The sequence below is a fragment of the Ipomoea nil genome, unplaced genomic scaffold, assembly GCF_001879475.1.
Source record: "Ipomoea nil cultivar Tokyo-kokei standard unplaced genomic scaffold, Asagao_1.1 scaffold0276, whole genome shotgun sequence".
Lineage (NCBI taxonomy): Eukaryota > Viridiplantae > Streptophyta > Magnoliopsida > Solanales > Convolvulaceae > Ipomoea > Ipomoea nil.
In genome coordinates this window covers 1,805,185-1,877,273 of record NW_017616704.1, presented here as the reverse complement: position 1 = coordinate 1,877,273, position 72,089 = coordinate 1,805,185, and the positions used below count along the sequence as shown (strand labels likewise).

At 39.8% G+C, this 72,089-nt stretch overlaps 1 long non-coding RNA gene across 1 annotated transcript; it reads left to right on the top strand.

The window, feature by feature from the left end:
* Positions 1-14,841: 14,841 nt before the first annotated feature.
* LOC109156324 lies at positions 14,842-37,122 on the top strand. The gene is made up of 3 exons (XR_002050000.1): positions 14,842-14,920; positions 23,105-23,109; positions 37,112-37,122. It is a non-coding gene; the product is annotated as an uncharacterized LOC109156324 (long non-coding RNA).
* The last annotated feature ends 34,967 nt before the right edge of the window (positions 37,123-72,089 follow it).

The following is a 72,089-nucleotide window of genomic DNA, read 5'->3' as shown; positions in this document are numbered from 1 at the left end:
ACTCCCATTGGCCCTGGTATGAAAAATTGCAAAACATAGAATATATTGTTAGTTCCAACCCGTTTGATGCATTTTACATGTTCATTCTTTATTTTGATGAATGGGTTTAATACGTACTTTGATAGTTTAATGTTGTCTTCTATTTCACTTAAGAACTGCTAAGAAATTCGAAATACTAAATAAAGTATCAGTAATTTGGATTACCACTACAAAGCGATATAGATTGAATACAGTTTTAAAATCCGGATAGATATAGCATTGTATTGCAATTATGTTGTTCAGATTTTTAAGTTAGTGCGATGTGATAATTTGTTTACTGATCCGTATTAAAAGGTAAGCTAACAAATAAGAATTTGATTTACATATTACAAATAATAAAAGGGAAGCTAATGATGAGTTGGCCTGAAGGTGTGTTAAGGTATCGGGAGGGTTGTGGATGTTAATGGTAATACTCCCTTCTTGCAATAAATAGGGACTAGGGAGTGCTTGGAGTTGATAGGAATTCGAGCATCAGAGAAAAACAACCAGGTATAGTACCTGCTTATATTACCTGTTTGTGTCTGCAAAAAGGTTCCATTTTTTGACTACTTTTTTGACATCTAAAAATTTTACTGTTAATTTAAATTTCAGAAAAGCCATAAACCACCAAAAGAGATTATGGCATTGATTGGAATGTCTATGCCTTTCCTGTTATAAGGATTTTGAATGATCAAATGCTGGCGTTGGAACATTATTGCCCAGAACTCCTAAATCCACATGATAAAAATCTTACTTCAGAAGTTCACCTAAATTGATGATGAGAATGAGCTAGATGAGGTCAAGCATTAAATCAGCAAAATATTGTGTTGGCAAATATAGTCTAGCAAAACACCAAGTCAGTAATACTCTCTTATTCCAAGGATTTTGGAGTGAAGAGGCTGAAAACCCTGCTGTACTCCTGGGTACACTTAAAGCTGTTGCTGGCACTAATTCAGAGTCTGTGAAGAGATGTTTGCTGAAGGAAAATAGTGTTGAAATTGAAGAGATGTAATAGTTCTGTGAAATGAAATGATTGTTCACAATACTTGAGTCATGCAAAAAAGTTTAGTCATGCTATTGTAATGAAATGTTCTAATCAATTGAAACTCTGCCTAATATTTAACATAAATATTCAGCACATATAGGACGGACTTTAACGGAAGATATGGTGAATGCTAGAAAAATGACAGCTAAGCAATAAGTTTGTTGAGAGTGGTTATCATCTAGATTTTTTCTATATAAATCTCTTCTCCATCTATGTTCTGTAATTTTTCCAAATTAGTGAATGAAAGTTCTTTTCCTATTCATATTCACTTCTTTCTCCCTCTCTTCCCCTCCTTGTTATCTGCCATGAGTATACACAGTTTGTAAGATGGTATCAGATTCTCGTAGACCACCAAGCTACGCCGCTGCTGTCACGGCGGTCGGAACTTCGAATACATCCGGAACTTCTGCCGGAACTTTGAATACCGCCGGAACCGCTGCCGGAACTTCGAACACATCAGGAGCAGTACCGATCGAGGATCCGAGCAGTCCTTTCTTCCTTCACAGTAATGAAAATCCTGGTCTCGTCCTTGTCAGTACACCACTCACTGAATCAAATTATCACACATGGTCCAGAGCCATGGAAATAGCCTTGAGTTCCAAAAATAAGTGGAAATTCGTTGAAGGAAAAGTCTCCATTCCTGATGAGCTTGATCCTCTTTATGAGGCTTGGCAGAGGTGTAACAATATGATCTGTTCATGGATAGTTCGATCGGTCTCACCAGCCATTGCTCAAAGCATTTTGTGGATCAAGTCCGCTCCTGAAATGTGGAGTGAATTAAAGGAGTGATTCTCAGAAGAAGATGCTTTTAGACTTTCAGATTTGCAGGATGAGATTAGTACCATAAAGCAAGGATCACAGTCTGTTACTCAATACTACACGCAGCTCAAAATCCTTTGGGATGAAATGCAGAACATCAGGCCTTTACCGTTGTGCATGTGCAGTCCTAAGTGTTCATGCGGTGCACTAGTCAAGATGCTACAATTTCATGAGAATGATAAAGTCATGAGGTTTCTAAAAGGTTGGAACGATGAATACTCAGGTATTAAGTCTCACATTCTCTTGATTGAACCCCTACCTTCATTAACTAAAGCTTACGGAATGGTTATCAAACAAGAGAGGAAGATAATGTCTAAACAAGTTGATTTTAACAGTTTGAATATTAATTCTGCCATTATGAATTCTACTGAGAACACAGAGGCAAGTACTGGAAATACAATTGTTTGCATGACTAGTACAAATAACAATAGAAAGAATTTCAGTACTAATCAAAATAACAGGAGACCTCAATGCACATATTGTGGAAAATCTGGTCATACTGTTGATAGATGCTATGAGAAACATGGTTATCCACCGGGTTTCAAAGCAAGGAGCAAACAATCTTAGCAGGCATCAGGACAAAATCAAGGCCAAAATTATAAAATCTCTCATCAAGTAGAAGTTGACAAGTTTGGTGTCACTACTGATCAGCTAAAGAACTTGATGGCTTATCTTCAGAGTCATACTGCTTCAAACGCAGTTCTATCCACCAATTCAGTATCTGGTGAAGGGAGTTCCACTGTAGCTGCTGTCACAGCCTATACTCCCATTAGCAATACAACACAATCTGGCTTGCTGTCAAAGTTCATGCCTCTTCAGGATACTACTGCAAAAGGCAAGTTTGTTTCTGTTGTATCTGCTAATGGAGTTATGAATAATTCCTTATCTTCTACTTGGATAATTGACACTGGAGCTACAGATCACATTGTCAGCAGTCTACATTATTATGACTCTTATAGGCCAGTCAATGGTGCCACTGTTAAGTTGCCAAATGGAAGCAATTTGGTTGTCGATCATATTGGTGACATAAAACTTTCTGCTACTATTTTTCTTAAGGATGTCTTACATGTTTCATCTTTTGGCCTCAATCTTATCTCAGCAAGTAAGCTAACCAGAGATTCAAGTTGTTGCTTGACTGTCTTAGCTGATTGTTGTTTTATTCAGGAGAAGAATGGATGCAAGATGATTGGTATAGCTAAAGAGTCAAATGGGCTTTACTACATTTCAAGTCCATCTTTGCAAGAAATTGGAGTTCCTGGTTTGAGAAACAATTTGTTTTCCTCTAGTTGCAATTATGCTTGTTCTCAGTTGTGGCATTACAGATTAGGACACCTTCCCATTAATAAGCTGCAACATATTGACTGCATTGACATTGATTTGTCTAGTAATAAAAATTTTGTTTCTGATACTTGCCATTATGCCAAGCAAAAGAGGAATTCCTTTCCTATAAGCACTACATCTTCTTCATGCTGTTTTGAACTTGTTCATACTGACATTTGGGGACCCTTCTCTGTTGCATCCTTAAGTGGGGATTACTATTTTCTTACAATAGTTGATGATTATAGTAGATATACATGGCTGCACTTAATGGCTCATAAATCGCAGGCAAGGGATCTTTTACAAAATTTTTGTGCTTATGTATTAACGCAGTTTAGTGCTCATATCAAAACCATTAGAAGTGATAATGGTCAAGAATTTCATATGCCTGCCTTTTATAGCTCAAAGGGAATATTGCATCAAAGGTCATGTGTTGATACTCCCCAGCAAAATGGTTTGGTTGAAAGAAAACATCAACACATTTTGAGTGTGGCTAGAGCAATCAAAATACATGCTCATTTACCTCTGAATTTTTGGGGAGATTGTGTCCTGCACAGTGTTTATCTTATCAATAGAATGCCTTCTCCGCTTATCAATAACAACACTCCCTTTCAATTATTATATGGTACTACACCTGAGTATAACAATTTGAAGATTTTTGGATGCATGTGTTTTGCATCAACATTGGCTCACAATCGAAATAAAATGGCTCATAGAGCTAGAAAGTGTGTTTTTATTGGAATGCCTACAGGAGTCAAGGGATACAGACTATATGACATTGATACTGGTCAAGTATTCACTTCTAGGGATGTGAAGTTCTATGAATCTGTTTTCCCTTTTTCAACAAGACACACTATCAATTCACAAGGGCCAGTTCTACCCCTTGTTGATACTGCAGATGATTTCTCCTTTCCTATTGGCCATTCTGATGTTGCTCTTGAACCAGAAACTGAACCTGCTGCCACATCCATTCATCCCGAAGCTCAAACTGATCATAGTCAGGGACTTAGAAGGTCTTCTAGACAAAGGCAATTACCTGTCAGGTTGCATGATTATCAGTGTGACACAACCGCAACTAACAGAACTTCCCCTCATTCCTTATGCAATGTCCTCTCTTATTGCTTCAAATACCAGGAAGTCAGTATCTGGTTTTTGTATTTTCTTAGGTGATTCCCTCATTTCCTGGAAATCCAAGAAGCAACCCACAGTTGCAAGGTCAAGTTCAGAGGCAGAATATAGGGCCCTTGCTGTTGTTGTTTGTGAACTGCAATGGTTGCAGTACTTACTATCTGACTTGCAGGTTGCTCCTTCCACATTGCTACATGATTAAGCAATGTCCTCAAATACTTCTTAGGCATTGAATTAGCTCGATCCTCAAAGGGGCTACATCTCTGTCAGAGAAAATACATTCTGGACATTCTAAATGAAACTGGCTTCTTAGATTGCAAGCCTGCCCCTAGCCCAATGGTTCCTGGTCTGAAGTTAGCCCATGGTGACAGTGCTCCACTAGCAGATGCGGGTTCCTATAGAAGATTAGTAGGAACATTGCTCTATCTCACTGCTACCAGACCCGATATTGCTTTTGCAGTTCAACAGTTGAGCCAATTCATTGATAGTCCTACTCAAAACCACCTTGTTGCAGCACATAGAGTTCTTCGGTTTCTTAAATCAGCACCTGGAGAAGGTCTATTCTTCCCTGCCACCTCTACTATTCATGTTCAAGCCTTTGCTGATGCAGACTGGGCAACTTGTCCAGATACCAGGAAGTCAGTATCTGGTTTTTGTATTTTCTTAGGTGATTCCCTCATTTCCTGGAAATCCAAGAAGCAACCCATAGTTGCAAGGTCAAGTTCAGAGGCAGAATATAGGGCCCTTGCTGTTGTTGTTTGTGAACTGCAATGGTTGCAGTACTTACTATCTGACTTGCAGGTTGCTCCTTCCAAATTGGCTACACTATTCTGTGATAGTAAATCAGCTATTGCCATCTCTGAGAATCATGTGTTCCATGAAAGGACAAAACACATTGAGATTGATTGTCATCTCGTTAGGGAAAAGGTTAAGAAGGGCTTGCTTAAACTTCTATATGTTCCCACTGCAAATCAACTTGCTGATGGCTTCACGAAACTGCTGCAAGTATCTGCATTTCGATTGTTTCATTCTAAGCTGCTGCTTGCTGATATTTACGCTCCATCTTACGCGGGGGGGGGGGGGGGGGGGGGGGGGGTAACGGAAGATATGGTGAATGCTAGAAAAATGATAGCTAAGCAATAAGTTTGTTGAGAGCGATTATCATCTAGATTTTTCCTATATAAATCTCTTCTCCATCTATGTTCTGTAATTTTTCCAAATTAGTGAATGAAAGTTCTTTTCCTATTCATATTCACTTCTTTCTCCCTCTCTTCCTCTCCTTGTTATCTGCCATGAGTATACACAGTTTGTAAGAGACTTGATCAATAAGTTGTATTGATAGTTAGTCACATACCTCTTGAATAGTGGGAGCTGAAACATTTTGAATAGTGAGAGCATGTTTATAATTCCTCAGCTTGCATGAACTGTATCGGTTCGTGGGTTTCAATTTCTTATATTTTTATTCTGCAAATTGGTACTAACTGTGGGTATTCTGATTATAAGTGTTGTTCTAACCCCACTTGGGATAAAGACTATAGCAGATCGGAACGATATTGCTATCACTATTCATACATCAAAATCCCACAGAATAGGAGCTGATGTCTACCCATATTATGCAAAACTGAATAGATATGCGAAGTATTATCTCAATATGTAGCCAGAACAACTAATATATACATAGAACTGATTCGCAGCACTACACCGTACATAAATTTTTTAAAAATGGCCTGAAAATACTTATCTAGATCCGAAGCTTAGGGTTTCTTCTGATAATTCTTAGTGAATCGTCCAAAATAGTTGGACAGAAGCTTCAATACAATGAGACAACATGCAGTTATGGCGTAAGAGTGGTAAACCTAGCTAAGAGTAGGGGTGTGCATGGACGGTTCGGATAGTTGGAGGACTCATCCGAACGGATAGCGGATTTGTAATTTTAACCCCAATATGTTTTTTTTTTTTTTTTTTTTTTTTTTTTTTTTTTTATGGAAATCCGTCGGATAACTAAGTTACTAAATCCTATACGATATCCGACTATCCGTCGGTTTAGTCGGATATCTGTGAATAATTAATAAACAGCAAAATTGAATATTTTTTTTCGAGTTAATTACCAAAATGGTCCTCTGACTATTACAAAATTACCAATTTAGTCCTCGACTATTTTTTTTTACCTAATAAAATCCTCAACTATGTAAAAGTTAACCAAAATGGTCCTCTGTTAAAAGAGGATTTCAAAAATGCAGTGAAGACATATGGAATACAGTATGGAGTGGCTTATCCCTGCATAGTTGAGGACCATTTTGGTTAACTTTTACATAGTTGAGGACTTTATTAGGTAAAAAAAATAGTCGAGGACCAAATTGATAATTTTGCGATAGTCAGAGGACCATTTTGGTAATTAACTCTTTTTTTTTTTTTTTTTTTTTATAAAAAAAGAGCTTTTTTTTTTAAAGGAGCCTGTTGGGCGTTTATTCAAAATATGCCGAAATAGCATTTGGTGGACCAGAGTCCGAATACATAACAACTGAATTCGTAAAAGCGGAAGATGCTAAAGTGTGCGCTAAATAATTTTCTACTCTAGGAACATAAAAAAGCGAACAATCATCAAAAGTTAACATACTGGTCCTGCAACTATCAATAGCATAACCCAGATATGATCGCGGCAAGCGTGTCGTAGATGATAGATATTGCTGCAAGGTCAAACAATCCGTGAAGAGCTCGATAGATCTTACCCCATGGCCCCTTAACCAAGATAGAACCTCCTTGCACGCGAAGGCTTCCGCCATGAGTGGTGAAAAACAGTCTAATATTGGTGCCGACATAGCTGAAATAAAACCTCCTTGTCCGTTGAGAATAATTGCCCCAACTGCTGCTCTGTTCGTTTGGGGGGAATACGCCGCGTCGAATAAACATCGTTGTCGCATGGATAATTGATGGCCACTGTTGGGAGTTGCTGGCGTCATTGGCAGCATGTGTTGTGACGAGGCAGTGGGTGGCGTTTGGTATTCTCCTACAATCACAACAGCATTGCCTTGTGACGCAGCAGTGGGGGGCATTTGGTATTCTCTTACAATCACAGCAGCATGGTGTTGAGCCCCTTCTTGCGGCACGGCAATATGATCTCCAACAGTCGTGGTGGTGGCCGTCGCACGAGTGTGTCCAGGATGAGCAAGGTTCCATGCATGTACCGTCGAGGTCGCCATCGCTATAACTCTCTGAGGTCTGGGTAAGTATGCATCCCATACAGCCCCATTTCTTGTTTGCCAAATATAATATAGAAGTGCCACTGCATAAATAATCTCATTATCATCTAAAATATTCAACAAATCATTAAACCAATCACTGAAAATATTTGTGACACTATTGGGGATTGGAAGGTGGGATTGTGCCCAAATGTTCGCCGTATAGTCACATGTGATTAGAGAATGCACTATATCTTCATGAATGAGTCCACACATGGCACAAATTGGATCAACATCCACTCTCTTCATAAGTAGATTATTTGTAGTGGGCAATATATCATTCAAAGTTCTCCATAAAAATGTTTTCCACTTTGGGGGGACTTCGAGTTTCCACAATTTTAACCATCTATCAAATCCACCCATGTGATCAGTGTAGTCACCCACTATTTTCCTGTATCCATCCTTAACGGAATATTCCCATCTCGGGTCCCCATATCAATACCACACGTCCTCATAATCTGGTGAGACAGGTACCTTCAATATTCGTATCACATCTTCAGGTATGAAAATATCTTTGAGAATATCCTGATCCCAAGTTCCTGTTTGTTGGTCCATGAGCCCCATGACCACTGCCTGTGCCAGTTGGGGTGGTTTTTCTGTTTGTATTGTCGGGTGATTATCATCATGTATCCATGGGTGGTCCCATATTAAAGTTGATTCACCATTTCCAATCCTGCGTCTAACACCCCCACAAATCAATTCCTGTGCCGCAAGAATACTACGCCAACAAAAGCTTAGATTATTTCCCAAACCTGCATCGAAAAAGGTACCTCTGGGATAGTACCTAGCCCTGTCTACCCTTGAAACCAAAGACTGTGGTTGTGTAAGGAAACACCATGCTTGTTTACCTAGCATAGCAAGATTAAAAGCCCGCAATTCTCTAAACCCCAATCCTCCATATTTCTTGGGAATACACAGTTTATCCCATGCCTTCCAATGAATACCCTGGTCATTCTTTGATCTCCACCAATATCGGTTCATTTTCCTTTCAATGGCTGTGCAGAGAGTCATAGGCAGTAAAAAGACACTCATTGAAAAGGTAGGCATAGCTTGAGCCACACTTTTCAATAAAACTTCCTTTCCTGCTTGCGATAACAATTTCTTATTCCACGAGCCAATTCTCTGTCTGATTTTATCCTCAATATACGAGAAAGCTGCCCTCCTATTTCTCCCCACAAATGAGGGGAGTCCCAGATATTTTTTTTCCAAAATTCGGAGCTTGTACCACCCCCAATATACCTGCAACCTCCTCTCGTATATCATTCCATGTATTCTTACTATAGCAAATACTTGATTTGTGATAATTAACTGCCTGTCCAGACATCTCCTCATATTCTTTTAGGCAACGTTTAACCACTGTCGCTTCCTGTACATTTGCTTTAAAGAAAAGCAAACTATCATCAGTAAAGAACAGGTGTGAAATTGCGGGAGCACCTCTTGCAACTCTACATCCATGTATTTCCCCTCTCGCTTGAGCCTGTTGTAATAATAATGATAGCCCTTCTGCACAAATAATGAAAAGATAAGGCGAGAGAGGGTCACCCTGCCTTAAACCACGAGTCGGGATAATCTGACTGGTTCGTGCTCCATTCACTAATACATTATATGACACTGTGGTCACACACATCATCAATAGCTCTACCCACCTCTCATCAAATCCCAACACCAGAAGCATTTTCCGTAAAAAGGACCATTCCATGCGATCATATGCCTTTGCCATATCCAGCTTCAACGCCCCCCATCCTGCTAAACCACACTGCTTTCTGTTCAAGTAATGACCAACTTCCGCAGCAATCAAAATGTTATCCGTGATTAGTCTGTCAGGTATAAATGCACTCTGGGAGTCAGATATAATATTCCCCATTAACGGTTTCATTCTGGCTGTGATGACCTTTGCCATTACCTTGTAAATCACATTACTCAACGCAATCGGTCTATAGTCAGAAATCATCTCCGGGGTCTTCTTTTTTGGGATTAAGATAATATTCGTATCATTCAGATTAGCAGGCAACAATCTAGTGTTTAAACAATTCACAGTATACGAGGTCACATCACTACCCACCGGATCCCAGAAGTGCTGATAAAACCCCGGATTCATCCCATCAGGTCCCGGTGCCTTATCCGGATACATTGAGAACAGCGCTGCCTTTACCTCATTATCCTCAAAAGGCCGTAACAGTGCCATATTCTGAGCAGCCGTTACCCGTGGTTGTATATTCTCAAAGAAATCCTCATTATCAACAGGAGAGTTCGTAGTAAAAATATCACGATAATAATTCAAGATAGCATTCATCATGGGCATCCCCTCAATCCAATCCCCATCATCATTCATAATTCTAACAATAGTATTCTTTTTCTTTCGATGAGAAGCATACCTGTGATAGAATTTTGTGTTCGCATCCGCACCCTTAAGCCAGTGCTGTTTGGCCCTCTGCCTCCAATAAGCATCCTCCTGCAGCTCAATACTAGTCAGGCGCTTGTCTAATTCTTGAAACTCAGCTAAAGATACTGAATCCGTACATCCCCTGAAACGCAACTGTTCCCTCCGTAGGTTCATTATTTGCTCTCCGAATTTATGGAACCGGTCTCCACCCCAACGTGTTAACCGCTCACCACAAAACGAGATACATCCTTGCAAACCCTTATCTCTTCCCTCACCCCAGGCTCTTTCCACCACACCTCTACAACCGTCATCATGCAGCCAAGCCATCTCAAAACGGAACCCTCTTCTCAAACCACCCCTCCTTTCCCGAAGATTCAGAATCCCAAGGAAAAGAGCAGAATGATCCGACTTTCGGGTCAATATGTTTTGCACACTTGCATCGGCCACCAGCTCCCTCCAACTCTGAGTAGCCAAAAGTTTGTCCAATCGTTCCTCTATCCAGTTTGGTGTTCCCTTCCCCTTTTCCCAAGTAAACGGATACCCTGACATAGGCAATTGCATTAAGCCACAATGCTCAATAGTTTCCCCAAAACCCCGTAAAAGGCTGTCTGGATGGGGATTTCCTCCCCGTTTCTCATACTGATATAACAAGTCATTAAAATCTCCAATCATTACCCATGGAAGGTTCGATCTGGTTGCCAATGAACGAATTAGATCCCATGACTCTCCTCTCTGCGGGCGTTTCGAAAAACTATAGAAGCCGGTCATCCTCCATCTATCAAACCCCGGTATACTCACTTCAACATCCACATAATTATCAGCATAACTTATCAATCTGGCTATACTATTTGTCCTCCACAACAACGCCAATCCACCACTCAATCCAGAATTGTCCACATAAAACAGGCCATCGAATCCAAGCTTAACCCGAAGTCTCTCTGCATGATCTCGGTTAACCTTGGTTTCCATTAGAAATACAAAATCGGGTTTCTTACGGGACACCATGTCCTCAATCTCCCGAACTGTCTGTGGATTACCCAAGCCACGACAGTTCCAGCTCAATGTACTCATTGGGTCGGGCGGGTCTGCACTGCAGCACCCGCCAATTGCAAGTTTTTTTGGACATCTGTCATGGCTACATCCTCTCCCTCATTCACTCGGTTACCTCCACACCCCCCATCCATCTCCCTCCTCCGTTTCGCCATTGCATGGACAACAGCATGGTCCATACGTTCACCATCCACACCCTCACCGTCCCCCTCCCTCCTCTCTCCCCTCCCCTCCCTCACCGGCTTCTCCCCCTTCGGCTTCCCTCCCAATGGCACCAACCATGGGTCCCCTATCTCCCTCGGTCCATGCACCCCCCAGCCCTAAGATCATCACTATACGGAAATTGCTGTACGGGAATGGTCGCATTCCTGACTTTTAGGCAAAATCTATAGGAATGTCCCATCATTCCACAGAAAAAATAAAATGTATGCAATCTTTCATACCTGAAATTCACCCAACAATACGATTTGTCTCGCTTCAACATTATCATCCTGCGCTTCAAAGGTTTGTTCACCAGGATCGCCACACGTATACGGTAATAGGTTAACCAAGGCGCATCAAGAAACCGATCATCCAGTTTGATGAAAACCCCCAAAAAATTGCCAATTTGCTCTAGGATCTTATCTGACGTATACCCAAACGGCAAGTCATAGAACTGCACCCATAGCTCCACCGTGTCCAGCACTACATCCGTCGGTACCACCCCATCCGGGAGTTGCTTGCAAACAAACGTATGATTCTGGAATGCCCATGGTCCTTCCTCCAACACATACTACATATCAGTTAAGTGATAAAAGACAAACATAAACAGTTTTGGTTGCACCTCCGTCACCTGTACCCCACGCACTGGCTGCCACACGAAGCCAAAACTTGTTTCATAAATTCAACTTTCACCGTCTTCTCAGTCAGAAAACGACCGACCAGAACCCATGTCTCCTCAACCTCAGCCTGCTCTTCCCCTTCGTCCGCAACCACCGGTTCGAAAGTGTCAACTTCCTCCTCGAGGACAAGATCTGCCCATCGGGCTGTCAAACCTGCTACATTTCCTCCTACAGTTGTCGACGCCATATGATCAATTAGCGTGGACTAACAACCGCTGCTTGCGAGCACAATTCTGCCACGTGGGAATCTGTTAGCGTGGAACCACCTACTGCTTACGAACACAATTCGGCGTTGCGGATCTTCTACTGCCCGGATTAAAACTGCTGCTTGTGGACGTAACTCGGCGACGTGGCTATTCTACTGCATGCGACCTCAAAACTCAGCGGCGTGGATTAATTAATCAACTTGCGATCACAAAAGGGCGGCGTGGATAATCTAATGCTTGCAATCACAGTTCGACGATAGAATTAACGTTACCGGAATACCGTAGAAAGCTAGAAAGTGTTTGAAAACTAGGAATAAACCCTAGAAGAAGACCAAAACCCTAGACATGCTAGAGAGAAAAATTATAAAAAAGAGCTTATTTGAGTACAAAGTCAAAATTTTATGTAAACAACTTCAAATTTCTAATAGACAGTAACTAAAATACTAACTTAGTACTAAGCAGTAAGCACTAACTACTAAGTACTAACAGTCTAACATACAATCATTATTCAGACATCAAAACTCAAAAGCACTAAACTACTAAAGCAGCATTTATACAAAAATACAAAATACTGAAATACAAGTCAACCCAATGACCGAATTACAACTTAAATGCTTAAAAACTGCACAGTATTGAGTATTTCAGTGAAACACTACAAGAAAAATGCACATAGACAACGGTTAATAACCGTTGTTGTAGAGGTATAATTTCTGTTGTTGAAGCCGGTGTTGTTGTAAGTCCCGCGCATAGACAACAGTTTTTTAACCGTTGTCTTTTCTAGAAACGACAACGGTTTTTTAACCGTTGTCTATTAAGTGTTGTTGAAACCGGTGTTGTTAAAAGTCACGCATATAGACAACGGTTTTAAACCATTGTCTTTTCTAGAAACGACAACGGTTTTTTAACCGTTGTCTATTTACTGTTGTCGAAACTGGTGTTGTTAAAAGTCACGCACATAGACAACGGTTTTAAACCGTTGTCTTTTCTAGAAACGACAACAGTTTTTTAACCGTTGTCTATTTACTGTTGTTGAAACCGGTGTTGTTAAAAGTCACGCACATAGACAACGGATTTAAACCGTTGTCTTTTCTAGAAACGACAACAGTTTTTTAACCATTGCCTATTTACTGTTGTTGAAATCAGTGTTGTTAAAAATCATGAATATAGAAAACGGTTTTTAACCGTTATCTTTTATAGAAAATACAACGGTTTTTTAACCGTTGTCTATTGTGTGTTGTTAAAACCGGTGTTGTTAAAAGTCATGCACGTAGACAACGGTTTTTAACCGTTGTCTTTTCTCTAAAACACAATGGTTTTTAACCGTTGTCTTTTCTTTGAAAGACAACAGTTATAAACTGTTGTCTATTGTGTGTTGTTAAAACTGCTGTTGTTAAAAGTCACGCTCATAAACTGTTGCCTTTTGTAGAAAAGATAACAATTTTAAACTATTGTCTATTGTAAAATAGACAACGGTTTTTAACCGTTGTCTCAATGGTTTTAACCGTTTTTAACCTGCTTAAATTTTAATAATATACAAAATTAATTTATCCATTCACCATCACCAAGTGTATTTACATAATTTTGCACAAGTTAAGATTCAAAATACAAAAGAACTAATTAACAAGTCTAAATACTTTCATGACCAATTCAAATCGAATCACCATCCAAGTCATAATACTACAAAAAAAATTTCCACGAACTAAGTCTAAATGATAACAACGTTCTAGTCATCAAATCATACCTACTCTATATGACTTGATACAACATCGGCTCATTCTGAACGTACCCGATCAATAACCGTTTTGTCATAATCAACTTGTTGGAACTACATGTAAAAAGTGAGTAAATAAATTAGTACGTAGTCAACATAACATTATAAGAGATAACTAGCTTAGATGGTTGAGATTCATTTGGTACCCCCTGCACATAGCAGAATGATAAAGCCAAGCATTATATTTTAAGCAAAAGCAGTACTCCATAATAAACATGCATAACCATGCCATTGGAATTACCTTCTCCTTCACAAATCGTGGAAGAGCAATCGAAGCCAGATTGCCGACATCAGTTTCATCTGGACTTGTGTACTCAATAATCTCAGTACACAAGTTAAAAGATTTAATAGTACCAAGATTCTGTTGGTTGCTTTTTCTATTGCAAGAATCCTATAATAATGAAGGAAAAAAAAATTAAGGATAACTGAAGCAATACCACAAATGAACACTCATAGCACATACAACTCACTTTATATAGCATGTAAGGAGTCCCTGTTTCTATCTGGGACTTCAAAATTTCAAACCACAAATTTTGTGCATGTACAACTTTCTTGGCCTTGCCCTGAGTAAAAGAGAAAACTGATAAGAATCAAGTACCAAGAAGAAACTATCCAGTCTACGGTGTATTTGAACAATGCAACAGTATCTTTGTTTCATATTGCATATAGAGTTTGTTGAATTCTTCACCCTAGCAATCTGCCAATCCAGGGGACTCATTTGGACAAAACAATGACCATTGCCCATTTCTTTGTACTCTCTCCATAAATAAATCAGGTACCCAGAGAATATAGAAAAGATCCCGGGCACGATGCTCTTCCTGAAAATGGCATATCACCATGTATCATCAATTATTGAGTAACCAAAAGCTTTTACAAGGAGTCAACAGTGTTGTGCAGGATAATCATAATATAGGTCAAACCATAATATTTCATGTCCAACTAACTACTATACATGCAATTAGAACATTATGAATCCAACAATACCTTTCCATGGTTTTTTCTTAAATCCAGAAACTCAAAGATATCTGCATGCCATGGCTCAAGATAAATAGCAAAAGCACCTGTATGGAGCAAAGAGCAGCATGAGAAAATAGTAACTTTATTATCCGGGCGCTAGGCCTAAAATAGTACTTATAAAGTCCCAGGTACAGGCCCAGGCTGGCGGCCCAAATACAAAGATTACGGCCCAATGAATGGGCTATAGCTAATTATGCTAGCGCTGCTAATAGGAATCGAACCCCAAGTGACTAGGTTGAGGCCGGGTATAGACTAGAGACCACTAGACTAGGGTGCCTGTAGGCCGGGTATATTCATGGTTTTATAGGGACCGGGTCCACCATAAACCGGGCGATATAGATATAGAATAGGGTAAGAAAATATTAGCTTTATTACCTGGGTCGCTAGGCCCAAAATAGTAACAGGTATATAGGTACAGAACGGGGGTTAGAAAATAGTAACTTTATTATTCGGGACGCTAGGCCTAAAATAGTACTTATAAAGTCCCAGGTACAGGCCCAGGCTGGCGGCCCAAATATAAAGATCCAAATACAAAGATCACGGCCCAATGAATTGGCTACAGCTAATTATGCTAGCGCTACTAATAGGAATCGAACCCCAAGTGACTAGGTTGAGGTCGGGTATAGACTAGAGACCACTAGACTAGGGTGCCTGTAGGCCGGGTATATTCATGGTTTTATAGGGACCGGGTCCACCATAAACCGGACAATATAGATATAGAACAGGGTAAGAAAATATTAGCTTTATTACCCGGGTCGCTAGACCCAAAATAGCCGGGTATAGGTACAGAACGCGAGATTCATAGATTTTTATACTGTAGATTCATAAATTCTATACTGTAGATTTATAAAATCTTTGGTGAATAATTTTATATTTAAATATGAACGAAAATAGAACTATTAAATTAACTTTTGAATTGTATTATTTCTTTGTTAAATTTTTATGCACTATATTTGGACAAAAAAATTTAATTACATTTTTATATTTGTTCTATATCTTCTAAACATCTATTTTCATCTCGTAACAAAAACAATGAAGGTCCAAATTATAGGTAAAATATACGGTGTAACACTTTAATAAATAAGAGTTGGTGTGGCTTGGTGGGTTTAGCTTTATTTGTTAAGTTAGAGGTCACAGGTTTTATCCTTAAGCTATATTTTATACAATTATTGTCTTGGTTCTCAGAGACAACACAGAACCAAACTCGTTATATCTTAGATGTTGTGCTTGAGTATATAAGTGTTGGTGTGGCTTAATTTGAGTATATAAGTGTTGGTGTGGCTTGGTTAGTTTAGCTTTGTTTGTTATGTTAGATTATTTTAAAAGTCTTGAGTTCTATTCTTCTTAGAGGCATTTTTAACCTATTTTATAAAATCGTTGTCTTGGTTTTCACAGACAACACAGAAACAACCCAGTTATATACCAGATGTTGCACTTTAATATATAAAAGTTTGTGTTGCTTAGTTGGTTAAACTTTAATTGCTATATTTGAGGTCATAGGTTCAACTCTTGTTGTTAACATCTTTGTTTATATTTTATACAACTGTTGTCTTTTATAAAATAATGATGTGCAAAGACTTGTAGTGTTGTGTATTCAAATACACTTAAAGACAACATACCAAAGACAACGGTTAAATAAAACCGTTGTCTTAAACAAATAAAGAATACGCAACGGCAACGGTTATTCGTTGTTGTTGTAGTGTTGTGTATTCAAGTGCTATTAAAGACAACACATAAATGACAACGGTTAAATAAAACCGTTGTCTTTTATAGAATAATAATGCACAAAGACAACGGTTTTAAAAAACCGTTGTCTTTGTAGTGTTGTGTATTCTAGTGCGCTTAAAGACAACACACCAACGACAACAGTTAAATAAAACCGTTGTCGTTTTAAAAATAAAGAGCGCACAAAGACAACGGTTTTAAAAAACCGTTGTCTTTCTAGTGTTGTGTATTCAAGTGCGCTTAAATACAACACACCAACGACAACGGTTAAAAAAATCGTTGTCTTTTAAAAAAAAAAAAACGCACATAGACAACGGTTTTAAAAAACTGTTGTCGTTGTGGTGTTGTCTTTTCACAAAATGCACAAAGACAACACACTTATAACAACGGTTAAGTAAAAACCGTTGTCTTTGACAAAAGTGTTGCATCAAAGACAACGGTTTTGGACCAAACTGTTGTCTTTTATACAAAAAGACAACACTTTTCTTAAAAACTGTTGTCTTTCTAGTGTTGTCTATGTGCATTTTTCTTGTAGTGAAAATACAAAAGCACATCAGCACATGGCAGTTGGCACTTGCAAACTCTGCACAAATCCACAACCTAAGCCCTAATCTGCTATCTGCTAATCAATATACCAACTAATACTCTATTCCTCTTCCTGAACAAATTATAAAAGGTAAGAAAGTAAGTAAACTTGAGAATAGTAACAAAACATACAAGTTAAAACAGAAATGAGTTGACTTATTGGGACAAAGGGTGCTCAGACTTCTTTATTTATAAATCATGTTAGGATTGGGGGCAAATTGCCTGAGTTATGGATTGACCACAGTTCATGGCAACATACCAAACCCAATCCCTAAATCCCAGATTTTAGAGAACATGGTGGAAGCATCATCATTGCATAGTTAGTCTTTTACAAGCATCAGTTGTGATTTGTAAACAATTAAATGTAACAAATGTGAAACACTGAAAGTGAAAAATAATAGTTTACCTTTTTCAAATTTCTCCACTTCATCTATGTTTTCTTCAACTTTGAGTGGTTGATTGGTCAACCTTAGCCAATCTTGTGCACAAATAAGTGTCTCAACAATTTTAGGAGTAAGAGAACTCCTAAATGCATCAAGAACTCTTCCACTGGTACTAAATGTTGATTCTGATACAACTATTGAAATTGGAACATCAAGTATATCTATTGCAATTTTAGACAACACAGGGAATCTTCCAGCATTTACCATCCACCATCTCAAGAGGTCAAAGTCACCATCCTCCTCTACAATTCCCTCACTCAAATACAAATCCAACTCCGTTTTCTTGGCAGCCAATTCACCAGACCCCAATCTTTGTTTTTTTTTTTTTTTTAACTGAGATTTTAACAAAGCTTGGGGCCTCCCAACTAAAACAGGATCACTAACAGAAACAGAAGAAGCAGAATCTTGAACAAAAACAGAAGCACCAAAACAGAAACACAAGGAGCAGACTGGACAGAGAAACTTGCAACATAATCACCATACAATTCCTTAAGGCCATTCATCACATTCTCAAACAAGGGATTACCAACTACATCACCATACAATTGATTAAACTGATACAACATGTATTCAGTCTTGTCCCTAGGGTCCAATATTGATAGAAATATTTTTGTAATAAAGTTTTGATGAGCCAAATGTACTTTAGATCCCCTTAGAATTTAGGTCTTTAGTACAAGCATCATATATCAGAATGTCAAATTGAGTATGCAAAGGAAAGTCTACCTCATGAAGAACAAAATTAATTTGGAGAAATAATTTTGGTCCTACAAGTATTCATCTGGAACACAAGTACTAGACAATGGCGTTCATCCAAAGAATAACTGGATGAGCCTAATAGTGAAATGGTAGAAGTCTTTACATACAACGATCACACCCGAGATCAATTTCCCCCCAAGGATTTATTTTTTGCACAATGTCTCAAAAAGAAGCACAATCCCTCAAGTCAAACAAGCACAATGTGTTGAAGTCAAAAAATAAGCACAATGTTTCAAGAAGAAGCACAATGTCTCAAGTCAAACAAGCACAATGTGTTGAAGTCAAAAAAGAAGCACAATCACTCAAGTCAAACAAGCACAATGTGTTGAAGTCAAAGAAGCAAGAAGCGAAAAAAACACAATGTGGCCAAATCAGAAAAGCACGATGTAGCAAGTCAAAAAAGCAAGAAGTGTCAAGTCAAACAAGCAAGATCTTATTTTTAGAGCACAATGCGTCTCAAAGGAGCAAGATGTGACAAAGAAGTAAGATGATAAGAAAATAGATAAATTTGAAAGAATTTATGTTGGTACATCTCACATGTCACAAGAATCCAAATTGCCTAAAGATATGATCAGAACGGTGGAAAATTTATGAAGGCATGGATAAAAAATCTTATCCTAGAAATAAATTCTTCAGAAGAACTTATTGCAAAGAGACGTTGGAACTTCAAAATGGACAAGGAAAATAATATTTTAGAAACAACTTGAAAATCAAGTTGAAATAAAATATTATCTTGTCAGGCAAGTTGACAATCAAATCAAATTGAAGACCTACCATTGTTAACAATATCAGGCAACAAGATTCAAACTTCAAATATCAAAAATATCCCACTCCAACGGATATATTTGATCATCTATAAAAAGGCCATGAAGACTTGAAGAACAAAGAGAAGTGAATAGAGGTGAATACAAAAAAAAAAATAAATAAAAATACAAGAGAACAGACGGGTGAATAAGTGCAAGTGCTAAATATTCATTGAGATATCTAGAAGAGAGACTTAGTCTGAATAGTCTCAAATTTAGTTGGAGAGAGATACAATTACCTTTGTATTTGTAATTGTAAAAAGAATATAGTTGTGTGCAAAATGCTTTAGTAAGTGTAGCTGTGTGCAAAACACTCGTAGTTGCTAAGTATAGCTGTGTGCAAGACACTTAGTTGGCGTTTGATATAGCTGTGTGCGAAGTACTCGTAGTTGAGTGTAGCTGTGTGCGAGACACTCGGAGTTGGGTGTAGCTGTGTGCAAGACATCCGGAAGAAGTGCTTGTGTATTGCTTATTCACTATTATAACTGTGTGTGGAAAATAGTGAATTACTCCTAGAAGTGAATGGAGTAAAGTGGACTAGGAAGATTACGCCACTTCCGAACCACTATAAAATTGCCTCTCTCATTTACATACCGTACTTACATAATTCGCTTTATTTATTTATCATCCGACTAACCCGTTTACTATTCATTGTTTATCTCTATCTTTCGGGTTTAGTGTTTTTTTCACGTATGCATGTAACTCAAACTTTCCATACTTAACATTTGAATTATTCTAAGAAAGTTTGACGTGTTGCATGTGACATTCATCATACAGTCGACGTGACACGAAGTCTTTTGATAATCTTGAATATCATTATTAAATATTGAGTGCACCATCTCCTTTAAATATTCAAGATATTCATGCCATCCTTATACATGATCTGAGCTTATCCTACACGTGCATGTGATTCAATTTATTGATTGGGTATAACTCTTTACACTTATTTATTTCGCTGTGCAGTTCAAGTTCAACTCTACTCTATTTACTTGTTACTTAGAGTTGAAGTTACCAAAGAGTTATTTAATTTTAGAAAAAGCTTAAAAGTCTATTCAACCCCCCCCCCCCCCCTAGACTTTTACCACCCTATCGGGACCAACATTTGGTATCAGAGCGGTTGTCTATTTGAGTTAATTTTGACTGCTAGACAGATCTCAAAAAATCAAGATGATGAAAAGAGATATGGCTGTTGCCCAAAATTTATTATTTTCCTTAGAAAAATTTGATGATTGGAAAATTCGCATGCAGGTACATTTATCTGCATTACATGATGAAATGTGGGAAGTTATCAACAGTGGTCCTATTGAAATTTTGCAAGTCAACACTTCATCCGTACAAACAAGTGACACTTAATAATATATTCCAAAACCGAAGGTGGAATGGTCTCGTGAAGATAGAACAAGAAATAACTTGGACAATATTACCAAGGATATTTTGTTTAAATCTATCGATGACACGATATTCCCAAAAGTTCGAAAACGCCAATCCGCAAAAGAAGTTTGGGAAACGCTCATTCAAATTGGTGAAGGAGACGAACAAGAAAAAGATAATAAACTCACCATAGCATTAAAGAAATTCGAGGATTTCAAAATGCTAAACGGCGAGAATATTACCGACATGGAAACAAGATTTGCCAAAATCTTAGGAGAAATTAATGATCTTAGAAAAGACATTAATCAAAAGGAAATTTCACTCAAAATCCTACGTGGTCTACCATCTACATGGGATATGAAAGTCACGGCCATGAGAGATCATAGAGATCTAAAAACTCTATCAACCGATAAGCTTTTTAGTGATCTAAAAGCTTATGAATTTGAGATGAAGTCAAGGATCGAGGAAGATCATGAAGAAAAGAACAATGCACTCATAGCCGAGCAACCGTCAACTTCAAGGTCAGTACAAAATAATGAATTATTGCCTAATGATCAATTTGCTCTTTTTGTCAAGAAATTTAGGAAATTCATGAAGAAGAGCAACTACAAGAAAAATTCACAAGGGAAACCATGGAATGCAACGAAAAATTCGAAGAAAGAAATGGTTGAGGAAGACTCAAATTTGTGTTACAATTGTAGAAAGCCTGGACATTTTGCAGCAAGTTGTCAACACCCCAAGGTAGTAAAAGTCAATACACAAATATTTCTAACTCTCAACAGGAAGAATTCAAGACCAAAGATAAAAGGTTCACAAAGAAAAGAAGAAAAGCACTTATTAGTTACCCACTTGAGACAAGTGAGTCAGAAGAGTCTTCAAGTGAGGAAAAAGATGACAATGCAATGTTTTGCATGAGTATCTCCAACAACTCATCCTACGAGGACATGTGTCTTATGGCTAATGAAAATGAAGAAGATGAGGTAACATCTAAATCTTATGACTCTGTAAATTCTTCATTCTCTAGAGAGTCCTTCTTTCACTTAATGAAAGATTGTCAAACCGTAATGGACACTCGCTCTCAACTCAAAGAGCGCAACAATTTTTTAATTCTCGAAAAAGATGAATTAAATGAAAAATTGCAAAATGCTCTACTTGAAGTGAAAAAATTGAAGGATAAAATTATTTGTCTTCAAGAAGAGTGTAAATCAAGGGAAGTGAGAGAACACAACCTTAGAGAGGTTATAGCAACATTTACACATTCATCCAAAATAATGGACAAAACGGTAAATATGCAAAAACCCTCAAGTGATAAAACGGGACTTGGTTATGATCCTTCGTGTTCTCAAGCCTCTAAGAAATTGACGAATTTTACTACTACTTTGAGCAATAAAGTCCAAGTGGTAAAATTTGTAAAAAGTCAAGATAGCACAGTGAGACAATGAATTGGTTACCAAACCAATGCCAAATTTAATGCTGCAAGGCCGAAGACTCAAAGAAATAATATTCAATATTTCTCCTAAGCAGTATATAAAAAGGCAAAAGTTTGTTCCTAAATAGAAACACACCAATGAGTCAAGTGGACAAAGCCCTCATAGGAAAATGAGAAGAAATCCGAGAATTGGGGCAGGGAGATTTTATCCCTTTAAACAAGATTGGCTTGATAATATTAAACCATGGACTAAGTCCAGATTTAATGCCTATCATAGACTCAAACAATCTACTTCCCAAGTGCCAAAAAATCGAGTCAATTTTAAAAAACCGGCACCAAAAATGTTTTCAAAAATTAGTTATGATTATAATGTGTTTAATGGTTACCAATCACTTAAACTTATATCAGTGAGTACAAGGTGGATTTGGGTACCAAAAATGACTAACACTCAAGGACCCAAATCATGTTGGGTACCTAAAAATGTGTAATTTATTTGCAGGAAATTTGGTACTTCGATAGTGGATGTTCTAGACACAGGACTGGAAATAAATCTAGTCTTGTGAATCTCAAAAATATCGAAGGACCAAAAGTCGTATTCGGTGGAAATGAAGGCATAACCAAAGGAATTGGTACAACATCTCGCAATAGTTTAACAATTGAAGATGTATCTTTTGTTGAAGGTCTAAAATTCAACTTGTTAAGTACAAGTCAATTTTGTGACAAAGCATATCTAGTAGAATTCTTCAAAGACAAATGTCAAGTGAAGAATAATTCCTCGGGAGAAGTTGTGCTCGAAGGAATAAGGAAGAAAAATATGTATGTGGTTGATTGGAACACGACAAAAGAATCAGTATGTCTACTAGCAAACAACTCTCACTCAACAAGTTGGGAATGGCACAAAAAATTGAATCATCTAAACTTCAAGACCATCAACAAGCCAGCAAGAAACAAACTCGTTGAAGGTCTACCCGACATTGTTTACAAGAAAGATCAAATATGTGATGCTTGCCAAAGAGGAAAGCAAACAAGTCATCATTCAAAACCAAAGGTCAAGAATCTACAACAAGACCGCTAAGTCTACTACACATGGATCTATTCGGTCTAGTAGACCCAGTAAGTCTAAGTGGTAAGAAATATACACTCGTTGTTGTTGATGATTTTTCCAGGTACACATGGAGGATATTTCTCAAGAAGAAAAATGAAGTGGAGCAAAAGTTGCCAGAACTACTTAAGTTGCTACAAAACGAGAAAGACTTGAAAATTGCAAAAATCCGAACTGATCGTGGAACTAAGTTCGTGAATCAAGTAATTCAAGCCTACTGCAATTCTCAAGGAATTCTACATCAATTATCTATCGCACGTACACCACAACAAAACGGTGTAGCCGAAAGAAGAAATAAAACGCTAAAAGAAGTCGCACGTGTAATGATTACGTCAGCCGAGCTACCTAAAAGATATTGGGCTGAAGCAATCAACACCGCATGTTATACGCAAAATCAAAGATTGATACACAAGTCTTACAATAAGACCTCGTACGAGTTATGGAAAGGGAGAAAACCTAAACTCAACTATTTTCGTACTTTTGGTATCAAATGTTTTGTTCTTAATAATGGTAAAACATATCTAAAGACTTTTGATGAGCGTGCAGATGAAGGAATATTTTTAGGTTATTCATCTACCAGTAAAGCCTTCAGAATATTGAACAAAAGATCAATGGTGGTGGAAGAATCAATTCATGTTACATTTGATGAAGTCCATAAGAAGGAAACCCAGAGCAACAAAAATGATCAGGAAAGTTGTCAAGTAGAAAAATCATTTAATGATACTGACACATCTTTTAAAGATCATGTTGTGCAGGGAATAGAGCAATTGGACATTGATTGCAATAGTGAAGGACACGTGGCAGTAAATGAAGATCCACACGTGGGAACTCTAAACTCTCAAGCAGAAGTACATGCTGGAGAACAATCTGATGAGTAAAATGAGTCTACCTCCAACTTACCTACTGAACAAGGAAACGTGGAAAATCCATGCAATCCACAACCTGACTTGAGATGGCTAAAAAATCACCCTCCAGAGCTAGTAATTGGAGATCCACGAGAAGGAGTAAAAACAAGATCCTCAAATATTGATGCTTTATTTTCTTGTTTTCTTTCTCAGGTGGAACCAACAAGTTTTAAAGAAACTCTAAATGATCCGGACTGGATTAATGCTATGCAAGAAGAGCTAGATCAATTTAAAAGAAATGACGTATGGGAATTAGTTCCAAGAGTAGAAAATTACAATGTAATTGGAACAAAATGGGTCTTCCGGAACAAAGCCAATGAAGAAGGAATTGTTGTTCGAAATAAAGCAAGATTAGTGGAAAAAAGGATATTCAAAAGAAGAAGGAATAGATTTTGACGAAACATTTGCACCCGTTGCAAGACTTGAAGCCATCAGAATTTTTCTAGCTTATGTCGCGTACAAGAATTTCACTGTCTACCAAATGGACGTGAAAAGTGCATTTTTAAATGGCTTACTTGAAGAGGAAGTCTACATCGAACAACCACCCTTTTTCGAGGTAAAAGGTGATGTTAATAAGGTCTACAGATTAAAGAATGCGTTATATGGGCTAAAACAAGCACCTAGAGCTTTGTATGACACCTTATCAACGTTCTTAATTAAATGTGGTTTCACAAAAGGCCTTGTTGATAAAACCTTATTTAGAATTCAAGAAAATGATCATATTTTATTGGTACAAATTTACGTTGATGATATTATTTTTGGAAGTACTAATAAAACTTTATGTGAGAAATTTTATAAGCTCATGCAGAATAGGTTTGAGATGAGCATGATGGGAGAGTTGAACTACTTTCTTGGTCTACAAGTAAAGCAACTCAACGAAGGAATATTCATCAATCAGGCCAAATACACAAGAGATCTTATAAAGAAATTTGGTCAAGATGGAAAAGCCTCAATCAAGATCTCGATGAGCACGTCTTTAAGATTGGATAAAGATGATGAAGGCAAGGACGTTGACGAAACAAAATATCGAGGAATGATTGGATCATTACTGTATCTCACTGCAAGCCGACCAGATATATCTTATTCAGTGGGAGTATGTGCTAGGTTCCAATCAAAGCCGAAAGAAAGTCATTTTCTTGCTACCAAGAAAATCATTCGATACCTAAAAGGAACAATCAATGTGGGATTATGGTATCCCAAAGAAGGTAATTTTACACTAACTGGTTTTTCAGATGCAGATTTTGCAGGGTGTAAGATCGATTGAAAAAGTACCTCAGGGACATGGCAGTTCTTAGGGGGAAGATTAGTATCTTGGTTCAGCAAAAAGCAAAACTCCATAGCTACAAGCACCGCCGAAGCTGAATATATAGCAGCTGGGAGTTGTTGTGCACAAATTCTTTGGATGAAGCAGCAATTAAAAGATTATGGTGTAAATTGCGAAGATGTTAGCATATTTTGTGATAATACAAGTGCTATCGCAATCACTCAAAATCCCGTGCTATATTCAAGAACTAAGCATATTGACGTGAGACATCATTTTATCCATGATCACATCGAAAAGAAGAATCTGAGAATAGAATATATTCCAACAGAAAATCAAACAGCTGATATTCTCACAAAGCCCTTGTGCGAATCAAGGTTTGCAAAATTGGTACACGAAATGGGCATGATCGAACTGAGCTAAGTCACTAAATCTCATTTAACTATAAGCTCATTTTTTTTATTAAATGTTCTTATATATTTTTTTTTCAGTCACATTTTTAATTGCCTATGTGTCCAACGTGCACCAAAATGTCACTTCCTAGTATCTAGGATAATTTGTCTTAATTTTTTATTTTTTATTTTGCATAAATACCTTTCTCTTTAACCGTGTATATATATAAATTTACAAGATTTTCTTACATGCAATATCTACCTTATTTATGTGTGACAAGATAGTTGTGATGATTGCCTATTAGCTTAAATAAGAGTATCTAGTTATGGTAGTTGAAAGCATTTACAGCATCACATTTATTTAGTTGTCTACTTATTTATTTATTTATTTATTTTTCGGCCACTATCACTTTTATTATTATTATTATTATTATTATTATTATTATTATTATTATTATTATTATTATTATTATTATTATTATTATTATTATTATTATTATTATTATTATTATTATTATTATTGTTATTGGAATAGACTTAGTACTATTATTTTTATGTCGCAGGTCAAAAATGATTTTATACTTCTAAATTTTACGACACAAAGCAGACAAACCAAATGGAGAATATAAAACCTAGACTGACAATTAGTTATGAAAACGAGTGGAATTCCAAAAATACCCCTCAATATTTAGGAGTCATAGAACAAAGTTAAAGGACCTCTTCGTAAAACACCCCTTCCACTCAAACCGGTCAAAAGGTCAAAAGTCATCATCTTCTCCACTTTGCAACCCTTCCAAACACCTTCGAAACTCTTCATCTTCCATAGCCGAACACTCTCAAAATTCTTGCATCTCCCAATCTCCATCAACTCTCGACTACACAATGGAAACAATCGGACAATCAAGTTCACAAGTCCATGAAGAACAACTCGTGCAGATTAATCTCACCAAGTTGGCCACCAACGCCAAAGCCAAAGGAAGCTTCGACCCTACTGGATTTCTCAAAAATGCCAAAAATTCGGAGCTTGCCCAAAGGATCATCCATGCAATACAAAACAGTGGTCTAATGAGGTTATGTTCCTATTCCTACTCTGGATATTATTGTGAGGATGTAGCCGACTTCTATGTCAATGCCAAGGCGAACGGTTGGAACATTGAGTCCAATGTTAATGGAACTCCCATCTCCATTGGAGAAAATGAGTTATTTCAACCTTTGGATTGCCTATGTCTACACCGGAACAACCCTTACTAGATTTAGACATGCATGTATATGACCGAACTGAGGTCTGGACAGAGATTAGGAATGAAAAATCATCTGTTGAACCTAATCTTTCTGGAAACAAAACTGATTTGAAGCCGGAATATCAAATGTTGATCAATGTGATATACAAGTGTATTCTGTGTAAAATAAATAGTATGCAGGATATATCTCCAAAAAGAATTGGTTTTTTGCATGCTATTATGACTGGTGTTAAGGCAAATTGGAGTAAGTTGGTGTTGAGCGGAATATGTCACTTTGTTAAGGGAGCAAAAATCAAGAACGGGAGGTTTAGCCATGTGTTAGGTTTTGGCTTATTAATCGGTGAAATCCTAAAACACAAAGAATTGATCATGAGAGCAAGGAAACCTTTTGGAAACAATAGGATTCTTCACAAAGATTTCGAGGTGATAGATGAGTCTAACAAAAGAAAAAGAAAACCCCGAGCACTACCCGCCAGAAAAAGATTAGTGCAAACATCATCAATGAAAATCCTCTACCCGAAACCCAAGCTAATGATCCTCCAAGCCACACTCATACATCCAGCCACAATCCCAATCCAAGCAACACTCATACATCTAGCCACAATGACCAAAACCTAAGCCAGACTCACACCACAAGTCTCAATCAAAACTCCAACCAAAATAATATTCCAAATAACCCAACCTCTCGGGTAGAAACCATGGAGGAAGTTCAAAGTGGGATTATATGTCAATTTGATGGGTTAGACTCAGTTTTGGTGAGTGAATACCAAAGAATATTGACTTGGAGAAATTGGAGACTTGGTACATACCAAGAGTTGATGTCACGTGGACCTAGTATAGAGAATGAAGAAATATTTGCTTTAAATTGGATTGGTTGCCATATTGTTTCTCAAGCCACAAGAATTTCAGTTATTTAATGCTACTTTTCTAGCCAAATTGAAAGCAAAAATGGTCAAGAATGTGCAAGTACATGAAGCTCAAGAACGACTGCCAACTGGGAATGATTTCATAGATGATGATGAAATTGATCGAGTGATTGAGATGTCTCGACATATCACAGATCAGGAACTGGCAAGTGGCTCTCAAACTGAATTCTTTGGTCAGTTCACTGGTCAAGGAAATGATATTGTGAGTCCAAATTATCTTGATATTGATCTATATGATGTGAGTATTTTGAATCAGACTGAGGTGAGCCATGCACAAATCGAAAATCCAGCCATGCAAGGCAGTCAACACACAGAAGAAGGACAATCTCAACAATTTGAGAGTGGTCAAGTTGACACCATTGTGCATGAACATTTTACCCCAGAAAGAGCAAGGCAGGAATAAGAACAATGTCAATTGCCTGGTGACAACTCAGCTGTAACACCCCGAAATTTTTCAACTTTTAAGACTTATATAATAAAGGTAAATTCTCATTAAATCCCAAAACATAATATAAAGTGTACGGGGTTCTATGCCACACCTGAGCTAGAGAACTCAGGTGCACAGGCTCACTAACTAATATCCTCAATAATATAAATGCATAAGCGTGGCACGCAGTCCGAAAGGGAAACTATCTATTTCTACACTCCAAGACTCTAGCGCGCTCCAGTGTCTACCCCTCTGTGCCTGAAAGCCAAATATATCTGTTCAGCGAGAGATGCTGGTAACCCACTCCAACGCGTTGAAATACAATACATATAGGCATATATATAGATATATGAAAAACCATTTCGAAGCATGAAGATATATCCTAAGAGACTCTAGCTTTTAAAACAGGGAATAGACTCGATAGATAGGGATAAACACAGTCAACAGTCATATAATTCACAAGCATAGGGAACAGACCCGACAAATAGAGATAAGCACAGCCAATAGTCACAACCAAGCATATACGGTTTACTAGCATGTATCCTATGGTCACACTTTCATAACATTCGTAACATCAAACCATCCATATCTCATCACATAGCACACTTTGTTGGCGCCACAGGACCAATCGCATGACCATACATGAGGGTCAGCGCATATAGCTCTGACACGGCCCCGCAGCACCCTGCCCCGTATCGCAACACGGAGGGGTCGATCGCAACCGACCGATGAACCGTAGCTCATCATAATGTTTGATCGCAACCAAACAGTGGACCGCAGCCCAAGAGTAGTCATCTGACCGCAGCCAGGAATATGAACCGCAGCTCATGTAAAACGTTTGATCGCAACCAAACGGTGGACCGCAGCCCGAGAGTGTAAATCTGACCGCAGCCAGCTTCTGAATCGCAGCTCAGGAATAACAAATTTGATCGCAACCAAATTGGGGTATCATGCACACATAACACATAGCAAACACATGCAACCCACATTGACACATTGGGAAGGGGGAGAAATCGTATAACGAAACCTATGCGTGATCATCCACCAACTAAGAATAATCCTAAGGGGTTCATACTTCTTACACCTAGGTCAACGGGATACCAATTCAACTAGCATGTAATATATAGGACTCATTCATCCTACGAATGGTACCCGAACATCAAACTAGACATAGGCACGATAGACGGAGTCCGTTGGGACACCACGGGGGTCGGGGGAACAACGAACGGGGAAGCCGGAATCCCGAAGTGGGACTATTTCTAGCGGTAGCTGGTGGGTGAAGGGTCACCCGCCGGCGACAAATTTCCGGGCAGCGGGTGCCCGACGGGCGGCTGCCCGCTGCCGTCGACGTCCATTCTGGTCGCGGGTAGGTGGCGGGTCCCCTACCCCCACCTACCCCCCACTGACTCTTTTTCACAAGTAACGCCCCGGGAACCTTTGTGGAACCCGAAACCATGCTTAGACACCTTTAAACGCAATAGATGACAACACGTAGACAATTAACGGATCAAAAGCAAGAAATATACGGCACATATCCTATCATGCTTTCTAAACATAATTAACACCCAAACATGCGAATTCCCACCCAATATATCAAGAATAACACCACACGAGTTTCACGATACATCCTAGGGCTCTAATTATATTTAAATCATCAAGAACGTAATTCATCCTTTAATCATCAAGAACCAATCCAATTTATCAAGAACATCACACAATCATTAGGAATCTAGGTTTATCAAGAATATCACACAATCGTCAAGAATCTCTTTCCATCATCAAGATTATCAAGATTACCCAAGAAATCATAACATCAATTATCAAGATCACACCATCAATATCATAGACGAATCATCAATACACAAGAATGTAGAGGGATGCCTAGATGGAGATCATAGCTAAGAATATAGGTTTTGTTGAGACATGGGTTACCTCTTAGCCTTAATTAATTTCCTTGGCTATGAAGGATCTTTCTCTAAGTCTTTCTTCTTTCTTGATTTCTCCTAGGGGAATTCTTGGAGCTCCTTGTGTGGTGAGAGATTATTGTGGTGTGGGTTCTATGTGCCTCCTATGTCCCCTATTTATATATCTAAGAGTCCTAGTTAGGGCCCAATACTATAGGCTTGCTAACTCTATTCCTTTTAGGACTAGGGGTTGGGTTTAGAGATGAGGGCCCATGGACTATGGTGGGCCTTTTCCTAATTAATTATTGTAATTTAATTCTTTCTTTGGATAATTGTTTAAATGATTAATTGGTTTTAGGGGTCGTAACACGGGGTGTTACACTCTCCCCCCCCTTACAAGGGGCTTCGTCCCCGAAGCCCGGTGTGTTAATCCATTCTTTCACCCCTGGACATCCCGTATTTTGGCCTCCTGGTTAGGAACGCGGCTCCACGTTTTGTCTTTTTTGGGGTAGACTGGACTTCTGGTGTCGTGGTGATAGGAAGGTTTGGGTCTACCTTGGTTTCCTGCTCCGGAGCTGGATGCCCTGCGAGTGCCCAAGGTGGCCTCGATTGCTGCCTCCCTCTGATCTAATGCGCGTGTCGTGTGGATTAAGGATGAGAACCCTTCTTCCATGATTTGGTTTTTCCGGGTGAGTTGTGCTACGATGCGCTCATTGACCGAGTCTTCGCTTTGTCCCCTTGGGTTTCCTCCCGATCGTGTGTGTGCCGGTGGGTTAGGCTCGTTATCCTCTTCCTGGTCCTCACTTCCCTCTAGTCCCCCACAATCTTGCATTGCCCGTTTAAGCTTTTTGTTGGAGATGTCCAATCGGTCAACCAACTCTCTACGCTCCTCCTCGGGTTTGAGACAAATTTCCTCGAGGGTGACATACTGTCCTCCCTCGGTGTAACGGAGGTTCTGGGCATTAAAAATCATCCCATTTGCGGTCTTGACCTCAGTGTGGCTCAGATCCACCTACTTTTTCTCCATGATCCAACTTAGGATCATCCCGTAGGGTAGGCTAAGCCGGTTGCTAGTTTTGCAAAATTCTATGTGTTTCATCATGAGGGCCGGTAGGTTGAACTTGATTTTGTGTTTCAAGAGGTAGGTGAAAGTGCACTCTAAACTCCCCACGTCCTTGCTCTTATTATTCGTGGGCAAAAGGCTGTCAGTCACAATCATAACCAATATCTTTTGCTCCGCAGTTAGCCACTTCCTATTTGGTCGTGTGGCCGAGGTGAACTGTAACACCCCGTGTTACAGCCTTCAATCCCGGATTAATTATTTAATTAATCCCGTTAATAATAATTAAATATGATTTAATTATGTTAGGTTTACCTTTAATTAATTAGTAAGGTCCACCATGAACCGTGGACCCTTGCCCGAATAAGAATCTTAAGCCTGTTAGGAATAAAGGAAGTAGGCCTTTTACTATTCAGATTATGATTAGGATCCTCTTTAATTAATATGGTCCACTATGGACCATGGACCCTTATCCCTAAAACAAGCCCTAGCCCTATAAGGAATAGAATTAGTAAACCCATACCATTCAGGCCCTAACTAGGAGTCTTAAATATATAAATAGGGAACTTAGGAGGCACCTAGAATCCCCACCACAATAATCTCTCACCACCCATAGAGTTCCAAGAATCCCCTTAGGAGAAATCAAGAAATCAAGAAAGCTTAAAGAAAGATCCTTCATAGCCAAGGAATTAATTAAGGCTAAGAGGTAACCCATGTCTCAACAAAACCTATTTTCATAGCTATGATTCCCCCTTAGGGTTTCCCCCATATTATTGTGTATTGGCGAGATATGATGATGATTATTGATGTTTGACGTGATGATCCCATGAGGGATCTTGATAATCTTGATATTGGGAGATTCTTGATGATTATAAGGAGTTCTTGATGATTATGTGTTGTTCTTGATAATTGTGTGATGCTCTTGATGTTTATGTGTTATTCTTACCGAATCTTGCAATTAGAAGACGAACCGTATTCTTGTTGATATAAAAGTGATTAGAACCCTAGGTTGTATCGTATGATCTTATTCTTGGATTATCGGGTGGGGAAATCGCATGTTTGGGTGTTGATTATATTTAGAAAAGCATGATAGGTTATGTGCCGTTCGTTTCTTGTATTTGATTCATTAATTGTCTACGTGTTGTCGTTAATTGCGTTGTAAAGTGTCTAAGCATGGTTTCGGGTTCCACAACGGTTCCCGGGGCGTAAAGTGTGTGAAAAGAGTCAGTGGGGGGTAGGGGACCCGCCACCTACCCACGGCCGTGAAACACCGCCCGGCAGCGGGTAGCCGGCGGGCGGGCAGCTGCCCGCCGGCGACCCGCTGCCCGGAACAGTAATTCCGGCGGGCAGCCGGCGGGTGGCCCCCCACCCACCGGCTACCCGCTGGAAATTTCCCCAATTCGGGATCCCGGCTTCCCCGTTTGATGTTCCCCCGATCCCCGTGGTGTCCCAACGGACTCCGTTCATCGTGCCTATGTCTAGTTTGATATTTCGGGTGCCGTTCGTAGGTTTACGAGTCTATTACATTGCATGCTAGTTGAATTGGTATCCCGTTGACCTAGGTGGTAGAAGTATGAACCCCTTAGGACTATTCTTAGTATGTGATGGATCACGCATAGGTTTTGTTATACGTTTTCTCCCCCTTCCTAATGTGTAATGTGGGTTGCATGTGCTTGCTATGTGTTATGTGTGTGTGTTACCCCAATTCGGTTGCGATCGGATTGGTTATCCTGAGCTGCGGTTCAGAAGCTGGCTGCGGTCAGATTGATACTCTTGGGCTGCGGTCCACCGTTTGGTTGCGATCAAACGTTTCTATACGAGCTGCGGTTCGTCCTTTTTCTTGGATGCGGTCAGATGACATTCTCTTGGGCTGCGGTCCACTGTTTGGTTGCGATCAAACACCATGATGAGCTGCGGTTCATCGGTCGGTTGCGATCGACCCCTCCGTGTTGCGATACGGGGCAGGGTGCTGCGGGGCCGTGTCAGAGCTATATGCGCTGACCCTCATGTATGGGCATGCGATTGGTCCTGTGGCGCCAACAAAGTGTGCTATGTGTTGTGACATGGACGAGTTGTGATTACGAGTGTCTTGGGGGATGTGACTATGGGATTTATATTGGGGATTGTTCATGTTGGGTTATGATCATTGTTTATGCTTTGCCCTATCTGCCTTATCTGTTGTGAACTGCATATGCTCGTTATAACTGTTGCTTGTGTCTGGCCTTATCTGTCGAGTCATTCCCGGTTTTAAAGCTAGAGTTCGTAGGATATATCTTCATGCTCAAAATGGTTTTCGTATATCTATATATATCTCTATATGTATTGTATTTCAACGCGTTGGAATGGGTTACCAGCATCTCTCGCTGAACAGATATATTTGGCTTTCAGGCACAGAAGATTAAGTCACTGGAGTGCGCTAGAACTTAGAAGTAGATAGTTTCCCTTTTGGCCTGCATGCCACGTTTACGTATTTACGCTTTGAGGATATTAGTTAGTTAGCCTGTGCACTTGGGTTCTCTAGCCCAGGTGTGGCATAGCACCCCGAACGCTTGTATTTATATCTTGGGATTTAATAAGATTCTACCTTTATTATAAGTTTTAAATGTCTTGAAAATCTGGGGTGTTACATGAACCCTTCCTCTTTCCCGAGTAGGTACCCGAGGTAGTCTTTGTACCCCGTATTTTGGGTATCAATCCACCCCTTTCGGTCGTAATTTGACACACCCGTGGTGGTCAATTTCAAGAGTTTGGCCAAGCGGCATTCGGAGAGTATGATTTCCTTGCCGCGGACCTTGGTGGTGATTTCTAGTTTATCACCCCGTTTGGTGGCTACTAGATGTTGATAGAATTCTTTCACCAATTCGGGGTACGTATTGTAAAACCCTAGATTTTCAGGATATTTAAAACTTATGAAATAAAGGAGAAATCTTATTAAATCCCAAAACAGAATACAAGAGTACGGGGTGCTATGCCACACCTGAGCTAGAGAACTCAGGTGCACAGGCTAACTAACTAATGTTTCAATAATGTAAATGCGTAAACATGGCACGCAGGCCGAAGGGGAAACTAACTACTTCTACGTTCCAAGTTCTAGCGCGCTCCAGTGACTTACTCTTCTGTGCCTGAAAGCCAAATATATCTGTTCAGCGAGAGATGCTGGTAACCCACTCCAACGCGTTGAAATACATTACATATAGAGATATATATATAGATATACGAAAACCCTTTTGAAGCATGAAGATATATCCTACGAGACTCTAGCTTTTAAAACCGGGAATGACTCGACAGATAAGGCTAGACACAAGCAACAGTTATAACAAGCGTATACAATCCTTAACAGGCAAGACAGATAAAGCTGAGCACAATTAATAATCATAACCCGATGTAAACAATCCCCAGCATAAATCCCATAGTCACATCCCCCAATATACTCATAAACACAACTCATCCATATCTCATCACATAGCACACTTTGTTGGGGCCACAGGACCAATCGCATGCCCATACATGAGGGTCAGCGCATATAGCTCTGACACGGCCCCGCAGCACCCTGCCCCGTCTCACATTACGGAGGAGTCGATCGCAACCGACTAATGAATCGCAGTTCTATATAATATTTATATACCTGACCGGTCTTTACCAGCCTGGTTAACAGTTGGGATGGTTCTCAACCCATTCAACTGCCCGTATAGTGGACCTTTGTCCTATATAATATTTATATTCCTGGCCGGTCTTTACCAGCCTGGTTAACAACCGGTATGGTTCTCAGCCCATCCGACTGCCCGTATAGTGGAACTTAGTCCTATATAATATTTATATACCTGACCGGTCTCTACCAGCCTGGTTAACAGCCGGTATGGTTCTCAGCCCACCCGACTGCCCGTATAGCCCGATTGATCTCAACCAAATCGGGGTAACACGCACACATAACACGTAGCAAGCACATGCAACCCACATTAACACATTGGGAAAGGGGAGAAAACGTATAACAAAACCTATGCGTGATCCTTCACATGCTAAGAATAGTCCTAAGGGGTTCATACACCTTTCACCTAGGTCAGCGGGATACCAATTCAACTAGCATGCAATATATAAGACTCATACAACCTACGAACGGTACCCGAAATACCAAACTAGACATAGGGACGACAGACGGAGTCCGTTGGGACACCACGGGGGTCGGGGAAACATCAAACGGGGAAGCCGAAACCCCGGGTTGGGGTATTTTCCAGCGGGTAGTCGGTAGGTGGGGGTCCACTCGCCGGCTGCCCGCCGGCGTGCACTGTTCCGGGCAGCGGGTGCCCGGCGGGCAGCTGCCCGCCCGCCGGCTGCCGGCTGCCGGGACTGCCCGACTTGGCCGCGGGTAGGTGGCGGGTCCCCTACCCCCACCTACCCCCCACTGACTCTTTTCATCACAAAAACGCTCCGGGAACCATTGTGGAACCCGAAACCATGCTTAGACACTTTACAACGCAATTAACGATCAACACGTAGTCAATTAACGGATCAAATACGAGAAACGTACGGCACATAACCTATCATGCTTTTCTAACATAATCGACACCCCAAACATGTGATTTCCCATCCGATACACCAAGAATGATATCATACGATACAACCTAGGGTTCTAATCACTTTTATACCCACAAGAATACGATTCGTCCTCCAATTACAAGATTCGGTGCAAATAACACATAAGCATCAAGAATGCCATACAATTATCAAGAATGACATATAAACATCAAGAACTCCACATAATCATCAAGAACATCATAATTATCAAGAATCTCCCAATATCAAGATCACCCAAGGGATTATCCCATCAATCATCAATAATAATATCGCAAATCATCAATACACAATAATATGGGGAAATCCTACGGGGGAAATCATAGCTATGAAAATAGGTTTTGTTGAGACATGGGTTACCTCTTAGCCTTAATTAATTCCTCGGCTATGAAGGGCCTTTCTTTAAGCTTTCTTGCTTTCTTGATTTCTTCTAGGGGGATTCTTGGAGCTCTTTGGGGTGGTGGGCGTTATTCTTGTGGTGAGGGGTTTCTAGGTGCCCCTTAATCCTCTATTTATATATTTAGGAGTCCTAGTTAGGAACTAATATTATGGGCTTGCTAATTCTATTTCTTTTGGAACTAAGGATTGGGTTTAGGGATAAGGGCCCATGGATTATGGTGGGCCTTTTTCCCTAATTAATTATTATAATTTATTCTTTCTCTTGGGCTATGGGTTAATTAATTAATTGGTTTTAGGGGCCGTAACACGGGGTGTTACACGTATCCCCCTTGACGGTGAGGTACGCATCCAAAAGCCCTTGGTGATAAAGCATATCGACCAATTCTGGAGAAAATTGGTCGGGTTCAAGGGCTTTACCTCCGATTACGGTATAGCCGGTGCTGCTCCATTCTGGGGTACGGGTTCCGAGGGTCTTTTTTGGCATTTTTGGGTAGATGGCACTTTTCCGGCGACCTACCGGCGTGTTTTCCGACGGTGCGGTTTTCTCCGTCGGCGAGGAAGGTGGCGGCGAACTCGGCTCCGGTGACGGCTCGGCGAGGGGAGGCGGCGATTTTGGGGTGGAGTCGGGCATTGTGTGGCAGCGGGCGGTGTGCAGGCAAGTGGCGGGCGGCGCTGGTGTTGCGGGTTCCCTCCGGCGGCGATGGCGGCGTGCGACGGGGTGCGACCTGGGCGGTTGGCGGTGGCCCGGCTGCTGGCGGCGGTGGGTTCGTGGGTCCGGCGTTGTGGGGCGGTGAAGTGAGTGGGAGAAGGGAGGAGAGAGGGAGGGGAAGTGAGGAAGAAGAAGAAGAAGAAGAAGGAGGGTTTTTGATTTGGGGATTTTGGTGGGTTTTAGGGATTTGTAGGGGTTTTAAAAAGGGAGTGTTCCCTTGAGATTTCAAGAAGTATCCTTAGCCTAGTGGTCAAGATCTTGGTCTTATATGTGGGAGGTTAAGGGTTCAATTCCCATTGGTAACACTAAGTTTTTGATAGTGTGGTCCTTGTCTTTTTCCTTCTTTTGTCTTCTAGTGGTGGGGGGCTTGGCTTGCTTTCCTTATGTATAATTTTAGTTCCACCCTCGTAAGTAGAGTCGAATTTCGATCTAGTCTTTTATTTATAATAATTCTGAAGTAATTAAGCTAAGTAAGTAGTTCCACTACGAAGGTGGTTACAAGGAATTTGTCGGTTTATCCTAGACAGAACTCGTCTTCTTGGTTTTCTTTCGCGGGGTTTGCGTGGTCCTCGTCTTCTGGGGTTAGGTTCCCCCCATCGAGGTTGTTCTCGTTCCCGAGTTCGGCCTGGGTGCGGCTCATAATGAGTGGTGCGGCTCATAACGAATATCTTTCCGGGAGCGCCGTAGTTTCCTTGGTGAGTGGTGCCCCCGTGTTGACCCACGGTGGTGGTGCGTGGCTTTTGGGGTTGAGTGCACTGGAAGGCCTTGTGTCCTTCTTCCCCGCAGTTGAAGCATCGCCAGGGATTGCCCATGCAGTCTTTGCCTCTATGGCTTTTGTTGCATTTTGGGCAAGGGAAGCTTCTTGTGTTAGCTTTGTTGCTCCCTAGGGGTGGCCTTTGGCTGGCCAGGTTACTTGGTCTTGTGTTGGTGTCGTTTCTTGCCTTTTTTACGGGTGGTGTCCCACCTCCGGTGTTTCTTTTCCGTATTTGTTCTTGAACCCCTCGTTTTAGCAGTTGGATTCGATCGAGATTTGCGGCACTGGAGTAAGCCTTGTTGAGGGTCCGGGGTCTGCTCACTACTAGTGCTTTTCGGGCTTCGAAGTTGAGACCCGATACGAATCTCTCTATTTTGGTCACCTCAGTGGGGACTAGTTCCGGTGCGAAGTGTGCTAGTTCTAGGAATCGTTTATGGTATTCCATGACGGTGGTCGTTCCTTGTTTTAGATGGAGGAACTCTTCGTGCATAGATGCTTTTACGTGTGTTGGATAGAATCGCTCTCGTAGACGTGTTTTGAGGTTTTCCCAGTTGAACCCTGGTTCTTGTCGGTAAGCGGGTCCCTCGCGGATCCACCAATGGTCTGCCTCGTGTCCGAAGTAGAACGAGGCTATCTCCACGCGACGTTCCTCTGGGCATTCTACTAGCCCTAGAATTTTGTCGAGGGTCCGGATCCATTCCTCAAGGGTTACGGGGTCTTCTTCTCCCGAAAACATGGGGGGTCGATGATTCGAAACTTGTCGGGCGACGTCCAAGTTTGTGTTTGATGGAGATGGTGGGGGCCTATTATTGCGAAGAGCCACGTCGCTTAGTGCTTGGGCGACTTGTGTCAGTTGCTGCAGGGTTTGGGTTAGGGGGTCGTGTACGTTGGGTTCTGGTGTCCTTGATTGTCTTCTGTTTGGCGCCATGTTGTCGTCCTTCTGGGTCAATGTTTATAGGGATGTTAGGTGAGAGTTTTGCACTCTTACTTTGGCGTGATAAGCGGAGAGAAAGTCCCCTTTAGATAAGTGAAGGGTAAAGTGAGGGAGGGTTATGTGTAGGGTTCACAGTCTTACCGCGCGTCTTAAGGTTCCTGAGTCCTACGTTCCTAAATACCTAGAGTTCAAGCCTATTTTCTTAAAGTCTAGTCTTAAGAGTCTTATCCTAGGGTCAAACTTAGGCTCTGATACCAACTGTAACACTCGAAATTTTTCAACTTTTAAGACTTATATAATAAAGGTAAATTCTCATTAAATCCCAAAACATAATATAAAGAGTACGGGGTGCTATGCCACGCCTGAGTTAGAGAACTCAGGTGCACAGGCTCACTAACTAATATCCTCAATAATATAAATGCATAAGCGTGGCACGCAGGCCGAAAGGGAAACTATCTATTTCTACGCTCCAAGACTCTAGCGCGCTCCAGTGTCTACCCCTCTGTGCCTGAAAGCCAAATATATCTGTTCAGCGAGAGATGCTGGTAACCCACTCCAACGCGTTGAAATACAATACATATAGGCATATATATAGATATAAGAAAAACCATTTCGAAGCATGAAGATATATCCTAAGAGACTCTAGCTTTTAAAACAGGGAATAGACTCGACAGATAGGGATAAGCACAGTCAACAGTCATATAATTCACAAGCATAGGGAACAGACCTGACAGATAGAGATAAGCACAGCCAATAGTCACAACCAAGCATATACGGTTCACTAGCATGTATCCTATGGTCACACTTTCATAACATTCGTAACATCAAACCATCCATATCTCATCACATAGCACACTTTGTTGGCGCCACAGGACCAATCGCATGCCCATACATGAGGGTCAAGCATATAGCTCTGACACGGCCCCGTAGCACCCTGCCCCGTATCGCAACACGGAGGGGTCGATCGCAACCGACCGATGAACCGCAGCTCATCATAATGTTTGATCAAAACCAAACAGTGGACCACAGCCCAAGAGTAGTCATCTGACCGCAGCCAGGAATATGAACCGCAGCTCATGTAAAACATTTGATCGCAACCAAACGGTGGACTGCAGCCCGAGAGTGTAAATCTGACCGCAGCCAGCTTCTGAACCGCAGCTCAGGAATAACCAATTTTATCGCAACCAAATTGGGGTATCATGCACACATAACACATAGCAAACACATGCAACCCACATTGACACATTGGGAAGGGGGAGAAATCGTATACCGAAACCTATGCGTGAGCATCCACCTACTAAGAATAATCCTAAGGGGTTCATATTTCTTACACCTAGATCAACGGGATACCAATTTAACTAGCATGTAATATATAAGACTCATTCATCCTACGAATGGTACCCGAACATCAAACTAGACATAGGCACGATAGACGGAGTCCATTGGGACACCACGGGGGTCGGGGGAATAACAAACGGGGAAGCCGGGATCCCGAAGTGGGACTATTTCCAGCGGGTAGCCGGTGGGTAAAGGGTCACCCACCGGAGACAAATTTCCGGGCAGCGGGTGCCCGGCGGGCAGTCGCCTGCCCGCCGGCTGCCCGCTGCCGGTGACGTCCATTCTGGCCGTGGGTAGGTGGCAGGTCCCCAACCCCCCACTGACTCTTTTTCACAAGTAACGCCCCGGGAACCTTTATGGAACCCGAAACCATGCTTAGACACCTTTAAACGCAATTGATGACAACACCTAGAGAATTAACGGATCAAAGGCAAGAAACATACGGCACATATCCTATCATGCTTTCTAAACATAATTAACACCCAAACATGCGAATTCCCACCCAATATATCAAGAATAACACCACACGAGTTTCACGATACATCCTAGGGCTCTAATTATATTTAAATCATCAAGAACGTAATTCATCCTTTAATCATCAAGAACCAATCCAATTTATCAAGAACATCACACAATCATTAGGAATCTAGGTTTATCAAGAATATCACACAATCGTCAAGAATCTCTTTCCATCATCAAGATTATCAAGATTACCCAAGAAATCATAACATCAATTATCAAGATCACACCATCAATATCATAGACGAATCATCAATACACAATAATGTAGAGGGATGCCTAGAGGGAGATCATAGCTAAGAAAATAGGTTTTGTTGAGACATGGGTTAACTCTTAGCCTTAATTAATTTCCTTGGCTATGACGGATCTTTCTCTAAGTCTTTCTTCTTTCTTGATTTCTCCTAGGGGAATTCTTGGAGCTCCTTGTGTGGTGAGAGATTATTGTGGTGTGGGTTCTAGGTGCCTCATATGTCCCCTATTTATATATCTAAGAGTCCTAGTTAGGGCCCAATACTATAGGCTTGCTAACTCTATTCCTTTTAGGACTAGGGGTTGGGTTTAGAGATGAGGGCCCATGGACTATGGTGGGCCTTTTCCTAATTAATTATTGTAATTTAATTCTTTCTTTGGATAATTGGTTAAATGATTAATTGGTTTTAGGGGTCATACCACGGGGTGTTACATCAGCTCAAGGAAGAGCATGCTCTCAACCCACTACCCAAGAACTAAATCATGAACCTACTGCCTTGGATGACAACCGGGAGAAACTGGAGAATGTTATTCTCCGTTTAGTGGACAAGATGGAAAGTTTAATCCAAGATGTGACACCCCGTAATCCAAATTCAATTAAGGGATTAATTAAGTAATTAATCCTAATCCAATTGCTAATTTAATTCCTTAAATTCCTGAAAATTCAATAGTTGGGGACTAGTAATTGACTAGTCAACCCAAAGTCAAAAGTTATACCTAAAGCTTTGTGAGTTGTTCCCTTGTTCCCTTACACATCTCATCTTAGTAAGGGAAAATAAGACTTTTCCTTGGCAATAGTCTTTCAAGCTAACCTAGGAAGACACATTTCATTTCTTCAAACACTCTCCAAGAGAAAAATCATAAGCCCTCTCTCTTTTCTCTAAAAGCTAGTTAGCTTTCTCTCCAAGCTACACCTAGGGCTACCAAGATCTTTCAAGTTTGCTTTCAAGATTCTACCTTTCATACTTTTGAGCATCTAGGAGGGTAAGATCTAAGCTCCTCTTCTGTTTCTAGTGTTTTCTAAGGTATCTTTTGATAAAGGTGAAATCTTTATGTTGTTTTGGTGTGTTCTTGAAGTGGGTGTGGAAAGGGAACCTTGTTGAGAGCTTTGTGAAGTGTTTAAAGTAAAAGTTGAGTCTTCAAAAGGTAACCCATGCTCTACAAAATCTATTTTTCTTACCTATATGATGATTTCTTGATTCTACATGTGTTTTTCTATGAAATGTGAGTGTTTATGCATTGTCTTGTGAAAATTCATATCTAGAGCTTGTTATTAGGGTTCATGTATGCCATTGCTTGGCTATTCCTTTGATTCAAGTCATTTTTTTGTATATGGTTAGATTTGGCATGTTTTGGACTTGAATTTGAGTTTGGAGTTGAAAATCCCCGAAGGGATTGTTTGTGGTACAGGACATGTACCTGTGGGCGGAACGGCGGGCAGGGGTCCACCCGCCGCCCCACCCGCGGGGTACAGGTGGTTCGTGGGAATGGTTCCCGCGGGTGGAACCACGGGTGGGGGTCCACCCGTGGCCCCACCCGCGGGTACACTATGTTGGTCGTGCGGGGATTTGTTCTCCGTGATTCTTTTGACTCGGTATTTGGTCTTTTGACTTCCCGATGTTCTTTTGTGGAACTATTTGAGTGTCTTCTTGATGTTTCGTATGTCTAGAACTATATGGTAGGAATCCATGTAGGTTTGGTGTCTTGAATCGTGCTAAGTGTTCAACATTGTGATTCGTTGAACCGTGATGAGTCTTGTGTGTTCTTCGGAACTACTTTCGGTTTACCCGTTTGATTAGCATGTTAGTTCGGTGTTTAAATGCTAGCGTGTGTGTTGTTTGTACCTTTCTATAGTTGATGATAACTTGTGTTATTCATCGTTGTGGTTGGATTGTTATCCATTCCTTGATTGAGTATGGTTTCATATCTTCATTGTGATCCGTTGATTGATTCCTGTTGTGGCGTGGTGTGTGCGGCTGTACCTGGATTGCACGATTAATGGTATGGGACATTAGTCAACAAGGTACGACAGTGGTCCTCGTGGTGACCATGACACGATTATGGAGTTTGTGACCTGTGTGTCGGGTTCACGTATTTCTTGGGAGGCATGCATTGCCATGTGTGTGATCGGTACCCTCGTGTACTATGAATTGGTGGTTTTGTTGACAGTTTGTCGACTGATGGGGACGACGGTCCTCGGAGGGAAAATGTTGGACCTGGTGTACAGGGGTCCTGGAGGTAATGGTTGGAACTAGACATAAGGTTGGGGTAGCCATAAGGTTGGAACCGGGCATAAGGAAGGCATATCAATTCGTGATGGGTGATGTCACGAAGGCTTGTGTAGTCGTTGTTGTGTATTTCTCTATTTTGTGACGTGTGATGTCACAAAGGCATGTGTTGCCAATGGGTGTGTCCCTATTCTTTTGTGTTATGCATGTCGGGTGTGATGGTAGATTATACCTTGAGCCGTTCTTGTGAGTCGTTATTGCTTCTTGTCGTATTGGGATGTGTTCCCTTATCTTTTGTGAGTGCACAGAGTCTTGTGTTGATCTCTATCTTGGCTTTTGAAATTGATATATACCATATCCTGTTTCGCAAATAAGTTTCTATACATATAATCTATCTACATATGATATTTCACATGTATTGGTGGGTTACCAGCCTCATTCGCTGACCGGGCGTCGTCCCTTATTTGATGTGTTTCTTTCAGGTGATTTGTAGACGAGAGCGCGGTCTAGAACCTGTTAGCTTAGATCCCTTTGTTTTAAAAACGTTGTGCCCTATGTGCTAATGATAGACATTAGTACTCATGTTTCTGAATGAATCTAGATTGTAAATTTATGCAGATGTTTCGCATGTGCGTTCACCTTTTAGTGGGCGTGGCATCGCTGTAACACCCGGTGTTACGATCCCTAAAACCAATTAAATCATTTAATTAATCACCTAAGAGAAAGAATTAAATCACAATAATTAATTAGGAAAGGCCCACCATAGTCCATGGGCCCTTATCCCTAAACCCAATCCTTAGTCCCAAAAGGAATAGAATTAGCAAGCCTATAATATTAGTTCCCAATTAGGACTCCTAAATATATAAATAGGGGACTTAAGAGGCACTTAGAACCCTCCATCGAAATAATCCCTCACCACACAAGAAGTTCCAAGAATTCCCCTAGGAGAAATCAAGAAAGAAGAAAGCTTCAAGAAAGACCCTTCACAGCCAAGAAATTAATTAAGGCTAAAAGGTAACCCATGTCTCAACAAAACCTATTTTCATAGCTATGATTCCCCTCTTAGGATTTCCCCATATTATTGTGTATTGAGGATTCATGATATTATTATTGATGATTGGTGGGATGATTCCATGGGTGATCTTGATGATGAGAGGTTCTTGATAATTATGGTGTTCTTGATGATTATATGACGTTCTTGATGATTATATGGTGTTCTTGATGTTCTTAATGATTATATGAGGTTCTTGATATTTATATGATATTCCTACCGAATCTTAATTTTGGAAGATGAATTGTGTTATTGTTGATTTAAAAATAATTAGAACCCTAGGTTATATCGTGGAATTCGTATGGTATTATTCTTGGTATATTGGGTGGGAATTCGCATGATTGGGTGTTGATTATGTTTAGAAAAGCATGATAGGTTATGTGCCGTATGTTTCTTGATTTTGATCCGTTAATTGTCTACGTGTGTTATCAATTGCGTTTGAAAGTGTCTAAGCATGGCTTCGGGTTCCACAAAGGTTCCCGGGGCGTTTTTGGTGAAAAAGAGTCAGTGGGGGGTAGGGGACCCGCCACCTACCCGCGGCCTATTTGGGCAACGCCGGCAGCGGGCAGCCGGCGGGTGGGCAGCTGCCCGCCGGGCACCCACTGCCCGGAATAGCTGCCGCCGGCGGGTGAATCCCCAACCACCGGCTACCCGCTGGTTTTCACCCCAATTTGGGATTTTGGCTTCCCCGTTTGATGTTCCCCCGACCCCCGTGGTGTCCCAACGGACTCTGTCTATCGTGCTTATGTCTAGTTTGATATTTCGGGTACCGTTCGTAGGTTATATGAGTCTTATATATTGCATGCAAGTTGAATTGGTATCCCGTTGACCTAGGTGAAAGAAGTATGAACACCTTAGGATTATTCTTAGTATGTGAAGGATCACGCATAGGTTTTGTTATACGTTTTCCCCCCTTCCCAATTTGTTAATGTGGGTTGCATGTGCTTGCTATGTGTTATGTGTGCATGATACCCCAATTCGGTTGCGATCGGATTGGTTATTCCTGAGCTGCGGTTCAGAAGCTGGCTGCGGTCAGATTTACACTCTTGGGCTGCGGTCCACCGTTTGGTTGCGATCAAACGTTTCTACATGAGCAGCAGTTCATATTTCCTGGCTGCGGTCAGATGACATACTCTTGGGCTGCGGTCCACTGTTTGATTGCGATCAAACTATGATGAGCCGCGGTTCATCGGTCTGTTGTGATCGACCCCTCCGTGTTGCGATATGGGGCAGGGTGCTGCGGGGCCGTGTCAGAGCTATATGCGCTGACCCTCATGTATGGGCATGCGATTGGTCCTGTGGCGCCAACAAAGTGTGCTATGTGATGAGATATGGATGAGTTGTTGTTATGAGTACCTTGGGGATGTGACTAAGGGATTTATACTGGGAATCATATATGTTGGATTATGATTATTAATTGTGCTTATCTTACTTGTCTTGCCTGTTGTAAACTGTATATGCTTGGTATAACTGCTGTCTGTGCTTAGCCCTATCTGTTGAGTCGATGCCTGTTTTAAAAGCTAGAGTCTCGTAGGATATATCTTCATGCTTCAAATCGGTTTTCGTATATCTATATATATGTCTATATGTATTGTATTTCAACGCGTTGGAGTGGGTTACCAGCATCTCTCGCTGATCAGATATATTTGGCTTTCAGGCATAGACGAGTAGATCACTGGAGCGCGTTAGAAGCTTGAGGCGTAGCTTGGATAGTTTTCCCTTTTCGGCCTGCGTGCCATGATTTAGTATTGATACTGATTGAGGTTTTAGAATTTAGCCTGTGCACCCGAGTTCTCTAGCTCGGGTGTGGCATAGCACCCCGTACTCTTTGTATCGTAATTTGGGATTTAATGAGATTCTATCTTTATTATATAAGTTTTAAAAGTCTTGAAAATCTGGGGTGTTACAGTTGGTATCAGAGCCTAAGTTTGACCCTAGGATAAGACTATTAAGATAGACCTTAGGACATAGACTTGGACTTTAGGTACTTAGGGACATAGGATTCGGAAATCCTAGGACGCGCAGTGAGATTGTGAGACCTACACATAACCTCCCCTCACTTTATCCCTCCCCTATCTAAAGAGAACTTTTTCCCCCACTTTTCACGTCAAAAGAAGAGCACCGAGCTCTAACTTAACGCTCTTATAAACATTGACTCAGAAAGACGACAGCATGGCGCCAAACAGAGGACAATCAAGGACTCCAGAACCCGCCACACACGACCCCCTGACCCAAACACTACAACAACTAACGCAAGTCGCCCAGGCACTAAGCGACACAGCTCTACGCAACAGCAGGCCCCCGCCTCCTTCATCAAACACAAACTCAGACGTCGCCTGACAATTTTCAAACCATCGACCACCCACGTTCTCAGGAGAAGAGGACCCCGTGATCCTGGAAGAATGGATCCGGACCCTCGACAAAATTCTCGGGTTAGTGGAATGCCCAGAGGAACGTCGCGTGGAGATAGCCTCGTTCTACATCGAACACGAGGCCGATCTTTGGTGGATCCACGAGGGTCCCGCTTACCAACAAGAACCAGGGTTCAACTGGGAAAACCTCAAAACACGACTACGAGAACGATTCTACCCAACACACGTAAAAGCAACCATGTACGAAGAGTTCCTCCACCTAAAACAAGGGACAGCCACCGTCATGGAATACCACAAGCGATTCCTCGAACTCGCACGCTTCGCACCAGAGCTAGTCGCCACCGAAGTAACCAAAATAGAAAGATTCGTCTCGGGCTTCAACTTCGAAGCCCGAAAAGCACTAGTGGTAAGCAGACCTCGGACACTCAACCAGGCTTACTCCAGTGCCGCCGATCTCTATCGAATCCAACTACTCCAGCGCGGGGTTCAGGAACAGATACAAAAGAGGAACACCAGAGGGGGAGCACCACCGGTAAAAAGAACAAGGAACGACACCAAAACAAGACCAAGAAACCTGACCAACCAAAGACCGTCCCTAGGGAACAATGAAGCAAACCCAAGAAGCTTCCCTTGCCCAAAATGCAACAAAAGCCATAGAGGGAAAGATTGCATGGGCAATCCCTGGCGATGCTTCAACTGCGGAGAAGAAGGGCACAAGGCCTTCCAGTGCGTTCAACCCCAAAGGCCACGCCCCACCACCACAGGTCAACACGGAAGCACCAGCCACCAAGGGAACTACGGCGCTCCCGGGAAAATATTCGTCATGAGCCGCACTCAAGCCGACCTCGGGAACGAGAGCAACCCCGAGGAAGGGAACCTAACCCCAGAAGACGAGGACCATACAAACCCCGCGGAAGAAAATCAAGAGGACGAGTTTTGTCTAGGATAGTTCAGTGATTTCCTTGTAATCACCTCCGTAGTAGAATTACTTACTTAGCTTCATTACTTCGGAAATATTATAAATAAAAGATTAGTTCGAATTTCGGTCCTACTTACGGGGGTAGAACTAAAACTATACAACTAGCCAAGCCCTCACCACTAGAAGACAAAAGAAGGAAAAAAAACAAGGGCCCCATAATCAAAGAGCCTAGTGTTACCAATGGGAATTAAACCCTTGACCTCCCACTCACAAGACTAAGGTCTTGACCACTAGACTAAGGGTGTTTCTTGAAACCTTAAGGGAACACTCCCTTGTTAAGGCTCCTAAAAATCCCTAAAACCCACAAAATCCCCAAATCAAAAACCCTTCTTCTTCTTCTTCTTCCACACCCTTTCTCTCTCCCTTCTTCTCCCTCTCACCCCCGCCGACCCAACGACACCCAGCAACCACCACCCACCCGTTGCCGTCACCGACCGAACCACCGCTGGCCATCTAAGCAACACACCACCGCACACCACCGTCGCTACCCGGAGGCAAACCGCGACGCCGTCACCGTCCGCCACCCACCCGGACGAACCCCGCTACCACATGCCGCCACTACTGCCTCGACGCCAACACACCGTCGCCTCCCCTTGCCGAGCCGACGCTGGAACTCAGCTCGCCGTCACCTCCCTCGCAAACGGAGAAAACTGCCCGCCGGAAAACTCGCCGGAAAACCTGCCGGAGCTCCGCCGCCGTCCCACCGGAAAATCACCGGAAAATCTACCGGACAATTTCGCCACCAAGGAAAGCTCCACAATGCCGAAAATGCCCCTCAGAATCCGTACCCCGGAATGGAGCAACGCCGCTTATACCATAATCGGTGGTAAAGCCTTTGAACCCGACCAATTTTCTCCGGAATTGGTTGATATGCTTAATCACCAAGGACTTTTGGATACGTATCTCGCCATCAAGGGGGATACATACCCCGAATTGGTGAAAGAATTCTATCAACATCTAGTAGCCACCAAACGGGGTGATAAGCTAGAAATCACTACCAAGGTCCGAGGCAAGGAAATCATACTCTCCGAAGGCCGCCTGGCCAAGCTCTTGAAATTGACCACCACGGGTGTGTCAAGCTACGACCGAAAAGGGTGGATTGATACCCAAAGCACGGGGTACAAAGACTATCTCGGGTACCTACTCGGGAAAGAGGAAGGATTCACCTCGGCCACACGACCAAATAGGAAATGGCTAACGGCGGAACAAAAGATATTGGTTATGATTGTAACCGATAGCCTCTTGCCCACAAACAATAAGAGCAAGGACGTGGGGAGTTTAGAGTGCACCTTTGCCTACTTCTTGAAACACAAAATCAAGTTCAACCTGCCGGCCCTCATGCTAAAACACATGGAGTTTTGCAAATCAAGCAACCGACTTAGCCTACCCTACGGGATGATCCTAAGTTGGATCATGGAGAAAAAGGGGGTGGACCTAAGCCACACCGATGTCAAGACCGCAAATGGCATGGTCTTTAATGCCCAGAACCTATGCCGTAATGATATCTACTACACCGAGGGAGGACATTACCTCACCCTCGAAGAAATTTGCCAAAAACCCGAGGATGAACGAAGAGAATTGGTCGACCAATTAGACATCTCCAACAAGAAGCTCAAACGGGCAATGCAAGATTGCGGAATCCTGGAGGGAAATGAGGACCAGGAGGAGGATGATGAACCCAACCCGTCGGTGCAACCACAATCAGGAGGGAACCCAAGGGAGCAAAACGAGGGCTCAATCAATGAACGCATACTCGCACAGCTCAACCGGCAAAACCAAATCATGGAGGAAGGGTTCTCATCCTTGATCCGTACGACACGCGCACTAGATCAGAGGGTGGCAGCAATCGAGGCCACCTTGGGCACTCGTGGGGCGTCCAGCTCAAGAGCAGGAGACCGAGGTAGACCCAAAACCCTTCTATCACAACACCACCAGAAATCAAGTCTACCCCAGCTAAGGAAAAATGTGGGGCCACATTCCTAACCAGGAGGCCAAAACGCGGGATGCCTAGGGGTGAAAGAATGGATTAACACACCGGGCTTCGGGGACGAAGCCCCCTTGTAAGGGGGGGAGAGTGTAACACCCCGTGTTACGATCCCTAAAACCAATTAAATCATTTAATTAATCACCTAAGAGAAAGAATTAAATCACAATAATTAATTAGGAAAGGCCTACCATAGTCCATGGGCCCTAATCCCTAAACCCAATCCTTAGTCCCAAAAGGAATAGAATTAGCAAGCCTATAATATTATTTCCTAATTAGGACTCCAAAATATATAAATAGGGGACTTAGGAGGCACTTAGAACCCCCCACCACAATACTCCCTCACCACACAAGAAGTTCCAAGAATTCCCCTAGGAGAAATCAAGAAAGAAGAAAGCTTCAAGAAAGACCCTTCATAGCCAAAGAATTAATTAAGGCTAAAAGGTAACCCATGTCTCAACAAAACCTAGTTTCATAGCTATGATTCCCCTCTTAGGATTTCCTCATATTATTGTGTATTGATGATTCGTGATATTATTATTGATGATTGGTGGGATGATTCCATGGGTGATCTTGATGATGAGAGGTTCTTGATAATTATGTTGTTCTTGATGATTATATGACGTTCTTGATGATTATATGGTGTTCTTGATGTTCTTAATGATTATATGAGGTTCTTGATATTTATATGATATTCCTACCGAATCTTAATTTTGGAAGATGAATTGTGTTCTTGTTGATTTAAAAATAATTAGAACCATAGGTTATATCGTGGAATTCATATGGTATTATTCTTGGTATATTGGGTGGGAATTCGCATGATTGGGTGTTGATTATGTTTAGAAAAGCATGATAGGTTACGTGCCGTATGTTTCTTGATTTTGATCCGTTAATTGTCTACGTGTGTTATCAATTGCGTTTGGAAGTGTCTATGCATGGCTTCGGGTTCCACAAAGGTTCCCGGGGCATTTTTGGTGAAAAAGAGTCAGTGGGGGGTAGGTGGGGGTAGGGGACCCGCCACCTACCCACGGCCTATTTGGGCAACGCCGGCAGCGGGCAGCCGGCGGGCGAGCAGCTGCCCGCCGGGCACCCGCTGCCCGGAATAGCTGCCGCCGGCGGGCAGCCGGCGGGTGAATCCTCACCCACCGGCTACCCGCTGGTTTGCACCCCAATTTGGGATTTTGGCTTCCCCGTTTGATGTTCCCCCGACCCCCGTGGTGTCCCAACGGACTCCGTCTATCGTGCCTATGTCTAGTTTGATATTTCGGGTACCGTTTGTAGGTTGTATGAGTCTTATATATTGCATGCTAGTTGAATTGGTATCCCGTTGACCTAGGTGAAAGAAGTATGAACCCCTTAGGATTATTCTTAGTATGTGAAGGATCACGCGTAGGTTTTGTTATACGTTTTCCCCCCCTCCCCAATGTGTTAATGTGGGTTGCATGTGCTTGCTACGTGTTATGTGTGCATGATACCCCAATTCGGTTGCGATCGAATTGGCTATTCCTGAACTGCGGTTCAGAAGCTGGCTGCGGTCAGATTTACACTCTTGGGCTGCGGTCCACCGTTTGGTTGCGATCAAACGTTTCTACATGAGCTGCGGTTCATATTTCCTGGCTGCGGTCAGATGACATACTCTTGGGCTGCGGTCCACTATTTGGTTGCGATCAAACTATGATGAGCCGCGGTTCATCGGTCGGTTGCGATCGACCCCTCCGTGTTATGATACGGGGCAGGGTGCTGCGGGGCCGTGTCAGAGCTATATGCGTTGACCCTCATGTATGGGCATGCGATTGGTCCTGTGGCGCCAACAAAGTGTGCTATGTGATGAGATATGGATGAGTTGTTGTTATGAGTACCTTGGGGATGTGACTAAGGGATTTATACTAGGAATCGTATATGTTGGATTATGATTATTAATTGTGCTTATCTTACTTGTCTTGCCTGTTGTAAGCTGTATATGCTTGGTATAACTGCTGTCTGTGCTTAACCCTATCTGTTGAGTCGATCCCTGTTTTAAATGCTAGAGTCTCGTAGGATATATCTTCATGCTTCAAATCGGTTTTCGTATATCTATATATATGTCTATATGTATTGTATTTCAACGCGTTGGAGTGGGTTACCAGCATCTCTCGCTGAACAGATATATTTGGCTTTCAGGCACAGACGAGTAGATCACTGGAGCGCGTTAGAAGCTTGAGGCGTAGCTTAGATAGTTTTCCCTTTTCGGCCTGCGTGCCATGATTTAGTATTGATACTGATTGAGGTTTTAGAATTTAGCCTGTACACCCGAGTTCTCTAGCTCAGGTGTGGCATAGCACCCCGTACTCTTTGTATCGTAATTTGGGATTTAATGAGATTCTATCTTTATTATATAAGTTTTAAAAGTCTTGAAAATCAGGGGTGTTACAATAGCACCCTTTATTTCCTATTCATATATTCCCTATTTAGTCTTCCGCTGTGTATGATGTTATGACTAGTTATCTGCATGTCTAATGCTTAATTTAGTAGGGAAATTAGGGGGTGTTACAGTTGGTATCAGAGCCTAGGTTTGAGCCTAGGATGATATATTCTAGACTTCTAAGTGGCTAAGTGTGGTTTTAGACCCTAAGCGACCGAAAGAATCTAAGTGTTTAGGACTTAGGACTTTACGACGTGCGGTGAGGTCGCGAGTTCTTGTGTCGTTTTCTGTTGTGTTTTCTGTGCCTTGTTTTCCTTTTAGCTTTGGTTCTCTTTAGTTAAGGCACCAGGCAAGGGTGCGGGTCCTAAGTTTCTCCCGTTATCGTGTTGTTGCTATAGCAGTCGAGGATGGAACCATCGAGACGTCGTGCAAGGTCTTCAGAAGCTGTCATCAGCGAACAGTTAGCCCAAAGCCTTCATCAACTGACACAGATCACCCAGACACTGAGCAACGCCTTCCACAACATCAACCACCCTCTTCAGAATGAGAATTGTGACATAGTACGCCAAGTCGCAAGCCTCCGTCCCCCGATCTTCGCCGGTGAAGAAGATCCTTCTGTGCTAGATGAGTGGATCCGGATGTTTGACAAGATCTTCGAAGCTGTGGTTTGCCCGGAGGATCGTCAGGTGGAGTTGGCTGCGTTCTACCCTCGGCAAGAAGCGGACTCGTGGTGGATGCTTGAAGGGCCAGCTTGTAGACAAGATCCGGAGTTCAGTTGGGAAAACCTGAAGGTTAAGTTACGTGAGCGGTTCTATCCTGCGCATGTCAAGGAGGCCTACCTTTGCGCAACCGACCCCTACCGAGTTCAGAGAGTTCAGAAAGGAATCCGGGAGAACCGCAAGAGAAAGCTTGACGAAAGTGTTACACCTACGGTTAGGAGTTTGATGGCTACCGATGCCGAATCAACAAGAAGTTTTCGAAGAGATGGTTCTAAGAGAGGTAAGGCTCCCCAATCAATCCGAAATATCAAGGCTAAGGGAAGGCGCTCCGTTTGCAAGAAGTGTAGAAGTGATCACCCCGGCGTGGACTGTCATGGGGAACCGATAGAGTGCTTTGCTTGTGGCAAGAGGGGTCACCGGTCCTTTGAGTGCAGGTTTAAGAGGAGGACTTTAGCAGACTCAAAACCAGTTAGTAGCGTGAGACCTCGGTCGAGAAGTAAGTCTCGAAGTGGAAGCTGCAATGGGCTGAGTGGAAGTAGTATTCAGAACCTGTGTACGAAGTCGGGATCTCGGCAAGGCAAGATCCGCAGTCGTGAGACTGATGCAAGTGGGAACCGTTGAAGTAAGCTCTTGTACCGTTTTGCTGCACCTCCCTTTGTCTTTGTGCCCTTCCTTGCGTGTTAGCTTCAGGTGTTAGATTGTTTAAAAGTCACCCTTGACCCTCTGTAATCTTTTCTTGTCCCTAGACAAACCCAATCACCCCTTTTGCCAAGTAATCATTTTCTTTCGAATCCTGTTCTCGTTTTCTATCCACCCAGCTTGTGCAAGGCAGCGGTGTCATCAACTTATGAAGGAATCTGGCAAGGTCTAAGAGTTAAGCCGCGTCTGAGTCGTGGTAGAGAGCCTTTAGTTCGACAAGATTAGTGATCAGCGTCAAGCCGAAGCTTCGCCGGAAGTCGTGAACCCTTTGTGTCTCTTGAAGCCGATCTTCCCCTCTTGCCCTCGTCAAATCCCTTGCCCCTTTTCGAGAAATCCTTCCTATCTTTTCAAACCTCATTCTTGTTTCCTTCTTGATTCGACTCTGTTCAATGTTGCAACCTCATCTTTCCTAAGTTGTGACTTTGAAAATCTTGATTCCCTTTCTAATCAATGTTATCCTTGAGCTTAAACCGGATACCCTCCGTGGGGAAATCCTTTTCAACTCCTTTAAACCTTTGTTTTCTCTAACTTTGGTTAGCGGTGAACACCTTTGTTGCATAAAACCTCGTTTGCAACCCATCTCTTAAGCTTTGTCATCCGTTTCGCAAGCCGACGGTTTTCGTTGTGGAACCTTGTTGCGTCCCTTGCTTGTTTTGTTAGTAGGTTCATTGGTAGTTGTTTGCTCAGTTGTGCGTTTAGTCGTTCTCTCTTGTTTGCCGTGGTTGTTAGCTTGTAGTTTGAGTAGTTGGTTTAGTTGCTTGCTTTTATGAAGACGCTGTCCATCGCAGTTAACCAGAGGTTGGATCAGATTGAGGCTAGCTCAAGCCGAAGAGGAGGAGACGAAGAAGAGCCTGAGGAGAGCACCGACGAGTCGGAGAGTGAGTCGTTCTAGCTTATTGTTGTGGTAACCTCGTTCACCCTTTTTCTTCAGCTTGTGTTATCTTTTAGTTGTCGCTACCACTGCTAGTTGTTGTCATTTGCTTCGAGTGTTTGTTGTTGTTGCTTGCTTGGTTGAGTAGTTAGCTTTGTGGCTTGAGCTAGGAGCAAGTTGTTTAGATTTTTGGGTGTTGGCTAGAAGTTGGTGGTTGTGTTTGGTTTAGAGATTGATATGCTCATTATCTCCGCCGGTTTTATCCTTCGATCCTTGTATCAATATAACTTCCTGTTTGCTTTTGATATCTCTTGAATCCTTGAGTTTTGATCCAAAGCGAATGTTCTTGACACTCTTGTCACATTGTTGTTTCATTTCATCGTTTGATCTAATTCGTCGTACCCAAACTTTGGGGACAAAGTTTCTTTGAAGGGGGAGAGGATGTGACACCCCGTAATCCAAATTCAATTAAGAGCTTAATTAAGTAATTAATCCTAATCCAATTGCTAATTTAATTCCTTAAATTCCTGAAAATTCAATAGTTGGGGACTAGTAATTGACTAGTCAACCCAAAGTCAAAAGTTGTACCTAAAGCTTTGTGAGTTGTTCCGTTGTTCCCTTACACATTTCATCTTAGTAAGGGCAAATAAGACATTTCCTTGGCAATAGTCTTTCAAGCTAACCTAGGAAGACACATTTCATTTCTTCAAACACTCTCCAAGAGAAAAATCATAAGCTCTCTCTCTTTTTTCTAAAAGCTTGTTAGCTTTCTCTCCAAGCCACACCTAGGGCTACCAAGATCTTTCAAGTTTGCTTTCCAGATTCTACCTTTCATACTTTTGAGCATCTAGGAGGGTAAGATCTAAGCTCCTCTTGTGTTTTTAGTGTTTTCTAAGGTATCTTTTGATAAAGGTGAAATCTTTATGTTGTTTTGGTGTGTTCTTGAAGTGGGTGTGGAAAGGGAACCTTGTTGAGAGCTTTGTGAAGTGTTTAAAGTCAAAGTTGAGTCTTCAAGAGGTAACCCATGCTCTACAAAATCTATTTTGCTTACCTATTTGATGATTTCTTGATTCTACATGTGTTTTGCTATGAAATGTGAGTGTTTATGCATTGTCTTGTGAAAATGCATATCTAGAGCTTGTTATTAGGGTTCATGTATGCCATTGCTTGGCTATTCCTTTGATTCAAGTCATTTTGTTGTATTTGGTTAGATTTGGCATGTTTTGGACTTGAATATGAGCTTGGAGTTGAAAATCCCCGAAGGGATTGTTTGTGGTACAGGACATGTACCCGTGGGCGGAACGGCGGGTAGGGGTCCACCCGCCGCCCCACCCACGGGTTACAGGTGGTTCATGGGAATGGTTCCCGCGGGCGGAACCACGGGTGGGGGTCCACCCGTGGCCCCACCCACGGGTACACTATGTTGGTTGTGTGAGGATTTGTTCCCCGTGATTCTTTTGAATCGGTATTTGGTCTTTTGACTTCCCGATGTTCTTTTGTGGAACTATTTGAGTGTCTTCTTGATTCGTATGTCTAGAACTATATGGTAGGAATCCATGTAGGTTTGGTGTCTTGAATCGTGCTAAGTGTTCAACATTGTGATTCGTTGAACCGTGATGAATCTTGTGTGTTCTTCGGAACTACTTTCGGTTTACCCGTTTGATGAGCATGCTAGTTCGGTGTTTAAATGCTAGTGTGTGTGTTGTTTGTACCTTCCTATCGTTGATGATAACTTGTGTTATTCATCATTGTGGTTGGATTGTTATCCATTCCTTGATTGAGTATGGTTTCATATCTTCGTTGTGATCCGTTGATTGATTCCTGTTGTGGCGTGGTGTGTGTGGTTGTACCTGGATTGCACGATTAATAGTATGGGACATTAGTCACCAAGGTATGTCAGTGGTCCTCGTGGTGGCCATGACGCGATTATTGAGTTTGTGACCTGTGTGTCGGGTTCACGTATTTCTTGGGAGGCATGTGTTGCCATGTGTGTGATCGGTACCCTCGTGTACTATGAATTAGTGGTTTTGTTGGCGATTTGTCGGCGGATGGGGACGACGGTCCTCGGAGGGAAAATGTTGAACTTGGTGTACAGGGGTCCTGGAGGTAATGGTTGGAACTAGACATAAGGTTGGGGGTAGCCATAAGGTCGGAACTAGGCATAAGGAAGGCATATCAATTCGTGATGGGTGATGTCACGAAGGCTTGTGTAGCCGTTGTTGTGTATTTCTCTATTTTGTGACGTGTGATGTCACAAAGGCATGTGTTGCCAATGGGTGTGTCCCTATTCTTTTGTGTTATGCATGTCGAGTGTTAATCTACTATGTGATGGTAGATTATACCTTGAGCCGTTCTTGTGAGTCGTTATTGCTTCTTGTCGTATTGGGATGTGTTCCCTTATCTTTTATGAGTGCATAGAGTCTTGTGTTGATCTCTATCTTGGCTTTTGAAATTGATATATACCATATCCCGTTTCGCAAATGATTTTGTATACATATGATCTATCTACATATGCTATTTCACATGTATTGGTGGGTTACCAGCATCATTCGCTAACCGGGCGTCGTCCCTTATTTTATGTGTTTCTTTCAAGTGATGAGTAGACGAGAGCGCGGTCTAGAACCTGTTAGCTTAGATCCCTTTGTTTTGAGAACGTTGTGGCCTGTGTGCTAATGATAGACATTAGTACTCCTGTTTCTGAATGAATCTAGATTGTGAATTTATGCAGATGTTTCGCCTGTGCGTTCACCTTTGAGTGGGCATGGCATAGCACCCTTTATTTCCTATTCATATATTCCCTGTTTAGTCTTCCGCTGTGTATGATGTTATGACTAGTTATCTGTATGTCTAAGGCTTAATTTAGTGTGGAAATTAGGGGTGTTACACAAGGAGTCTATACTCATGTGGATCATTTCATCCACACTCACACGGGAAAGCTTGAAGAATCATTTGTTGATAATCAAAACAGTCAACAAAATTTGATTGACACACATCAATCCTTGGAGAGGCAGATTGGTGATTTGAATGCCAATGTAAAAGGAGTCCTCTATGAATTTTTTCTTCAACTTTCACAAGTCCTCAAGAATGATAGGCAAGCCAATCAAGTGGTTTCCGTAAATCAAAGCCAAGAAATTCTCAAAGTGGTTCATCAACAAGAAAATCAAATAAGGGATGTTCACACAGATCTTGACTCCATCAACACCAAAGTTGGATGCCTTCGTGGTTTCTATGACATTATATCACAATCTGTTTCTTCCCTTAGAGAATTAGTGCATATGTTGGTTGATTACGCCAAAAAGGGGGAAGAGAGATTCAGCCATTTGGAAGGAATGTTAGAGACAATCATGACTGTCATGGCTACCAAAAATGTTGGTGCATATAGCAGTAGAGGAGGAGGCAGAACTGGCAGAAGCAATATTGCACGAAAAGGAGGACTAGAATATTGGTTTGGTGGTGGTGATGCAAGCAGTCCAGGTGGATCTAGCAGTGCCAACACCACTAATAGATCTTTTCGTGATATTGTGTGTGCAGGTGGAAATCAAGAGCAAATTAATTGGTACAACAAAGCAGCTCTCTATTTGGAAACCACACCAAGAAATGGCAGAGTTGAAATGCCACAATTGGTAAATCTCAATGATCTACCAAAAGGGATGAAAAAGAGTGGTCCAAGTGACCAAAATATGTGGGTTCCAAAGGAGAATTTTAGAAGAATCAAAAGTTATGCAAGGTCCTTAATGATCATATTGGTTCTAGACTACATCAAGGTGAATGATGCTGAACTACAAGGAGATAGAAGTCTAGAAGAATGCATCATTTGGTATGAAGAAAACATACTGCCCGGAGATAACATCATTGAAGCCTTCAACTACTATGTGATTGGGCAGGTATGCAAAGACTATGCAATTAGTGATAATTTTTTTGAAATCAAAAAGCATATCAATCATGTGTTAGAAGAAAGGAGGAACAAGATAATCAAGTAAATTTGTAATTAATGTTACAATGTTTTGGTTGATCTACAGACTCCTAAGTATGATCATGGAACTATTTGTTATAATACTTTGATTTAACTATCTGATTATGATGCTTACGGTATTTTAATTACTGTTATTTCAATTTGTCTTGAAAGGTAAATTTTTAGCTTAGCTTGTATCAAATCGCAAAATTTGAAAAATTACAAAATTCATTATCATTAAAATCCAAAAAATGCGAATAGGAAATTTTTGCTAAAAATACCTTTCCTAGAGTCAAAATCAATTGTTAAACTCATCATGGCAACGTCAAGTTTAATAAAATGTTTTAAATTTTTTTTAAAAAGACAAGTCAAATGACTGAGTATAGGTTTTGGCGTCATCAAAAAAGGGGAAAATTGATAGGAATATTTTTGTAATAAAGTTTTGATGAGCCAAATGTACTTTAGATCCCCTTAGAATTTAGGTCTTTAGTACAAGCATCATATACCAGAATGTCAAATTGAGTATGCAAAGGAAAGTCTACCACATGAAGAACAAAATTAATTTGGAGAAATAATTTTGGTCCTACAAGTATTCATCTGGAACACAAGTACTAAATAATGGCGTTACAAAAAATAACTGAATGAGCTTAATGGTGAAATGGTAGAAGTCATTATATATAATGATCACACTCGAGATCAATTTCTCCCTAAGGATTTATTTTTTATAAGCCGGATTTCAGAAAGAAGCACAATGGTTCAAGAAGAAGCACAATGTCTCAAAAAGAAGCACAATCCCTCAAGTCAAGCAAGCACAATGTGTTTGAAGTCAAAGAAGCAAGAAGCGAAAAAATCACAATGTGGCCAAATCAGAAAAGCACGATGTAGCAAGTCAAAAAAGCAAGAAGTGCCAAGTCAAACAAGCAAGATCTGATTTTTAGAGCACAATGCATCTCAAAGGAGCAAGATGTGACAAAAGAAGCAAGATGATAAGAAAATAGATAAATTCGAAAGAATTTATGTTGGTACATCTCACATGTCACAAGAATCCAAATTGCCTAAAGATATGATCAGAACGGTGGAAAATTTATGAAGGCATGAATAAAAAATCTTATCCTAGAAATAAATTCTATCAGAATAACTTATTGCAAAGAGACGTTGGAACTTCAAAAGGGACAAGGAAAATAATATTTTAGAAACAACTTGAAAATCAAGTTGAAATAAAATATTATCTTGTCAGACAAGTTGACAAACTAATCAAATTGAAGACCTACCATTGTCAACAATATCAGGCTACAAGATTCAAACTTCAAATATCAAAAATATCCCACTCCAACGGATATATTTGATCATCTATAAAAAGGCCATGAAGACTTGAAGAACAAGTGAATAGAGGTGAATACAAAAAAAAAAAAAAAAAAAAAAAAAAAAATACAAGAGAACACACGGGTGAACAAGTGTAAGTGCTAAATATTCATTGAGATATCTAGAAGAGAGGCTTAGTCTGAATAGTCTCAAATTTAGTTGGAGAGAGATACAATTACCTTTGTATTTGTAATTGTAAAAAGAGTATAGCTATGTGCAAAATACTCTAGTGAGTGTAGTTGTGTGCAAAACACTCGTAGTTGCTAAGTGTAGCTGTGTGCAAGACACTTAGTTGGCGTTTGGGTATAGCTGTGTGCGAAGTACTCGTAGATGAGTGTAGCTGTGTGCGAGACACTCGGAGTTGGGTGTAGCTGTGTGCAAGACATCCGGAAGAAGTGCTTGTGTAGCGCTTATTCACTATTGTAACTGTGTGTGGAAAATAGTGAATTACTCCTAGAAGTGAATTGAGTAAAGTGGACTAGGAAGATTACGCCACTTCCGAACCACTATAAAATTGCCTCTCTCATTTACATACTGCACTTACATAATTCGCTTTATTTATTTATCATCCGACTAACCCGTTTACTATTCATTGTCTATCTCTATCTTTCGTGTTTAGTGTGTTTTCACGTATGCATGTAACTCAAACTTTCCATACTTAATATTTGATTTATTCTAAGCAAGTTTGACGTGTTGCATGTGACATTCATCATACGGTCGACGTGACACGAAGTCTTTTGATAATCTTGAATATCATTATTAAATATTGAGTGCACCATTTCCTTTAAATATTCAAGATATTCATGTCATCCTTATACCTGATCTGAGCTTATCCTACACGTGCATGTGATTCAATTTATTGATTGGGCATAACTCTTTACACTTATTTATTCCGCTGTGCAGTTCAAGCTCAACTCTACTCTATTTACTTGTTACTTAGAGTTGAAGTTACCAAAGAGTTATTTAATTTTAGAAAAAGCTTAAAAGTCTATTCACCCCCCCCCCCCTAGACTTTTACCACCCTATCGGGACCAACAAATATATTTGCATAAAAGATCAAAAAGTTCATCTTGGATGGATCACCCCAGTATTTATCAAACTTAGCCTTCAAATTCTTTCCCATAAGATTAACAGATTCAGATTCAGCTCCCGGCCACCAGACCTTTTAATATGCAAGATAAATCATAAACTTCAGAGAAGAATGTATTTGAAGTTACATACAAAGACCCTGACATCCTAACAGCCATTTCATAAAATGATTTAAGAAATTTCGCTAATCCCTTTACAGTTTCCCAATCCTTTTCATCAGGTATATTCACTTTCCCACCCAAATCAGGAATGAATGAAGAGTCATGATCTTCATATGCTTCAAACACTTTCTCATAAAGCAAAGCAGTATGCAACATCATATAGGTTGAGTTCCACCTAGTAGGAACATCAAGAACCAAAGAGTTTTTTACTTCCACCCCAATTAAGTCAGAAAGGTCTCCAAATTTTTGGAGCCTAGAAGGGGAGTTTCTCATATACCTCACATAGTCCCTAAACTTCTTAGCAGACTTGTCAGATTCCTTTAATCCATCTTGCACCACCAAATTAAGGATGTGAGAAATGCATCTCATATGAAAATACTTAGACCTTACAGCAGAAGAACCCCAAGACATCAATTTCTTTTTGAAAAAACCTATGGCAGTATCATTGCTTGAAGCATTATTAACTGTCACAGAAAAAACAGACTTCAACCCCCACACAAGTAGGCAAGTTTCCAATGCCTTTGATATGTATTCCCCTTATGTGAAGTTATAGGTACAAAGGAATTTTATTTATTTATTTTTTTTTTGCAACTTCCACTTACTGTCTATGGAATGTGCAATTATGCACATATAATTGATTCTTTGCACAGAGGTCCAAGTATCAGTAGTGATACTTACCCTTTGACAGTTATTCCTAAAGAAATTCCTCAAATTAACCCTCTCATCAGAATAAATTTTCAGAATATCCCTACTCACAGTCCATCTTGAGAGAATTTTAAACCTAGAACAGCAAACAAAAACAAACTTCCTAAAACCTTGACCCTCAACAAACCTAAAGGGTAGCTCATCAACAATAATCATTTCACAGAGAGCTCTCCTAATCAGCTCTTGATCAAATACCCAGGTTCCCAAAACCCCTTAACCACCTTCAGAATCAGTTAATGTAGAACTAGAGACAGGAGAGAATGTGAGATGAGATTGCCTTGTATCCTTAGAATGAGGATTCTTTAGGCAACTTAATATGTGATTTCTCAAAGAAGAAGTCCCATGTTTTTTGGATTCGCATGCAAATATCTTTGTACAGTAAAAACACTTGCCTTTGATGACAATGCCCTTAATGTTCTTAATTTTTTTAAAGTGATCCCATACAGGAGATCTGGTTTCAACCTCTTTTATTTTTTTTAGGAACAGATGGAGGCAATGGCTGCTAAGATGTATCTTTCTCTGCGGCTCCTGCTTCCATATCATGTTCCACATTTTGTAGATGAGGTTGACTTCCAGACCCACCAACACTTTCCATCTATAATGTAATAATAGTAGGAAAAGAATTAGTAAATAGGAATCCCTCATTTTAGGGCAAATTCATCATTTTTATTTATTACACAGATTTCAGTTAATTGCACATTTCATCATGTATGCAGAATTGCACATAAATCATTTAAGGGTCACATATCCATAAACTTCAAACTTGATACTTGCACAGTTATATAGAAATCCATAATCAGGCATTTCTAAGTAGCATGCATCTACTTTATAATGCTCATCATTTATATGGATTTCAAACACAGGGGCTAAGGCTTCCACCAAATTAAGGGAAATTATTACCCAATTAATTAACCCTTTAAGGGACAAGTCACTGAATCACAGTATCATATATTCATATATATACAAATCTGGAATCTGGAAATTCTCAACAGTCAACACTCAACAGATACAAAGAATCACACTATCACAGTATCATACTATCATATATTCATATATATAATTTCTAATGCTAATCATTTATATGGATTTCACACGCAGGGCTGACAGGGGCTAGGGCTTCCACCAAATTCACAAATTGCACAATCAAGGGACAAGTGACATGCAATCTGGAACTTCTCAACAGATTCGCAATATCACAGTCCATAGAAATGATACAATCATAGAATCACAACAAAATATCACAAATTGCACAATCAAGGGACAAGTGACATGCAATCTGGAACTTCTCATCAACATATTCGCAGTATCACAATCCATAGAAATGATACAATCATAGAATCACAACAAAATATCACAAATTGCACTATCAAGGGACAAGTGACATGCAATCTGGAACTTTTCAACAGATTCGCAGTGTCACAGTCCACAAATTAAACCCCCGAGAACTATACTATAATAATCTATAAGATTAGGGTTTAGAGATTACTTCGCTTCTCAAATTAAACCCCCGTGAACAAAGGGCTTCGAATCCTACTTTGTACTTCCTAGCTAGCAATCGCGAATCTAGATAGAGGGCTTCAACTGATTCACCGTCTCTGAGATTAGGGCTTCCACCGATTGAGAACTAAGAGAGTGAGAGTGATAGCTTCCACCGGAGAGAAGTGAGACTGTGAGAGTGAGAGAGTACTCAGAGTCTCACGACTCACGAGAGATAACTGATGAGTGATGAGAAATTAGATATGAGAGAACTGAGAGAGTGAGAGATCTAGAAGAAGGAAATCAGAGAACGAGAGAGTTCTCACACGACGAAGCTACGCTAATGAACGCAGCCTATACTACGAAGGAAACAATATATATTCAGTTTACACGACGTCGTATTCCTAATGCCCTAACAAAGCCTTACCCTAGATCGGATATTCGGGTGGCAAATAATACACCCTACCCAAATTCCACCACCCGCCTATTTACCCACGCACAGATCGGATATCCGATCTCGGATACAGATATGGCCAACATACAAGAAGTTGGGTTTCGGGTCGGTCGGGTTGGGCGGAAATTTCGAATCCTGCACAACCCTAGTTAAGAGAACTAAAACCAGATGCAAAGATTTAGAAATGGTGTGGAATTTCGGGTTCCATAGAGCCATATCTGATGTGGAAATGTCGGTTTTCGTTTATGGGCTAACACATCCTCGAATATATACATATTAGAGTTGGGCTACCAGTTGGCCCAACGCTAGGTGCTCGACCCATTATTATGTGGACCATAGTCCACATAGTGTTGTATAAACCATAAAAGAAAGTACATTTTTAATGTACTAAAAGTACATAATTTGTGTATTGAATGTATATTATATAAAATGATGTACTTTTAGTATTCAAATAATGTACTTTTTTTAAATATAATAATATATTAAAAGTACATTATTTGTGTACTAAATGTACATCATTTTATAGTATACAAAATATGGTCCACACAATAATGATTGATATAATTTTGTATATATATTTAGATATGTATATATTGAGCTTATTATTCATTGTTTTAAATATTTTTTTTATTAGATAGTTATATTATAACTATTGTTTATTTTGCAATTGATTCCCTGCATATGTTTTTATTTGTAATTTCAATTAAATTTTAACCAACTTTATACATGCGGCTTTACCTTCCAAATTAACAACTTCTCCATCTGCCAAGCATGCACCTTGTGCTCAAATGACATGTAGTGATTTTTCCTATGTGGGAGGTCATGAGATCGAGCCGTTGTTGACTCTTTGTGCTTCATTAGGTTGAGAAAGTATGTTTGAACAGATACTACAATGTAATAGAGTCAGTAGCATTAAAAAAAAAAAAACTTCTCTTTTTAGTAATACATATTATGATATCTTTACATGTAAAGTTCCACAATCAATAAGCTTTACAAAGAAAAAATTTAATGTTAAAATTACTTAACTTATTATTGTATAAGTAATATCCGTGTATCGCACAAGTATAAGTAACATTGTCACATGTAGGGTTGTTATTGAAGAAACCAGTATTATTTGTACATGGTAAGTTGTATATAACTGCATCTAGAGTCACAAATCTCATTAGAATGAAAATCTTAATTTGTGATGAAACTGATCACGATTATATTTCCACAATTAATTTGGCTTACAAACAAGTTTTTAATAATATGTAATTACACTTTTTCTATTATTAAATGGCCAATCATAATTATTTCATTGATGCATAATAATACATATAAAACTCTAATCTATTATCTCTCAATAATATTTAATATTACCATATACTCTTTATCATATCTTGGTAAATATATTATAACAATAACTAATACTAACTCAGATAAAAAAAAATAGTCCATGTAGCGTACGGGAGACATACTAGTTAAATTAAAGACAAACTATAGTTCAGAGACCTTATAGATATTTTGTCCAACTATGTATCCCAACATACATTCACATTTGTACACACTTACGAATTGAAATGGTTATCTTCATAGTAGGAGAAATATATTTTAAGATATCGATCAATTGATATTGTTGTCTTTTATATTAAATATAATTAATTACTCGTAATTACTATATGCCTTATTGTACGGGATACTATACTGTGAACACAAGTGTTAGCGATACTCAATATAATCCAATTAGCAATTTAGCATACACAGTTATACCTGAAAAAAATTGACACCTTAAACTTTTATAACATCTAATTATAATATATCTTGTTTTGAATTCTTTATTCGTTGAAATCACATTTTATTAGCAATTTTACTATGTTTAACTTTCTTGTACGTGTTTGCTGGAAATACGATGATATGCATTTACGAAAAAATTGTTACAGTTTTTGAATTGAATGTCTCGTATATTATTAACAAGTGATAATGTAATTTAATTAATTTGCTGAACCTACTTACGGTATTTTTTTCTTTTACTAGAGAAATCCGCAGTCATAATTTGATGTTGTGCATTGAGTAGGCCTTACTCCTGTGTAATAGTCTACAAACTATACAAAAAAAGATAAACGGTTCACCCGTTACACACCATGAATGAAAATCAAAATTATAGTTAGTGTTTGGTTGACGACTTTTTAAGACACAACTATGTGTTTTGATTAATTACCCCTTCAATTAAAACCTCAATCCGTAATTACAAATATGTATCATTCCATCTTATTGATAATACAATTTTTAAGTTTGAATTATCGTTTTTAGATTTTTATTATGATTGTTTTTGTTCAAATTGGTACATTGGATGTCATTATATTAGGATCAATTTCCTTTGTTTGGAATATAGCGGAATAATGCGGAAGCGAATAATCAAAAATTGAGAATTATAGAAGTTAAATAATAGAAATAAAGAAAATTATGTAAATGACATATGAATAACAACCAATGAGAAATATAAATGTATGTATATATATATATATATATATATATATATATATATATATATATATATATATATATACTAGTAATTCACCCGCGCGATGCACGGAAAAAATTTATATTATTATAAATATAAATAAAAAATAGAAAAATTAAAATATTTTAAATTATTTAATATAATAATATTTTTGAGCTTCCATTGGTCAAGTATTTATTATTTTTATAGAATACAATATTACAATTAAAATTAAAATTATAATTATAATTTTGTATGGTTAATATAATCTCTAATTATGTCCATATTCAAATAAACTTATAAAGATAATTTACATAATTACACTGATTTATTCTTAATTGTATTTCATCTATATTATAATTTTCACAATACAAATAATAACTAAGATAATTACATTTGGAAAGAAAATTTCAAATTTTGTATGTGTAAATTTAAACTCTAATTGAACACATTTTTTATATGATTATATAATATATAGCTATTTTATTTTTCAAAAGTATATTTTTTATATGATTATATAATATATAGCTATTTTATTTTTTAAATGTTGTGTTTTTTTTTTTTATAATAAAGAATGTTGTGGCATTAATTGTAACATTAATTATTTCCAAACCATATAGCTTTATTATATAAAGGATATATATATATATATATATATATATATATATATATATATATATGCTCACGTGTGATAGTTAAAAGATAAGAAAGAAAGAATACAATGAATTGATGTGCTTAGCAAATAAAAACAAGCTGCTATTTAAACATTACAAATTAGCAAGAAAAGCGGCAGTTCTGCAGTGTTCCATGAAGATCGGCGAACGTGCAAACACTACTACAGAATTCACATACAACGTCGGGTATTTAACGTCGGCTAAATAAATAGCCGACGTTAAAAGTTTATAACGTCGGCTATTTATTAATAGCCGACGTTATAAAGTAAACATAAAAATATAAAAGAAATTCGTAAGCTACAACGTCGGCTATACTAAAAGCCGACGTTGTAGGTCGTTTATTTGTTTTTTTTCTAAATTATTTATATATAACGTCGGTTAAAGAGCTTAGCCGACGTTATATAAAAAAAAAATTAATCTAATACAACGTCGGCTGTCTATATAGCCGACGTTGTATAGATTTAATAATTTTTTTTTTTTTCTTTATAACGTCGGCTACCTATGGTAGCCGACGTTATAAATTTTAAATCTGATAAAAATACGCTAGGCAAGTCAATCTGACCAAAGTCTTCTTCTTCTTCCCCGATCTGAGACCAAATTTCCCCCTCCGCCATCTCCTCCGTTTCTTCTTCCCCGATCTGAGACCACCACTGCCGACGCTGCTGCAACCCGCCGCCGTCTTCCCCGACGCACAGTCTATCCCCGCCGCTGCAGCTTCATTCCTCCGCCGCCCCCGCAACTGCAACCCACCGCCGCCGCCGCTTCAAGCTCTCCTCCCCACCGCCGCAGACCGGCAGCCTCCCTCCGCCGCTACACCATCGTCGACGGAGCACTGCACCAGCCTGCTGCGGTAAGTTTTATATATATATATATTTTTTTTAATTTTTAATTATTATTATTTAATTTCAAATTTTATTAAATTGATTTGAAATTTAGGGTTTGTTTGTATATATTTGTAAGTTTTATTGATTAATTTTGAATTTTAGTCAATTTATTTGCATTTTAGGATTTATTTGTATAAATTTGTAATTTTTATTGATTAATTTCGATTTTTAGTCAATTTATTTGTATTTCTTAAAATAATTTTAAAGTTTTAGCTACAATCCAATGACAAAAAATTAGTATGCCAACTTTAATGGTTAATTAATACAAAATAATATAAATGAAAAATGAATAAGATGTCTTTCAATAATTTAAAATTTTAAAATGTATTATTAATATTAAAAAATTGAAAATTTTAAAGTGCATTATTAAGTTGCACGTGGGATAGTTTACAAGGCCGAAAGGGTTCACGGGATACAAATACATGCGGATCAAGTGAAGGTCACTGTGACTGAAATTCTCGTGTTAAGTGCAAGGGTACCCTTCCCTACCGATGAGGTTCAACTGTTAAGGGATGCATTGCACAACTTTATTATTTGGCCAAAGAAGTTGGTTGAGTTGTATACCGAAGGTGATGAGGTATGTATTTTAAAAAATTTTGGATTTTAAAATAGTGTTTAATTTACTTTTTAAAAATAGTAATTGTTAGTTATATTGAACAGGTACAAATGACTTATGATTCCGGTGTGCAACGACCTTTTGCTGATCTGAATATAGCTGATCCGACTTCTTTGAGTCCTCGATGTCTAAAGGTATATAAAATTATTCCCAAACTTGATAAAAATGTTGTGATAAAGATGGAGCGTGGTATTGTGGGCGATGTTGACTATCCCTTACAACTTGACCCGTTGGAGATTATGCGTTTCTTAAGGATGGAGACGTTAGATGTTTCCATATTGCAGTTCTTTATAAGGTAATAATTATGTTCTTTACTTATATTTGTTTATATAATATTTTTCATTCATTTATTATATTACTGATATATATGATTGATTGTATTTTTGAATAGGGGTCTTTATGACAAATTTGAATTGGCATCAAAGACCACATATGGCTTCTTAGATCCGCATTTCATTCAACCAGTTTCAAATACTATAGATGAACGGACAGGGTATATCAACGTCACCATGCAATATGGCCAAAAACAATGCTATCTAGCGCCATATATTTTAAAGTAAGTTTTAATTGTTTAAAATAAAATAACTTATATATAATACACTTTTATTATATATTATATTTACTTACAACTAATACATTATTGATTTGTAGTGATCATTGGATGTTGATGGCAATTTGTCCTCAACTTAATGAAATCTATTGGTTTAATTCAATTGGTGCAATAATTGAGCAGGTTTTGGTTGTGGTTGTGAGAAATTGAGAAGGTTTAGGTTGTGGTTGTGAGAAATTGAGCAGGTTTATGTTGTGGTTGTGGTTTTGAGTAGATTTGAGCAGGTTTTTGGATATAAATGGACAAATAAATTGTATATTAAAAAAAAAAAACATACAACGTCGGCTAAAAGTAATAGCCGACGTCGAATATGTTTAAAAAAAATAAATAAAGTTTACAACGTCGGCTAATAGCTATTAGCCGACGTTGTAGGTACTTTAATTATTTTTTAAAATACCTACAACGTCGGCTAATAGCTATTAGCCGACGTTGTAAACTTTATTTATTTTTTTTAATTAATATATAACGTCGGTTATATAAATAGCCGTTGTTATAGATAATATTTACAACGTCGGCCGTAACAACTACGGAACCTAGCCGACGTTAAAAGCTCTATTTAGCCGACGTTAAAAGTCTGCTGTGTAGTAGTGAAAAGAGGTGGACAGCATGCGATGTTGAAGGTTGAGGAAAGAGTCGTCATGCATTTATTAGAGCCACATAATTTGAACTATATTCTAACACCCTTATTATTATTATTATTTTTTATTTTTAAAACCTTTATTCTTATTATAGGGTCATACATAACCAAACATCATTAGTAATCATTCCAATTCCACCATATTACCAAACATGCAAAATACTTTCACCAAAATCTATTACATTGGTTTTCAATTCCACCGACCATACTACCAAACATGCAAAATACTTTCACCAAAATCTAGTACATTAATTTTCAATTTCACCATACTACCAAACATGCAGAATACTTTAATTTCACCAAAATCTATTACAACTACGAATTTAAGTATTTGATTCCTACGGAGTATTTCTTTATGCGAACCAATCACACCCAAAATCTCTCTAATTCATACTTGTTTTCAAATTTGATGCACCCTCTGACTAAGTTCACTTTGTGGAGAATGATTGGGGTGTTATACGCATATATTTGGCAATATTTATTTAGAGTAGACCACAATCTTTTTTGAATGCTACTGGGGTGTTATACGCATATATTTGGCAATATTTATTTAGAGTAGACCACAAACTTTTTTGAATGCTACTGGCTCTATTACAAGATAGTATTTGTTCATATACTTTCTCAACCTATTCAAACACAAAGAACCAATAACGCGGCTCAAACTTACAACCTTCTAAATGGAAGTCCAACCCGGGTACCATTAGATCACATAGTCTTGGTAGAGTAGACCACAATCTAATCATTCAAATTTCAACTTTCAAAACTAAGAAAATGATTTATGAAAAATGTTTTTAAAAAAATAAGTCATTTTGTAGAAAATATTTCGATTCCATTTATTAACAGAAAATTGTTCTCTATTTTCAGTTTTTTAAATTTTCAGTTTTCATTCTCTGTTTTTTGACTTGTTTACTAACACATATTTTATCAAATTTGTTGTTTTTTTTAGATTAACGTTATAAAATTAACACAAATTTAATTTCGAGTGATTTTTTAGATCTTATTATATATTTATAATATTTTACATATGTGTTGGTTTAAATTGAATAAATTTAATTTTTTTTTTAATTTTAAGTCTAATTGTTGGTCCCGATAGGGCGAAAGAGTGAGTCTAGAGGGAGGAGGGGGAGGGGGAGGGGGAGGGGGTGGGGGGGGGGGGATGAATAGACTCTCTAGCAATTTTTAAAAACCTTTTCACTAACCAATACTTTCACCAAAAGGCACTAGTAAAGGATCGATCAGAGATAGGATTTGCACAACGGAATATAAAACGTGGTCTCTTTTAAAAATTTCTTTGCGCTGAAGGTTGTTCAAAAATGAAAATGGTATCGGGTTGGACTTCCATTTGTAAGATTGTGAGTTCGAGCCTCAGTAGAGGCATTATTGGTTCTTTGTGTAGCCCGTAGCATTCAAAAAAAAAAAAAACTTGGTCGATGATGCACCAGGTAAATCATCCCACATTGTAATAGAGCCAGTAGCATTCAATAAAAAGCTTGGTCGATGATGCACCAATCATCCCACATTGTAAGCCAGTAGCATTCAATAAAAAGCTTGGTCGATGCACCAGGTAAAAATCATAAAAAGCTTGGTCGATGATGCACCAATCATCCCACATTGTAATAGAGCCCGATGATGCACCAGGTAAAAATCATAAAAAAGCTTGGTCGATGATGCACCAAGTAGTAAAAATCATCCCACATTGTAATAGAGCCAGTAGTATTTAAAAAAAAAAAAAAGCTTGGTCGATGATGCACCAATCATCCCACATTGTAAGCCAGTAGCATTCAATAAAATAAAAAGCATAAAAAGCTTGGCCGAGTAAAAATCATAAAAAGCTTGGTCGATGATGCACCAATCATCCCACATTGTAATAGAGCCCGATGATGCACCAGGTAAAAATCATCCCACATTGTAATAGAGTCAAAAAAAAAAAAAGCTTGGTCGATGATGCACCAAGTAGTAAAAATCATCCCACATTGTAATAGAGCCAGTAGCATTTAAAAAAAAAAAAGCTGTAAAAAAAAAGCTTGGTCCCACATTGATGCACCAGGTAAAAATCATCCCACAGTGTAATAGAGTCAAAAAAAAGCTTAATCGATGATGCACCAAGTAAAAATCATCCCACATTGTAATAGAGCTAGTAGCATTTAAAAAAAGCTGTAAAGCTTCGACCCACATTGTAATAGAGTAAAAAAAAAAAAAGCTTGGTCGATGATGCACCAAGTAATCATCCCACATTGTAATAGAGCCAGTAGCATTTAAAAAAAAGCTTGGTCAATGATGCACCAGGTAAATCGACTAATCGACTAGACTTTGTCCAGACTTTGGACAAAGATTGCTCAGAGAATGTTTCTGACGTGTCTATTCGACTTTGGACAAAGATTGCTCAGAGAATGTTTCTGACGTGTCTATTCGACTTTGGACAAAGATTGCTCAGAGAATGTTTCTGACGTGTCTATTCGACTTTGGACAAAGATTGCTCAGAGAATGTTTTTGACGTGTGTATTCGACTTTGGACAATGATTGCTCAGAGAATGTTTCTGACGTGTCTATTCGACTTTGGACAAAGATTGCTCAGAGAATATTTCACCAGGTGAATCATCCCACACTTAAAACTTTGGACAAAGATTGCTCAGAGAATGTTTCTGACGTGTCTATTCGACTTTGGACAAAGATTGCTCAGAGAATGTTTCACCAGGTAAATCATCCCACACTTAAAACTTTGGACAAAGATTGCTCAGAGAATGTTTCTGACGTGTCTATTCAAGTCGTTAGACTTGATCATTTGTACTATAACTCTTCAAATGATCTTTCGTTATCATTCGGTCTTGATCAATCACAAGAGGTAGACCCTTTCATGATTCAATCTTTAGAAGACTTGATCATTTGTACTATAACTCCTCAAATGATCTTTCTTTATCATTCGGTCTTGATCAATCACAAGAGGTAGACCCTTCCATGATTCGATCTTTAGTAACCTCTCAACCTTTGTCTTCGGATTTTCAAATCTTCGA